This window comes from Pelecanus crispus, chromosome 4, assembly GCF_030463565.1.
Source record: "Pelecanus crispus isolate bPelCri1 chromosome 4, bPelCri1.pri, whole genome shotgun sequence".
In the NCBI taxonomy this organism is placed as follows: domain Eukaryota; kingdom Metazoa; phylum Chordata; class Aves; order Pelecaniformes; family Pelecanidae; genus Pelecanus; species Pelecanus crispus.
The window spans coordinates 44,325,670-44,397,758 of NC_134646.1; the positions used below are offsets into that span (position 1 = coordinate 44,325,670).

The 72,089-nt window shown below is 39.3% G+C and overlaps 1 protein-coding gene across 1 annotated transcript; it reads right to left on the reverse strand.

Moving 5' to 3' along the window:
* Positions 1-6,950: 6,950 nt before the first annotated feature.
* AADAT (aminoadipate aminotransferase) lies at positions 6,951-22,311 on the reverse strand. Its single transcript, XM_009484084.2, has 13 exons — positions 22,243-22,311; positions 20,426-20,594; positions 19,237-19,369; positions 18,580-18,654; positions 17,063-17,272; positions 16,484-16,549; positions 15,198-15,280; positions 13,809-13,905; positions 12,912-12,973; positions 10,513-10,577; positions 8,917-9,023; positions 8,145-8,246; positions 6,951-6,992 (listed from the first exon to the last, which is right to left on the reverse strand). Exons 1-13 carry the CDS (start codon positions 22,307-22,309, stop codon positions 6,951-6,953), a joined length of 1,278 nt encoding a protein of 425 aa, XP_009482359.1. The 5' UTR covers positions 22,310-22,311.
* Positions 22,312-72,089: the final 49,778 nt, after the last annotated feature.

Here is a 72,089-nt window from a genome sequence, read left to right on the forward strand (position 1 = left end):
TTCGGTGCGCTAGCTTTGTGGAATTACCACCTAGCACCCGTCTCTGCGCAGAAATGAAATAAAATCGATCTCTCAACTCAGTGTGTGGATTGGATTGTTGCACACTGGCTAACTAACTCCCTTTGTGAGACAACAGTTGGAGAAAATGCCATGTAATGAAGGGTTCTATAATCTGATAGATTATTCTGGTGGGTTTTCCATCATTTTAAGCCTTAAAACCAAGATAGGATATCTTTCTCAGAGATAATGGAAATGCGTGGCCTTCATTATAAAGCTGATGATGATTTCCTCTGGCTTTGAAACTCATGAGTCACTGGGATTCTTATTCGCAGCGAACACCACTTGCGAACATGACTGATATCCACAGAGTTCAATCCCTAAATCATCTGTGCATGCTGCTTTTTGAAAGTCTCTGTGGACATCTATTATGTGGGAACTAATCTAACATCTAAGGGTTATTGCAGAATTGCTAGGGAGCAAATTAAACATGGCCATAGAAGACTGCCATTGTAGTAGGCTTCATAAAAATACTATTGCTGAGTAACCTAATTCATCCTGAGAGTAAAAATAACGGAGTTCCTAAAGGTATCTGATAGAACAGTTGAAAAAGAGTAACACAAGGTAGTCAGCTTCCTGATAAATATGACTAGTAAGTTCCTAATTTATGTGACTGGTAATAAGTAACAATAAATAAAGAGGAATAAAAAAGATAAAAAATGGGAAACATTTTATTATGCCAATTAGGAAGTAGAAACAAATGACACTTACCCATTTGGCATAACTGCTGTTACTTGAAGATATAGGCACTATTATATTCCTGATAGTCACCCTTCTGAGGTACATCCCCCCAAAGTCAGTGCTGGTCTCCTATAGTGATGCTGGCTGCTTTAAATGAAAAAGTGTTTGGGTCAGACTTGCCACCAGCCAGAGATTAGTTATGGATGGGATTATATATGATGTGACCTACAAAAAATGCAGAGAATAAGGTAATAGCATTCTCGGTCATCAAATTAATAAAAGATAAAATGGTGGCAATTGTAAGAAAATAATTGGCCTTGATTATTGAAAAAAATACGTTACCTGGGGGGCCCGTAGCAAGAATGATTAGAGACATCCATGAAAAGAGCTGAACACAGAATTCCAGATGAAAAAAAATGCACTGAGATGCAAAAGTGTGGGTTAAATACTTGAAGTGGAAAAGGTATGAAAAAATCCGATACTGAATAACCTATCTGTAAGAATCAATGCTGTTCTCTTTTGGGTTAGGTTTGTGATAAAGTAATTCTTTTCTTAGGTATTTCTAAAGGGTTTTCTGCTGTTTCCTTTCATGTTTGTGGGATGCCTAAAGGGTTTGCAGTTTAACTGGCCATGCCCATACTAAGACAGTAACTCTTCCCAGTCTTCCTCAGAGATGCAGGAACTCGCTTATTTGCTTATTAAATAATGTCTTCCGAGTTTTTGGAACTGTGTTGGAAATAGTATTTTACATAGCCCACCAAGAAAACTAAACTGGTGTTTCCATCCCTCCTCTTTAGGGTTTTGGGGGAGAGACAGACAGCGAGAGAATGTATTAAATGATACGTTGTCTAGTTGAAAGAGGATTCCATATAAGGCAATAAAATAATCTGATCTTGTCAGAAAACCTTCTTTATCCCAGAAAAATGGAAACAGAAGTCATCAATACAGATGTAACTCCAAAAACTTCTCATGGAATAACTAGGCTAGCACTAGTGCAACTTCATAAACATAACTAGCAGCGGTACAGGGATTAGTTTGCCCAGGCAAATTTTGTTTAATATTGGCTTTCACTAGATGCAATTTAAATTTTAATTTAGACATTAAAAAAAAAGTAAAGAAATTCAGGGTTCCAAATTGTTCCTGCATTCTGGTGGCTACAAAATGGAGGCAAACAAGCCATGTTCATGATTGCTAAAATCAATCTTTGCTATCAGTTTCATCACAAGAGGTGTTCTACCATCTGCTAAATTTTCATGGCTAAATAACAATAGAAAAGCTAATGTTGTATCAGTTAAAGTGAGTATTCTCTTAGGAGCCAAACTGGATAGGTTTTTCCTGAAGTGTTTTTATATGCAGATAAACTGGTGGTAATTCATGCTGATGACACAGACAAGTGGATTTCTGGATTCAAATGATGTAACAAGCTGAAAGAACAGAAAAGACTTCTCATTTCTGCAGAAAAAATAGTTTGTTTTTATAATCTCGGATTCTGGGTTTACACAGATGGTTATATTCTCCTTCCTGAAAGAGACACTGCAGCGGTTGCTCCTCCAGCATTCTGCTGATCCGGCCTGCATTTACATGCTGAAATGTGCAGCGTACAAAAGCTGCGACCTCGTCCTTTCTTTAGTGCTGTTGCCCACTGCTAATTCAGGATGTGCCCACATAATCTTCTGGTGCACATTCCAGTACTATGGAGCCACACAGATGCTCCGCCACATCCTTAATGGCTACAGGCTGGTGGCGATGTGCACGGAAAAGATTGAGTTTCCTATCTGCTAATGCACCTGCATACCAGGAGGGTTTTAGAGCTGGCGTCTCAAGCTGGATCTGGTTAGAAATTCCAGCATATAATAAGCAGGAATCAAAATCCTAGGCCAGGCCAATGGTATTCTACCTCTGTTAATGCCTGGGTTTTTTTGAGGAAAGTGCAGGAAAATATTTTTAATCTTTTGAACCTTTTAGGTTCAAAGTTCATTATTAGCCAAATGTAGAGAAAGTTCCAAAGTTCTATGTATATCAAGGAACAGAAATACCTTCATGTTAATTTTTTGCAGGTCACATCACAGCATAGTCACTTGCTATGTCAATCCAGATCTGATTTAACCTAAATTGAAAATAAAAGGAAAATATAATCTTGCAGGTATTCTCCAAATTCTGTTGGAGGGAATCTTCTAGCAGCATTCAGATTTGTTAACACATTTCTGGGGTACTCATTCTCAAAAAGAACCAGCAAGACCCTTATCCTTCTCCCATGGTGATAGCTGAGCTTTGCAAGGTTACGCAATAGCTTCCACAGCCATTATGAGAAAAGTGAGGTACTGGTGTTCCTGGTAGCAATGTTAGAAGAATGAAAATGTATGTTTCTTTGTATTCGCAGACTGCTTTTCATTCAGAATGATTACAGTTCAAACACTGCAATCGTTCTGTTCTCATCTAAGACACAGCCTACAGTGGGCTGCTCAAAACCTGTTATTAAATAATAAAGAAAACAAGATAGATTAGGGCATGCACCAGCAGAGCTCAATGGAGTTCTTGTAAATATTTGCCCCAGTGTATCACAATCCAGACTGCAAAGGCAGAACTGAAAGTACTGCCGATCTGTAGGCCACAAGGTTTTGAAATACAACGTTCCACACAGAGCAAACGATTTTTAAAGGATGAAGTTTAAAACGAAACTTGCATTCAGAATTTCAGGGACAATCCCCCGAAACTGAGCCAAGTGTTTTCCACAAAAACTAGAAATTCTTGGACACCGCCACTGATGCTCAGGGACTGACATTCAATTAGATGAAATAATTCGCTAGACGCTCACAGTTTAACATAAGAACCATCATATTGTGTACACACATACATTCTCTCTTCTAATGAATACCCCATAAACATCTTTTTTTCTCAATTATTCATTAATCACAGCTGTGCTGAAGGGCTCTCGCTTGGAAGTAAGGGGGGATATTTTCCTTCAGATCAATGACCTGTGTGAACCTAGAATTTGTAAAGGCATTTTATGCAGAAGTTCAGGAATTATCTTGAAGTTGTTACAGTTAATATTTCCATTCTGCCAGGGAAGAACTGCTCCCCCTTGCTACCTCTGTAAAACTCACAAAGCAGAAGTGGGGTGCGTCGCACAAGTCTGAACGTGTGGAACAACGCGTGCACGCATGATGTGTGTGGGATGGGCTCAGATTTATGTCCCTTGTACGGCAGAACTGTTTGGGTCATGCGCAGTGGCTATTTGTCCAGAATTCCCAGGTGGTTTTCATCTGCCAAAAGCCTGAAAACCCAGTGGAACCAAAGTGTAGGTGCAAGAGAATGGGCAGGTAATTGCCCACTCAGAATTAAGTCTGGAGCCCCAGCCTGCCCGGCGCTGCCCGCACATCAGGCGGCTCAACAGCACTGCTGTCGGCTCTTCCACAGCCGCCCGTGTCGGGGCGGCACCCGAGGATGTGCTTACCCCACCGAGTCCTTGCTGCCTCCGTCTCCGCCCTTCCCCAGCCGTCGCTTGCATCAGATGGCTCAAACCCAGCTATGAATGAGAGAGGTTATTTGCTCTTGGATGGATGAAACAGAAAGGGAAAACCAAAACTCTCATCTGCCACGTCATTTCTTTCATGGTGAACCTGTTGCCCAGCCTTTTGCCTCTACGTGGCTTCCTCCAGGAACATTTAATCACAGCGACTGCTCTCTCCCAGGAGACCAGAAACCGTGCTTTAAGTGGATCAGGGAAACAATATGTGCATATATGATTTCACTGCCATTGTTCAATTTGCGTTGTTCAGGATACTAATTTAATTTTAGATATTTCACCACAGGGAAAAAACCAAAATCTCTCTAAACTAAATTAGCTGATAGCAAAAGCATCTAATGTGCAGCAAATGGAACTGCATTTTGCTTACATTCAACTAAATTAACATTTAGATCTCTGAAAGTTAATAGACGTATTATTCAACACAGCACCAACATAAAGCTTGCCTAATAATGGTATTTTGATTGTGTTTTTCTAATTCAGGTCTGGCTGAATGACAATATGACAATAATATTTGCCTGAGAACTAAAATCAGTCTTAAATGACGTTTACATTTATTCCTCTGTAAAAATGTATTAATTAAACAGACACATCAGTTCATTCTGTTGTATGAAATGATTTTCTAAATTGAACGCAAGATAAAAATTGCCTTACTGATAGCGAAGTCAGAGCTTTCAAAATTTCTGCACGTGGTTAAGAAACCCAGTTGAAACATGAAAGCTTGCTGTTAAGCAGCACCGCAGAGGACACTGCTAGTTTAGACCCGCCGTTAGCACCATCAAACAGCGTAAAAAGGGACAGGTTTGTCTTTGAAGACAACGTTGGTGCCCCGAGAGCAGCTTCGGGGCTGCGGGCCCTCCCTGTACTGTGTCACCCCGTGGGTCCTGGCTGCCCAAGCCTAGCCGCGCTCTGCGGTGGGGCTGACCTCACCCGGTGGATCTGACGTCACCCGCCGCGTCAGCTGGCCCGCCTGCTGCCGACAGCAGAGTGGGAGGGGAGCCAGGAGATGAGATGTCGTGGGGCAGCAGACCCAGCCCCATGTTTGCAGGAGGAGGGTGGGAGTGACAGAGTCTAAGTTGGGACCGTACCAAGTAATTTGAATGGGTCTGCCAAGAAAGGCATCACATGCTGATATCAAACTGGAGAAAATTAGTCTGAAAATCATGTGGACTTGACTAAAAGTCGCAGTAATCTGGGAAAAAGGGGAAGGATTGAGCTTGGATATGCTGCTCAAGAAGATGCAAAGCGCACAGATGGCTTGGATGTGTGACTGAATTAAATGGCTTGAGATAGAGATAAAAGGTGATGCTGGGCTGAAGGCACTGGAATGATCCTGATGATAGCAGAGATGCTGGGAAAGGCACATGTCTGTGCAACTTTGTTGCGACACGTGCTATTTATAGCGAGGGGGAAAAGAGGGAATGAATATTACAGTTATTACTAGAACAATGACTCTTGTGAAACTTCCAATTAAGCAAGGCTGTGCCTGACCCATATTTGTTTGGGCTACCTGAGCTGCTGAAGGATTGGCTGGATCCTTGAACACGTATTTTTACTAATTACAAAGTGAACACTTGCACATAAAGAAACAACCATCTGCTGTTGGTGGAAAACTACAGCGCTTTCACCCAAACAGTAAATAAAACTTAAGTCACTAAGCAAAATGGGACGCCTTGGAGAATCTGTACAGTTAAAATGTTCTGAAAGCTTTGTACATGTTTCCAGGTACCAAATGTTTGGGACGATAATGACCAAGGAATTAGAGATTTCTTTATTTATTAGAGATTTCTTTATTTTTTCATTTTGCTTGCTTTGTACATCTGGCAGTGTCAGGGCATTGTCCATTCCACTACGTCCCCTGTTCAGCTACTTACGCTCTCTGTTCAAAAACACGTCTGTTTAACAAAGAGCAGAGAGCAGTTCTGTCAGCACATCCACATGCCTTTGCATACCAGAGATTTTCTAACACAGGTACAGCGTAATTATTCACAGACTGAACTGGAAGCCAGCAATCAGAAAACCTTTTACAAACTAGAGAATGAGCTGCAAACCCCATGCAAATTGCAAGGGACCTTAGGCCAAATAGTTTTATTTGTAATCATAGCCTAATTTTGCTGGATCAGTTTCAATTTTTTAACATCCTTACATCAGTTTTATCTCACAAAATTTTAGAAAATTAAATACTGACATTCAAATCTTCAAAATCAGATGCCATACAGCGGGACAAGAAGGAAAGTGACACACAAAACCAATTCCAATATAAGGTGTTGGAGGAATGGATCAGTTGGGATTAAGTAATAATGGCTCAGATCACCTCAGCTGCAACTTCCTAAGTAACTGATTTCCCTGTTTCCCAACCCAAGTGGAAAACAAAAGCCAAAACAAAAATCAATTCAAATATAACAAAACCATGGATTTGACAGGAAACAGAACATTTTGGTTTTGAGTATTCTAAATGTTTCTGAATTGGAATAAATGTAGTAATGCAATGTCCTGTCAATTGAAAAAAAAAAAAAAAAAGGCAAATTGTTTTTCAGTCCTTCATTTTTTGCTTTCTTAGCTGAAACAATCTAAGGAAACATCCACTGTATTATGCTTGCTTTTAAAGTGTTCTGATGAAATCCAAATGTTAATAAATATTTTCTGGAGATGATTTTCATTGCCACAAGAGCTGTATTTAGCTTTTTCACAAAGCTTCTCTTATAAGGTCAGCCAGTCTCTTGAAGGCCTGCAATGACACAGATATGGTTCACGTTTATATTCCAGCATTACTTAAACAGACAACATGCCAAAACTGTAAAGGTACCAAAACTACCCTAACCATATACAAACTCAGTATTTTATACTGCAAAATTGTGCTGATATTCTCTGTTTTCCTTTTATTAACAACATGTATGGGTTTTGACTGGACAAAGCTTCCACTTCTCTGATAGTGGCAGAGTTTTCTGAAACAGAAAAATACATATATTGATGTTCAAAGGTTATTTGGAGTTCAGACGCAACTAAACAGTTGTACTTTTAATACAACTAGTGATTCCTGGAAGAGTATCTCTTTTAACTTAATATAAGGGCCTAGAGGCACCAAAGGTGAAAGAAAAGGAAGAACAGTTGAGTGGAGAAGCATATAAAAGATACAATTTGACCATCAATGGTATGGTTAGGAATTACTTTTACAAAGAAGAAGGAAGAAATAGAAGAAATACAGAAGAAGAAATAGGAAGGCAATAGAAGCACTTATTTGTTACAAACCTTCACAACTGAATGAAAGTACAACTACAAGCACTGAACTTTTTCAAGCACTTGAATCAAACAAGTATTAAATCTGCATAAATAAATGTGTCCTATCTTTCTTCCCCCTGATTTTACAGATACAGCCAAATAACATCCATGTTCCTAACATACATAGGAGATGAGTTCCTGAGAAAGGAAACACGACATATATGTCAACGGTGTAAAAGAAAAACAATATTCTTTCTTACAGAGGATTGACAACACACACACACAAAAGCAAGCAGGTAATTCAATGTCAGGAATGGAAAGTCTGGAAAATAAAAGATACGTAATGCCTGCTAATGCTAAAGCAAATAGCAAAACTTACTGTAACTTCAGTAAAGCCTTTATGAATAATGTCTGGGAGGATTAAGTGTGAGACTCTACACAGATGAGATACACAGAAAAAATTTAAGTGGTCCTAAAAATTTGGTACCTTTCAGGTCATTTGGATGTGAGTATCCTTCCTAAGAAACAGCTAATTCAAAAGTACTGCTTCATCACCTAATTCCCAAAAATCTACACTAACATTCAAGAAAACACATAAGGAGAAGTAAGTAAAAATAAGGGAGCATTATTATGTGAGAAACTGTCTTGAAAAAAATCTCACCAGATCCATCTGGGCTGGAGAAGACAGAGAGAAGGAGGCTCTGACGTAAGAACTAGGCTCTGAACTATTGATATTGAATGCTCCTCCAGGAACCAGTAACACCTAAGAAAAATTGATTAGTCACCCAGTTATCACCAATTCTACAGTCTTAAAACACGATGTTAAATTAAATTTGAGAAGGCTCACTGCTGAAACACTGGTACCAGAACATGGCTGAACATATTTCTTCTCTTCAAAATGAGAAGCCAAAAATATGCAACCTGGAATCAGACTTTTCGTAACAAAATCAAAGGGCTCTTAGGTTCTGGTTACCTCCACAGGTGGGTGTACCAGGTCTGACTTATCATCACAATGTTTAGAAGCACCAGTGAGGTGGGATGTAGTTTACTCAGTACACAGTGCTGGCTCTTATAAATTGTAGAAATAAAATCACACTTAATTTCTCTTATTAAAAAGATATAGTGGACAGCTATCATTCATACAGGTACATATATTAATATTATATATGTATGTTGTATACATGACATTGTACTATGTATTATAATTGTTTAAATTTAAGCTGATTAAACATCAACACCTGAATACAGACATGAAAATAGTTTATTAATGACTCACTATGTGACAATGCCTGACTTGCAGATGCAATGATGGTGCACAGCAAGTTCCCCTGCTTTTTTATGTGTGTGCATATGTGTGGATAGATATGGTAAGTTTATTTTATCCTTCCTTCATTTCATTTTAACATGGTAAGCCATTAAACCATAGGTCATACTTCTTTCTGCAAAGCTTTTTCCATGATCAGCTGCTGTGTATCAGGGACACCCTTAATTTTCATCCATAAGAACATGCCAGCAGCAGGAGGATACCATTCTGCCAAGTCTGGAGAGAGAGAGAGAAAGAAAAGAAGGGAATCAAGAAAGAAACTTCTGCCCCACCTTTAACTGATACATCATAGATTCAGTGATATTATAGATTTGTTGCTCCAATAAACTCAAAGGGAATGTGGGCCACAGAGCCAGGATGCACGTGCAAAATTTAAAGTACTCCTAATCAAATCTGCGTGGGCTTATTGCACTTGTGCTGGTATCCTCAATACTTTTTGTGAAAGTGATTGCTCTGAATTACAGAAAACCCAAACATTAACAAATGGTATTTGTTGATTACTTTCAGATCAAGTAAAAAACCTAAAATATTTTTTCTGATGCAGTTTCTCCTAATGTCACATTGACTATCTGTACAATTTAAAGTGTTGCAAAGCTCAAAACTGTTTTCCTTTAAGTTACAATGCTTATAGATTTTTCCCCAAAGAAAAGGAGACCCTAGGAGTTATGAAGAGGATGGGAAGGCTTAGAGAGGATTTATGTCTTAAATTATGTATGCAGACTTACTATATACCTCTTGTTTACCTAGAATTCTTTATCTGGTTTTGGATATATTTTTGAAGAAACTATTTATTTGACTTGACATCTTCTCCAGCTCTTCCTTGATATATTTAACCATTGCATATCTACAAAATAAAGGTCTGTCTTCCATAATATTATGGCTCCTATTACTAGAAAACATGAAGAACCTATAGTCTTACATATGGGTATATTCTCACAGTACACTTCAAGGTAGCCCAGTGCTATTACACTGTTTTGATACTTCAGGAATTGAGACAAAGAGGGCCTACCTAGGTCAACAACCCATGGTTGTTCAGAGCCATGTAGATAAAGAAGAAATACTCCTTATCTAAAAACCTGGAATTAGCAAGAGGAAGTACATTAATGATTGTGTGGTGCCCGAGTACCCATGTCCTGTGGAAGTATCATCTCAGGTAGGTGGGCAGTTCTTAAGCAGCTATTGCTGATTCCACTTAGACTGACTAAAAGGAGTGAATCACTAACTGTAATTGCATTACTGTTGATCAAATTCTTTCTGTGCTCCATGATTAAGCACAAAAGGGGACATCTGAAATTGATTTTTGACAAAAACATTATAATCACTACTGCTATATCGATTGTTTGTATCTTTTTTAAAATTAAGGCCACTAAGTCTGGTTGTTTCAGGCAGAGATTTTAAAGAGAGATTTTAAACATAAAAAGTGTAAGAACATAGTGCAGTGAAATATATGGTCTTTGTAAAACTGCTTTATACAGTAATGTGGTGAGCTTTTTTCTCATCACCATTTCCCTGTTCCACCAGAAAAGCATGAAAACTGCAGCACTAGATAATTTGTCCTAAGCTTACTATTTAATGTCATTGATTTGCTCATAGTGCTTTTCTGTCACTTCAGTCAAGAGATGAATCTCAGTGATTTTTCTTGAACACAAAGATGATAAATAGCTAGAAAAAAATCAAAGTAATGAGCTGTGTTGCACTCACTGACCTTTTAACCACTTGTCAGCAGCAATGAGCATTGCATCCCGCTGAGTCCTGTAGAACTCCACCACTCTGAAAGTAAATTATCAATTCAAAGTCATGATCCCATAGCGCTTCAGAGTCCATTTGTTTTCAAAGGCAGAAACAAAGCTTTTCTACTTGAACAACCTAAGTGCACATTTAATGGAAATATGAGCATATCCTAGATGGGCACAATACAGTATACTGTGTGTATAAAACTTTTTATACGTATCAGAGAAGTCTTGAATGCTTCAGTGTGTCTCCAACAAAGCACTGATCAACCAGCCAGAGGAAGTGCCTGTTTGGCTGCTTCTTTACATATGTCATGGAAACTTTTTTTGTTTGGAAAGAAACATGGAAAATTATATATTATTTATACGTATTATATCCATCTGTCTATTATATCAGTGGATACAAGTCCTGTTAGCAATATTTACCACGCAAAACAGCCATACTGAAGAAAATGAAGGTCTTACACATATGCAAAAGCAGACTTGACATTTGTGCATTTGGGTTGAATTTGTGTAACTGGTACACATGGAAATGGTATTTCACAAGGTAATAAGAAAATCATATGATAAACATGTCATGACTATTTGACAGCTTCCCCTTTTCTAAACTTTTGAGCCTATCTATCTCTTTCACACTTTTAAGTAAAACTTGGAATAATTCAATCTCTTACTGGGGAAAATGACCCTAGCCCAAGTTTCAACATGGACAAGCCTTGTGCACTGGCTTTTGTTGATATGAGACAGCTGTGATTCTGCAACAGGAGACACCAGAAAAATGCCTGATACAGAGTTCATAAATCAGATGCAAATGTGTTCCCTTCTCTGTAGAGAAACCATACTTAATAATTAGCATCATTTTATGTTTAGATTTTTTTTTATACTCTGAACCAATAGCTTTGATTTCTGGATGTATTTTATTACATCTGATACCAAAGGCTTATATAGTTTTGGGACTCAGCCTATACCAATTGCTACATTCTACATGAAATGATAAATATCATTTATGCAGTTTTTACAACATCACAGATTCTGTTGCAAGTTTTTTGCCATTCTGTTATCATTTTACTCTCACGTTGGAATGAAATTGTTAAGTGTTAGTGAGACAAGACTTGCACAAAAATATTGCTACTCCAAACAACAGGCTAACTCCTACTCGGAAGCATGATCTAACAAGTCAACCTTATCCAAATGAAATCACCTGGAAAAGATAGCAGTCAGCTGTTGGGCCTCATCAATAAGTCACCTGACAACAGAGTCTAGAAGGTTATAAAGGGTTGCAGATACCCTACTACAGCACTATTCTTATCAGTCAAGAGGAAGGACAGCCTTCTGGCTTGAGCAAGGATGCTTTTTGGCCTACAAGAAGGAGGTAAGCCAAGAGATGCATTTAGGATATATTTTTCTAACTGCTGAAAGTTGAGCTGAAGCGTGATCCAAATTTCTCTGCAAAACCTATCTATGCTGTGTTTCTTAAAGCAAGGCAAAGCCAGGACTGGTGTGTCTGCTGGGGTTTTTTTGTTTTTTTTTTTTTTTTTTAAATACTGGTGTTTACAGTATGGACAACAGGAAGGTGCTCAGGGGACAGAAGTGGCTCTTACAGTCAGACAGAACTTTTTCCATGCTTTGCTCACATTCCTGTTACAGGTGTCTGCAGAGCATAGCACGCTACCCACTGAAGCACGAAGCTTGGTGTTCTAATGGCATCCAAGTATGGCATCTGAAATGAAGCACGGACACTCAAGAGAAACTATGCTCCTCCAACATAACAAATTAAAAAAAGTGTGTCAGTCAGTATGTAAGAAATGCCTTGTAGAGTTAGGCCTTAGCCCAGTGCCCTGTCTCCAGAAGTAGTGATAGAGGCAATGTTTAGCAAGTGAGGTGAACCTCACTGCTCTCTGTAGTTCTTTCCATCAGCATCCACAATCATTAGATTAAGGATGTTAGAGGGTGAATCCCTGCTGAGTTAGTGAGGCAAGAACTCCCTTTATAGAAGCTATGCTGACTATTTCTCAATAGACAATATGCTCAGTGATCTCAGCCTTTGCCATAGACCCTACCACTTTAGCAGGGATGAAAGCTTTTTTCCACAGGCTTGGAGGTCCCAGGATCCTCCTGAGTTCCCTTCAGATGGGAGCTGCCTAATGACTGTGTCAGTGGACTGGCAGGTTACATGCCCTGACCTGCATGTCTGCAACTTCACACAGTGCTCCTTCAGGACTCATGTGTGAACACTGTCAGTCTTGGTGACCTGGCTTATCCATTTGGCCTAGTACTGACACACCTCCTCTGGCCTGTTTACTGCAAAGAATGTTTTGTGTAGGTAACAAGGAGCAGAATGACACATGATGGGATTCAGCATATGACATGACCCTACCTGTCTATATGCTCCAAGAAACCCTTTTCTCCCCATTGCTGAAGCAGCTGTGATATCATAATCTGAAGAAATAAAACACATCGTCAATACCATATTTTAAATAGGACTGTTCTGCAATCATCAAAAGATATATAGCCTGATGCATTATTCAAAATTCCACACAGGCAAGAAATTGCATGCGGGGTCTCTTGAAGCTCTTTATAAACAGAGGTGGCAACAGCAACAGGCCATTGTAGTCCATGTTACTGCTGTCTCCAAGGATCATGGCAGTGTTTGGAAGTTGGGGTGGTGGGAGGGAAGAATGGAGGGAGAGCTAAATATGGTAATCAGGGAGAAAAAGGAAGGCAATGTTATTTTGCTTTACCCTCCTGCCCATATCAGCCTCTCTGCTTTAATACTGCCTCTATGATGAACTAATGAAGCTGGAAGATGGAAGCCATATTTAGATGTGCTCAATGTCTCCTTTCCTTATTAGTAACTATAAAGGGACTGTAGTTGGCAGCCTGCTTTGTAGTGTCTCTGTGGGCTGCCAGTATCGTTCTAATTACAAAATAGAATGAAAATAGAAAAAAAACCCTAAGTGCGTGCAATGTACGCTTTACATTGAGGTTCAAGTGAACCTACTAGCAAGAGAAACAAAGTATTTTAAATATTGATTCTTGAAATTGGAGGGTTAAGGGCATATTAGCTGTGCTTTCCGTGCACTGAGACTCCCTCTAGCTCTGGTTGTATTTTCTGTGGTGGTCTCTCTTCTTCTGGCAGAATTGACAATGTATGTGCTTATAAACAAAACTGCAGAGCAACTGCACAAATGCAAAGCTGTCTGTTTTTGGTTTCTTATGACTTGGAATAGGTTATCTTCTCTAAATACAATTCAGCTGGCAGTTTGATACTTGCCTGTGTGAAAGTGCTGGTGTGCATTGTTGAAACCTGAATGTGTAGAATAACTCTGTCGATAAGAGGCTTGGGACCTGTCAGAAAACCTATTCTTAACCTAAAGGGAAAAAAAAAAAGAAGTAAGTTACTACAGAAATGCAATGTGCTAATACTTTGTGTGAATTATGGTTTAACTTATAACTGGGAAAACCTGTAACTGTTTCATTGATATTGTAAGGATCTTTTATGCATTTAAGTTTATCTATATCTTAATACTGCCCTAAGCCCCAGGTTTATGCAACTTATGAGCTGAGTATCAAAGTCGTGAAATGAAAACATTTAAGGGTTTTTAATGCTTATAGTTGCTTCTTAGTTCTGAGGCTTCAGGACATATCCCACACTTGTAAGCTTTCCTCTGCAACCATAAAGATTACATAAATCAAAGGGAAGGAAAGATAGGTTTTCACATAATGAAAAATCATGAATGCTCAGGCTTTATGAAAAACAGATGGGAAGTGGCAAATGGCTTTACTCTTTCGCTCCCTCTCAGTACTGCAGAATAAATGGAATTTAGACTGATAAACCAGATTCTTATTCATGCTTCAATGCTGATGACCCATATTTATAGACAGGCTGAAGTTTTTCTTTGAAGAAAAAATAGAACCAGTAAGCTCATATACATCTTTGACAAAGATAAAATTGCGTCATGCGTTTTTGCAGTGTTGCTTCTGAAAGTGCAATCACACTTAGCATCATGTTGTCTCCTCACTTTCTCACGGATGGGGTTATAATCCACTAGCTGTCAGTGCAGAATTCACATTACTTTCTTATGTCTATTAGAATAATAAACAAAAGCAAGGTAAAAATCAAATACGTTGACTTGTGTGAAATGGAAAACAGCCAGCTTAGTTTTTCAGGCAGGTGGAAACAACCTGAAAGAACTGTAAGGCTAGAAGATGGGAGATCAGTATTAACCCTATGAATAGTTTGTGGAAAATGATGGCATCATTTCTCTTCTGTATTAAAAGTTCAGGGAGTCTGCAGGAATGGTAAGAAAGAGATGGAGAAATAGAAAAATAAGAGAGAAAAGCTCCTAGGAATTCCAGGAACAGAGCTGGAATCCAACATCTGTCTTTCTGCCTGTATGGTGTCTGCCAGAATGGGCTGCCTGGGGAGAGTGGCTTAACTACCAGTATCAGAAGAAAAACAGAATCTGGAGTTAAATGACTGCCAAGAGATGACATGAAAAGTGAGAAGACTGAGAAAAGCTGTGGATCCAAAAGTACATTCCAGAAATGGGATAGGTATTAGATGAAAAAACACTATGACATGTCTGATCATTTTGTATGAAGTATTAGTCTTGTGCCTTAACTGAACAGGCAATGCTAAGCAGTCTGAAGCTGGCCTTACCCAGATGAGAGAATTTTAGAGAAAGAGTCAGTCCTGATAACTCGGCCATCCACATCCATTGAGAGGAAAGTTGGAGCCCATGGCTTGGAAGAAAAATAAAAAATAAAATTCAAGGTGCTAGTAAGGATTATGATGGAATTATTTTCTTTACTATGAAGACATAATTAATTTCTTAAAGAAATATTTTGATAGTAAATATTTTACAGATGCACATTCCAAGGAAAAAAATTGCAGTTGCTGACAAGTGATTGTTTAGGCTAGCTGTCTGAGATGTGATTACAATATTCTATGAAAGTCATCAAGAAATCAGCCTTGTTATTTTTTTGATGCTTAGCCCACTGTTCAGCATGCAAGTGTTCAGTTCAAGTTTTGGTACAATGCCATAAGTAGGAGAAGGAAATAATGATTTCTTGGCCAAGATTTTTTTATGGAGTAAACAGAAAGATACTGTCATTTCTAAGATGGGGCGCCGTAGCTTTTAGCTTTATCTTAAACAAGGAAATCAAGATATGACCAAATTTTGATGATCTGAGTTCAGCACACCTTTTCCCTAGCAGGAATTCTACTTTTACACATTTTCCCCTTACACTCTCTAACAAAGCCACACAATGCTATTCAATGAGTAAGCAAAGCAGTTTTATTGCCTCCTCCCACAAAAACTATTTCAAAATAGAAAATACTGAACTTTAGCTTCTACTAATGTTTTACTTCTTTGTAAGACCAGCTTTTATTCCTCAGGTTAGGTACTTTTGCAGACTGTGCAACTGTAGACCCATGTGAATCCAGGTCAACACTCGATTGTTATCCATTAGGGGAAAATTTACATGAAGAAGGGAGGCTGCCTATCCAATACTGGTATCTGGGAGAACTCTCTGGGATTCTCCAAAGGGCAAAGGGGTAAAAATGGGATATAGCAGATTGGGAGTAGGCTGTCTTCCACAGAATGAAAGGAGAGACTGGGCTGAAAGGAACATTAAGAGGCTGCTGTTTTCAAGTGCTGCTTCAGTGGCATACTTGTTTTGCTCTGGAGGCAAAGTATTTGTCATTTTCTGACTAATCAAGGAAATTCTGTCTTGTATAAGGAGGAATTTGAACCACTGATTAACAGCACTAATGTGATAAAATGCCACAAAGGGGACAACAACTGAAAGTAGCACAGACTGTTAGGCCTACAACTAACTTGGCAGGACATGAAGAAGGAGCATGCATGAAGATCCATGGCTCAAACCTTAGTTCTGTCCTGGTACCAGAAAAGGTGTTACTAAGGAGTATGGAAGACAAATTACCTTTTCAAACTGAAGAAAGTAGTAAGGATCATCTTCTATTATAAGGAAATCATATTTTCTTGCAAGCTGAAGAAATGAATAAAAAGTAGAGATTTGTTAAAATGTAAAGACACTGCAAATTCAGTTCTTCCAATACCCTGGGCCTATTACCAGGACCATATTGACCATATTATGATCCTATGGATTGCTCATTCACTATATAGAAGGCCCTATCAAGAGAAGCTTTCAAATGTCCAGTTTAGAGATCAAGCAATTATAAGAGTAAACATGGTACCTGCAGTACAAGGACACATGTATGTAACTGAAAGTCTGTTCCATGTAGTGTTCACACTATGCAGAAAACAATGTCTGGTCTGAAGCCCATGGCAAAGATACCAGCCAGCAATGGGCTACTACGGCAAAAATAACTTGTCTAATGCATAGTCTACCTCTGAAGACTTGCCATGAAAGAGGTTCTGGGAGGAATGTCTACTAGACCAATAATGGGCCCAAACACCACAAGTGGGGTATCCTCAACTGAAATGAGACTCACATTTATCCATTTCCACCTACAAGGTTCACGAGACCCCAGCTACATACCTGGTAAATCTCCTTCTTGCGCTCTGTGGTCAGAGAGTTTCCAGTTGGGTTGCAGCCATTCGGAATAGTGTACAGGAATTTGGGGAGGTGGTGGCTACGATTTTTTACATCTTCTGAGCTCCAAGTAGACAGAATTTCTCTTAGAGCTTTTGGAATAATGCCATGTTGGTCACTAGGAACATTAATTATGTTACAACCCAAAGGTCTCAGCTGTTGATAGGAGGAACAAAACTGTCATAATCCCATAATTCAAAGGTCTTCCTTTTGTCATTGGCATTGTAAAATTTCAGTGATACAAAGTCTTTCTCACTTTATAGCCATCTCAAACTCCATTTGCTCGTGATTCAAAAGAAAGTTTGCCTGAATTTGCTGTGAAGCTTGTCAAACTTACCACATTACTCTTTGCCCTGTTAAGCCAACTGAGAAGAAATGAGTAGCTCCCATGTCCAATTGCTGCTCTTCTCTAGGAAATCACACATAGTTTTACAAGCAGAAAGGGATTTTGTGAATTTGAACTGTGTTCTCTCACGACTCCTCATGGTCTCACCACAGACAGTAAGTTCATAGCACCTTCAGTTCCTACTGGCAATTTACACTCTGCTTCAGTGGAAGTGCCAGAACTATAAGCCACCCTTCACTGACAAAGGGCAAAGAATCTGTTCTCAACAGATATATTCAGCAATACAAGGGAGAATGAAATGATGCTACTGCAATGACATGTTGACAGTAGTATGAAAAAATATAGGTAAAATACCAACAAAGAAGCATGCTGTCTCCCCTCTGTGGAATTTAAATTTTTACCATGTAGTGCTCTGCATTTTTAAGTAAAAATGCAAGTTGCTGTATTGTCAAAATATATTTCTAACAAAGTACATTTGATTAGACAAGATATTCAAAGTTAGCACAGCAAACAATAACAAAATTCCTTTTGATGCAAGGGGAGACTAGAGTAAAATTGTGGTATATTATCTATTCTAACCCTTCTTCAGTTCTTGTGCATTTTGAGCTGACATTTAATTACATGCTGATTAAATTACTTTCTAGAAGTAAACATGCTATTTTTGTATAGTTCTTACTAATTTGTATCTTCATACTCATATATGGATGTTTCAGGTCTATTCCGATTTTATACTATTTATAGCTATGGTATAATCAGACCCTGAAATACTTCAGGTGAATGTGCTGACATGTTAAAATACCCACTTGCTATAAACTTGCTTCAACCTGACCAGGTTGTGATGGCTTTCTTTCCAATCCCAAATGTGACCTTAGCCCTTGAAGGAACTAGGATTTGGAAGAGGAACTTCTGTCCTGGGAATTGCTTTTATAGAACATTTAGTAGAAAAGCTTCTACAAATTAGTATTTATGAACTTAACTGGACTAACACTAAAAACTTGATTCTTAGATATGGGTTTTTTTAATACAGACAATGTGTACAAGTCTGCAGATCAGGTACTAAATTGCTGTTTACTTGAAATGTAACATTCACAAGGTTTTGTAGCTAAAGAATACTTACAGCTGCTAGTGTCCCAGAGTATGTGGGTGCATCCAAAAGGATATTGTCCCCAGGATTAATGAGCATTTCAAACACCTGTGAAAGAAAATAGTCTATTTTAGAAAGATTGTGCCATTCTTGTACACATGCTTCATACTTCTGACTTCTTAGTGGGATTAAAAAATCTTGGTATTAGTAATTCCCTAACCACTTAATTATGCTTTTTGTGAGAAAAGCAAAGAACAGATGGAAAATCTGCTTTAGAGCCAAATGAAGCTAGGTAATCAGCTAGAGAATACCAATTTGAAATGGAAAGACAGTGCTCTATTACACAATAGAAACAGTGCTTTGGTTACAGAAAGGATCAACTAAGCAGCAGTGAGAGTGGACTGGAAAGGGTAATTATTTAAGGAAGTCTAACATAATTAGAATTGAGTTATGCTAAAGCAAATAATGCACCTATGTACTTACTGCACTACTTGAGTAACATGAAGACTGCCACACCAGTTTTATTTCAGTTCTATTATGCTATATTGATAATACCGAGAGACATAATTTAACAAACTACGCTGCATGCAGTTATACAGTGGCACTTAATGCTGCGTATAACTGAACTGATGGAAGAATAAATGTCTCTCTGAAAGAAATGTTTTAAACATATGAAGCTTTTGGTCTTACTTTACACAAGCCTTCCTGGCTGCCAGTTGTAACACACACTTCCATTTGTCCTTGTTCAGGACTGTAGTTGGCTGTGGGGGGATTATGTAGATTCCGCTGGAAATCCTTTAGCCAAGACAACAGCTCTGGAATCCTGAAACATGAATAAAATAAGCTCTACCTAACATTTTATATAGGCTGAAGCTAGGCCATTCCTTTTAAATCACTGCCAAATCTAGCACACAGTCCTGAGTCTCATTTCAGCTGTCACACAGATACATTTAGATGCTGATTTTATGACTGCTTTATCAAATGATGGAAATGATAAATGTTTCTTATGGAAAAGCAGAGGAGACAAGCATCTGTGGTCCATACACCAAATTAGCATACTGAACTCCGGGTGGAAATGATTTGCCAAGGATGGAATAGGGGTGGACGCTGAACAATATACACTCCTAGGAGTGATCTTTCCCTACTCAAATGTGGCAGCATGACAAAGCTCACAATACTGCTAGTAATAGGCTGCAGATAATAAAGATTTCTGAAACAGATTTTTCAAAAAATGTCTTAAGATCTTGTAGGGTGCTCACAAATGGCTGGGTTCATTTAAATATTATGAAAAGTCTTAACTTCACTGATTAATGCACTGTGTGCCTCTGTAGGTACCTAAATATTTTTGCAAACCTGTCACAAGCCTGACTCAGTGCTGTCTGCTAGGGAGTTCATGAGTGCTAAAGTAACCTAACGATATGCAGTTTTTGTAATAAAAATGACAATACTATAAATACTTCCATTCAACTACCACAAGTAGTACATACTGACTTTAATATATGGTAAGAAATGACAGCAAAACAAATACTCCAGAATCTGGAAACTATGTATTGCAATGCAGTATCTTTTAATGAATATCTTATTGCAAAACTCAAAATGATTCCTCCTAGTGATTTGGGAGTCTGGATTCTCAAATACTAACAGCAAGGAAATGCTCTGGCTTGAGAATTACTAGTATTAGGGTTTTTTTTTTTTAAATTACTCATCTGCTCAAAACTTTCCACTTAAACTGAAATGTAAATAGTGAAGCAAACTGAAAGAAGTTAAACCTGTTTCAGTAAAACAGGTTTTAAAAGCACAGGTGATTTAATGCAATAATAAAGGATTTTATGATCCTTTGATTCTGGTGTCTTGAAGTGCAAGCAGCTGTGACAGATACCCTGCTGAAGCTGAGTACTGGAGAGCTCTCTTCATCAGATCTTCCCCAATCTCAACAGCAGTTCCATGTCCAATGGCAACAGTAGCCCTCTTAAATGGAAAAACGTTAGGGTTTGGTGCCCCTCCAGCCAGAGAGATGAGAGATGGAGGAGACTTCTGCATCAATTCAGCTATAGTAAAAGGAAAAGACCTTGGTTACAATTTGATTATTGCAACACTGATCATATCCTTTAGTCAGTATATAATAATGGTCCAGAGAAGTTTGTTCCATTTTTCACTTTATTTTAACTGTCATGAATTCAAAAGGATGACAATTCTTTTTAAACTCACCTTTCTACATGGATTAAATAAGTGTTGAGGGGGTGGGGAGGGAGACATGGGTGGGACAGACCAAAACAACAAATCATCTTTGTTTTTAAAATAAATTATAAATAGCTTTTTTATCTAATCTGGACAGTTCTACTATTATAAAAACTTTTTCTGTGACTGCTGTCTTTTAAGCTTCAAGAATTTAAAATCTTAATCATCTTCTGTTCAGACTGACTTGGAATGATTGGCTTTGTTTTTTTGTTCAGTCTCACTTTAGCTGATGTGGCACTAGTGCAGCTACACTGATAGTTACATCTATGATTATAGCTTTTCAGGGAGTGGGACTGTTTCTGGCAGTCCAGCTGCAGTGGCAGAGGCACTGTGTAAATAATTCAGTACGAAGAAAATGTTAACAACTCTTGCTTTAAAGTCACAGTTTCACAATCATTCAGATCCAATCTATGCAGTAAGGGCACTTGATTGCATTAAATCCAAGAGCTCACAATATGGCATTCATGCTGGCTTGACAGTTTTACATCAGATATGAGAGGACAGATGACACCAGATCTGGCTTAAAGCCTCTTGTTATTGAGTTTATTCTCCACTACTTATTAGCAAACTTGAGCATGGGGAGTTAATTCTTATCAGTTCAGCAATATGGGTCATGTCTGTGACTTTTGGTCTGGTAAAGAGATTTACGTTGTCATCAAAACTGCAGCCTCAATGTGTCTTTCTGAGCAAGCTGTGCGACTTCATATTTGTGTTATGATGCATATCAGTGTATCACTTGAAAAAGTATGGAGAGTGACAAAAGTGAATTAATTGACTTAGCTGTACCTGTTTTAAGCAGAACAGCAAATGCCAACCCCTTACCAAGAGAGGAAATTGACCCCTGAGGGCTTGACTGGTGATGTATGTCTCATGCTCTGATTCTGTCAGGTCCCTGTAGGTTTCAACTGAGTAAACAAGTAGGCGGTTAACCTTTTCTATCTGTGACACAGAAGACTATGTAACATGGTAGCCTAAAGATAGTGTAATATAGAAAAGGAAAGTGTAGTAATACTGAGGGTGTGGGTGTGATGAGGAATTTATGGATGCTAACAGGATACGGGAAAGCTAGGTGGAAAGAAACATTATGCTGGGACTGCATTTCAAGTCATTAGCAGTTGCTTGTTCCTGGACAACCAGTGTAAATTCAGCAGCAAACTGCCAAAAGACCTGCTTCAGAGGTGGTAGCAGAGATTTTTCAGACTCATGTTTAAGTGACAATACCATTTCTTCTGTCTGGATGGGTTTCTGAAATGGTTCAAGGCTATTCACTTTATTCTTCTTTATACCTGCTTGACACCTCAACTTGACAAAAGTCACACGACTTAACTGGCCTTGCTTGTCAGCTTACAGCATGGTTTTCTTCCAAGCCTTTTCAAGTCTTTAGCCATGACACCCCAGCAAGGTCCAGAACGTAGAATATCCTTCCAGAGAACCTGTAAAGAGCAGGTGTATACTCACTCAGAAGTCTTATCGGAGATGCTTTTCTTGCTGCACTCACAGAGGTGATGAATCGAGAGTAATTCATATCTATGGGGAAAGAGCAATCAGTTGGATGTGAAGCTGGAAAAGTGAATAGGAACCCCTGTGCTTTTGGTATGTGCATCTCCCACAAGTAATGCTTCCAATTTGTCATGTCCATAGATATGCTCTATGATAAATTAAATGTCAGTTTATTCATGTTAAAATCAATGCTGGAATTTATTTTCCTTTTTGAATTCAGGGAAAAGGTTTCTACTTCATAGTTGTGGGTTTTGTCACAGCCTCCCAATGACACTGGCACAGTGAGATTAGGCCAGATGCTGCTGTTCTGATAAACACAAATAGCTTTGGTCTGGGGAATTTTTTGGCCTGCAGTGAACAGGAAAAAGCCTTTTTCCCCTCCCTTTACTGCCAGCTGTGGAGTTTCAGAGGCAGATTACAAATTTTAAGATCTGACAGATCTTAAACACCCATCAGCTCTTTTTTAAATGAGAATCCCGCTTTATTTAGCTGTATTAAGTATTGCATTTAAAGTGCTTTAACGATTGCAAGCCATCATTAGGAGTCACAACACTTGTCAAGTTAGAGGTGGGTTTTTTTTTAGGAAGGCTCATTAAGAATGTCTTTTCAAAATGGTTCAGATGAGTGTTTTCCCCCCTTTTCCCTGGTGCCCACAGAGATTCAGGGATGGTGACCTGCAGCCCTGCAGGAAGCCTCCAGGCCTGTTCTCGCAGGAAAGCTCTCTGCTCCTTCATAAGGAAGGAAAAGCACAGGAATGAAAAGACGGGCAAAAAACACTGTCGTTTTGACCACCAAGCGTGCTTCTACTGAAGTCGCAGAAAAGAATCCTTCAGCAACCACAGCAACAACACGTGTGTGCCGGCAGTTATTAAAAACGACCTGTCGAGCAAGACTGCTTTAAAAAGCCCCTCATGTTTCTCAAAATGCCGTTCTTCGCTTTCCTCACCCTCGAGCGCCTTTCCCCCGGCAGAAGCACACCAGGGCGCTGCCGTGGCGGCGCTGGCGATACACAAAAGCTTGCTCCAGCATTTCAGGCATGGCTTCTCCTCTTCCTCCTACCGCCACCTCCAGCCGGGGGCCGCCGGGCTGCCTCCGGCTGTGTTTTAGGGGACACCTGCTGCAGCGCGTCGCCCCCCCCGTTGCCCCAAGCGATTCCCGAGGCGCCTCACCGCCGCCCCCGCCCCTTCCCGGAGGGGACACAGCGAGGGCCGCGACTGCCTTCCTCCCCTCGCTGCGGGTACCGGCCGCGCCGCCCCCTCCCGCGGCCCCTCACGGCGGCGGCCGTTGACGGCCGTTGGCCGGGCCGCGCGCGCACCTACCAGCAGGACGGCGCGGAGCCGGCGGCGGCGGCCGGAGAGGGCAGCGGCGGCTGCTGCCCGCGCTGCTGGGCATGTGCGGGCCCGCCCGCTCCCTGCCCCCCGCAGACGGGCGCTGGGGCGGCCCTTGGGCGCCGGGCGGGGCGGCGAGGGCGCCGCCGGGGCCTTTCGCGGCGCTTGGGGCCCTGGGCCCGCCGCCGGGCCCGGCTGGCGCAGCCGCCTCCGAGCTGCGAGGGGAGCGGGTCCGGTAGCCGCGGGCAGCGCGGCCGTGAGGGCAGCTCGGCTGCGTTGGCGCTGAGCGGGTTTGGACGCCGATCCTGTGTAGATTCGTGCAAAACTCGTAAAACGCACGGCTCCCCTATCGGTTCCTTCTGTGTAATGCCCTACGAACAGGGGCTGGAGCTCGATCGGTGCGGGCTGAGGGGAGGTAGTCGGGCGGAGGGCACCGCGGCGGGCTGGGCAGTGCCGTGCCGGGGTGGGGAAAAGGGAGGAGAACGGGAAACCTCTTGTTTTCCTTTCATCTGCAAGGTTAGGACTAGTGGATCTGGCGTGTTCCGTCAATACGTCAGGTTTTTAATAAAAATATTAGTTTATAAATTGCTAAAAAGAGGCAGCGTTGTGGAGCAGGAGAATTGAGCCCGGTGGTGTCTGGCTGATCTCACCAGGGTGGTGATGATGGAGTAACCGGGGGTATCGTTTTCCTTATGCTCTAAGCTTTATAAAGCAGCAGCGCAGCCTGTGCTCCCACCACTTCTTGGGGCTTGCTCTTTTGGGGCCGCCCGGGATGGCGGAACTGGCTTCAGTTAAAGCACAGCAAAAATGTTCCCATTTTTCAACTTAATTGTGTTCTAATCCACTTTGACATGTTTTCACTAAAGCTTCTGCTGATAAAAGGGAGCAGGATTTAGATTAAAATTTGAAGTGGGACATCTGAAAGTAAATTGTTTTCACAGGTGAACAGGATCAGTGCAAGGAAAAGCAGGACCAATGGTATTGTAATCTGTCCCCTCCTCTCTGGGTGTCATATGCTGTTCTTTGTGCAACAAACTTGACTGTAGCTGCTGCTCCTTAGGTCCAGAGACACAGTGTCATTTTCCAGTCAAGCCTTTGGACTTTAGCACTACAGGGTGGACGTTGTCCTCACTTCTGAGCGCAAAATGGAAGAGACGGGTCTAGGTATAAAGTGGTCTGAAAAACCAGTGCAAGAACATGTGAAATCAAGCATGCTTTGCAACGTGTAGGTCCTCCTAGTTAACTTGGGGGTAGGAGAGTAAAAATGCTGGAAGGGACAAACACTGGAGCATTTCTAGGCTTTAAATCAGTAAATCACCAGGCTTTAAGGTTCCCAGTGCCACTTTTTAACTGGCTGTCGTGGTTTAGCCCCAGCCAGCAACTAAGCAGCATGCAGCCGCTTGCTCACTCCCCCTGCCCCAGTGGGATGGGGGAGAGAATCGGAGGAGTAAGAGTGAGAAACACTCCTGGGTTGAGATAAGAACAGTTTAATAACTGAAATAAAGTAAAATAGTAATGATAATAATAACAATATAATAATGATAATAATACATGGAGTGATGCACAATGCGATTGCTCACCACCTGCCGACCGATACCCAGACAGTTCCTGAGCAGTGATCGCTGCTCCCTGGCCAACACCACCACCCCACCCCCCCCCCCCCCAGTTCATATACTGAGCATGATGTCACATGGTATGGAATAGCCCTTTGGTCAGTTTAGATCAACTATTCTGGCTGTGCCCCCTCCCAGTTTCTTGTGTACCTGGCAGAGCTGAAAAGTCCTTGACTAGCATAAGCAGTACTTAGCAACAACTAAAAACATCAGCGTGTTATCAATGTTCTTCTACTAAATCCAAAACACAGCACTATGCCTGCTACTAGGAAGAAAATTAACTCTATCCCAGCCACAACCAGGACACTGGCACATTCCAAAACGTGCTCAAGGCAAAGCTGAGGTATGAGAGTGAAATGGCTCTAGAAAAAAGAGGAGGTGCCACAGCAAGATGCCTTTTTTCCTCTTTTATTTGGGTGACTTTGTGCAGTGTTGAGATCTGCTGAAAGGCTCCATATTTAGATGGAGTGTACTGAAATAGAAATGGAGTTCCTTCCTAGTTTTTGATGTAGGTGACGAAGGATTGTTTGCTTAGTTGGTGTGTGAATGCTGTTACACTGAGAATAAAATTTTCTTACTAACTTTCATGGCCTGAAGAATTTAAAAATTAGGTAATTACCTTCTAATAATGTGATGTACAGATAAAAATAAAAGGCGGGTATATAAATATGAAATAACCTAGAGAATGACAACCTGTAAGAAAACCACTAAATATGTTGACTATGTCTCCAAGCAGCCACAAATGGGGAGACACCAAGCTTCTGTGGGGAGCTGGCTGTGAAAACAGCAATTGAATCTGAGCTGCTTTTTGTGTAATCCTGGGTTTTTTTGTTTCCAGGCTGTCAGCATTGCAGTTTGTGGCACAGATCAGAGCCTAGAGAAGTCAAAAGGAAGATTTCCATTGACTTCTGTGGGCTTTGTCTGGTCTTTTAGCAAATTACAGTGTCATCCTATTGAAACAAATTAAAAAAAGGAAATTAGAAAGTGTACAAATGTTTGGATGCTTATCCCCGCTGGATTCATATGGCAGATCTCTGCATCGCTGTTTATATTCCTTAGCAACCACAAGTCGAGTGCTCTGTTTTCCTACTGTGTAAGAACAGTTATTTCCTTGCTGTCTTTGTGTATTATGTGCGTGCTTAGAACAATGGCTGTGTGAGTCTTAGAGAATTCATGAAGCATTGGTAAGGCCTGCATATGGTTGTTTCTAATGAGAAATATCTCCTGTGCTCTACCTCTGTCCAAAATCTGTACACGCTGAGGCTAAGCTAGGTCCAGTTATGTGTTAAAAAACCAGCAAGCAAACAGAACAAAAAACCCTAAAGCAATTTGACTTAAGAGAACGAGGAGATTAGGCCAATGATATTCCTGCACTATTTCCTTCTTCCCTAAGGACCTCAGAAATACCAAAACAGTATTCTTTTTAAGAGGACCAAGAGGAGAGCAAAGAATTGAGACAGTAAACACCGAAATTCATCTGAGATGCTGTTTTTGCAACTGTGTCAATTTTAGTGTAAAGTGTAAATAACCTTAAGAAGCTGCAATGTAGGCTGGGGTACTATCATTTGAATTAATAATTTCACATTTATTAAATGCGAGTCTATGAAAAATACGACACTGTCTACAGAGGACCTAGTCTGGAGTAAAACTGTTAGAAGGGTTAAAACCTCAGCGGTGCCTTTGAAAAGCCTGGTTTGTGGGCTCGCACCGGCTCCCGTTGACCATAAGATGGCGCATACGCTCTTCGTTTCCTGGTAGTGAACTCGAACTAAATAAAAATCTCAGATAAAATTATATTGGCATATTTTATTTGACTGTAATTGCTTCACTGCAGGCAGTTTCTGAAACTCGAAATTAAGAGTCCCACCTGAACAGCTTGGTTGGCTATCTGCATTTCAATCAATGGGTTAAATTTCGGCCAATAATGCTTATTACTAGTTGGAGACAACAGAATTAAAAAGTGGCACTGTCAAGATAGTGTTACGATGTGAAAGGCAGAAATTTTAACGTGATGAATTGGAATGGCTGCCCATGAGAAAATCGCCTAAGACCAGAAAATGGATAAGTGTGAGATCAGCCATTTTAAACCTCAGAAGCAAATTGTTACTGCCAAGGGCTGCCTTTCCCAGGAAAAATGCTGACTTTGGCAGTACCTTTGTGTTTGCAGAAAACCATCACAGGTGTATAGCAGCCACAAAGATCAGGAAGGTCTCGGCAGCGCAGAACAGTTTGAATCTGGGATGTGAACATCCACCAACACAGTTACTGTAAAGGTCAGAGGTACCTCTTTTTCCTGTGGGAAGCCAAAACTGCTAGGAGAGTGCTGGCTCTATGTATAGAGAGAATTAGTGGAGGAGATGTGATGTTCGTTGTCCTTTGGCTTGCAGATTACTTGAGTAATTTCCTGACTCTTTGTCTGTCTTCACTGTAAACTCTTGGGAAAGTAACTCTCTTATTCTTCCTTTATGTAGTGCCTTTTTCAGTGGGACCTGATCTTGCTGGCCCCTAATCAGAGCTACTGCAAAACAAGTAGAATGCTGTCACTTGCTCTTCTCCCTCTCTGAGGCAACTGCATAGTAAAATCTGTTTATAGTGTCTCTATCCAGGGTTTTAGGACTTGATGCATCCCAAAAGTGGGAGAGGGCTTAAGGAACAGTGAAAAAAAGATTCTCAAACAGTTACAAACCCTGCTACCTATCCAAATAAAATTAAACAGCACCCTAGGCTCACCTATACGCTGTTCATGCTTGTTGACCACCTCAGAGTTGGGAGGACATTGTTATTATGTCAATGTGCTTTCTGCTGGTGCTCCTTTTGTTATATTTTTTCCTTTTTTTTTTTTTTTTAAACAGCTGGCTCCTTATTATGCTTCAGAGATGGTCAGATGAAAGTAACAGGACATCCATGGTATTCATAATATTCATAGCATCTGTCAAATGATACTGTCTTAGAGTGAAATACTTAGGGTTCTGCAGTGACAGCTGTGGCTTGTATATGTTTGAAGCAGCCCTCTGTGCTTAAAAGGTGGTTTCACCCAGATATGTAGCATTCTTATTCTCTGATTGACAATCTCTTTTTTTTTCTTTAGTGTACCAAGGCTGTCATCATTACTTACATCTTTGCCTTTTTCCAATCAAGCAGAGAGGAAAGCACAGATATCTAGAAACAGTTTTCTAGATATCCTAGTACGAACTCTAGAAAAGCTGGCTTTCACAGTAGTGTATTCCTCAAAAGCAGTTGCTTGTTCCAGAATGTGTTCCTCTGATAGGATGTCTAATACAATGAAATGTTTTCCTGAGACATGCGTCAGACTCTCTGGTGCTTTAAAAAAAAAGCAAAGCTCAGAGTGATATTTTTCAGATCACTTTTTCCATGCTATAGAAGCTGAAATTGGATGGAGCAAAGATCAATAATGTATCCAGTTAATACACTAACATATAAATGAAATGAATCATAAGAAATGAAATGACTTCTCCTGACAATCTTGTCATAAATGCTGTTCCATAATACCTCAGTCTTGTCAATTTGAATTTGTTATAGGCAAACAGTTGCTGACATGTGAGCTCTGTTGTGTAAATCTCTCAGGAAGTGGGTACTCACTATTATTTGCAACATATGTTATTCCCTGGGCTCAGCCTTTATTACCGGTTTTCATTTAGTGCAGGCAAAAGTGTTTTTCTCCCCTGGCCTTGTATGTTCTTCTGTTCCTTGCAAGGTCACGGTTTAGTCTGATATAAGAGTGGCATGGAAAAAGGAGTGATCCTAAAGGCAGAATGAGATCATGGAAAAGTTAAATTTTTGCTCCATTCTTGTCATTACCTGGAGAAAAGATGTTTCTCAGGTGTGGTGACAACTGGTACTAGAGATGCATTGTGTTTCTTTGTGTATTTTGAAGTTTGTCTATTCAACATGGAATAATTTGCTAGTTTTGCAGCTAGTCTTCAAGCTGCTGAAGATACCTTTTTGTTATTTAGAATTTGGCCTTTTGTCATGAGAATAAGTTTATCTTGACTTGGGCATTTATCTTAAATTTTAATTTCTGGTCCTTGCTTCTATAAACATAAAAATTCACACTATTCCTCTGTATCCTACTGCAAGCCAGATTTTACATTCAGCAGTTCAGATAGAATTATGCTTCTGTTTCATTAGGTTTTGCTCTTAAGAGCTAAGTTTCTTCAGTTTATGTTAAAATTACATCTGTAGTAAAAAGAAAATTGTCACTTCTGAGAACGGACGCCTGTGTGCATTATCAGAGTGGGGTGTCGGTAAGCAAGATCCTCGTATCAATCAGTCTTACAGTGGTTATCTGCCTGCAGTCATTACATGGCTCCAGAGATGATACAGAATTCCTAAAGCAGCCTGAAGGTGCTTCTGTCACTCTGAATATACAGGGAATCTGTGCAGATTGCCTGACGTAGCTATTACCTTTGAAGCGTGCAAATTCTCTTCTGTGTTATGTACCCCATAATATCCAGTCTTAGCTTGTTATATGTCACAGTTATTGCATGTAACAAGGACTCTTTAAAAATCTTGGAAAACTTTTGGAAAAGCATGTTTTATATTTGTAGAGATTTATTAAATGGACCAACTCATCTCCTGCTTAACTTCACTAGTGGCTATTCTAGTATGTTTGTTTTGACATACTGTATTACTGTGTGTGCCTTGCTGTTGGCCGATGCCTTTGAGATTCAAACCTAAAATAGATGAGAAGCTTCAGAAGCTGCGGAGTCTGTCCTTTGTAAAAAGTTTCTGTAATGCTGACAACAAGTTAATATCTAATGAAGGCTAAATGTTCTTCAACATACTTGAAGAAAGAAAAAAAAAAAGACTAGGCAGGAATGGGGAGAGCTGAGGTGGTGAGTGCCATCCATTTTATATGTGTGCTTCAGGGATACTCTGCATAACCTAACCTTATTTTTTTTTTTTTCCTTAGACCACCTCTCCTTTTGTCCTCCTTTTCTCTCTCATATTTGAGAACATTGCCTCTGTCAGAACATGCTCAAAGCATTTGGTTTCTCTTCTGTGGACAATTGCTACCTATGGCTGCTCCTTTCCTAATGAAATTTCTAAATGCACTGTTGTTCTGATAATGCTAATCTGATAATTCAGGTTTTAATTATGGCATTTTTTCTACTCTGTAATCCTTATTCAAACAAATGCTGAGCCCTGCAATTCCAAGTGTGAAAAAATGCACTGTTGCTCAGATTCTTGGGCTTCTATCCTTGCAGGTGGTCAAGGTGATCCTTTTTCATGAAGTACGTTCATGTCTGCCTGAATTCTGCAGTGCTGCAGGATCTTTGGGCATAATCTCAATTTTTTTCTTCCTTTCCCTTTCAGACTCCTCATTCCTCAGTCCCTTGTTTCTCTGTCCTACTTTTCCCCTTGTACCTATAGCTCTGTTGCTGGTTCCTTGAACTTCCTTCATTTAGCTTTCTTTTGTATCATGTTCTTTCATATTACATGGAACAGCTCCCTAGTTAACGCAAATCCAATTTCTTCTCTCATTTCAGAGGAGATCCTTAACCAACCTGTTCGGGTTATAACCAGGGTACATTTTGTTGTCTGCGTGCTACTCGGTACTAAATGTGGTGTGTGGAGGTTTTTTTGGTTTTGGTTTGTTTGGTTTTTTTAAATGGAACTTTTCCTTTGGCAGTGACAAAGTGTTTTGCTGCTGCTATGTCTAGTGCTGTAATGCACAATGTAACTTTCGTTATACATCAGAATGATGTATTGTCTGTTCCAATAACAGGACGGATGGAAGCAAAATCATGAGTTCTACATGTTTGGTAGATCATGGAAATGTTCCTTTAGTGGCGATGGATATAGATTGAATAAGGTTATATTAATTCAGCATCAAATAATAAAAGAAACTTCTAGGAGGGGTAGTTTTATCTTGTTTTTAAACAGTAAAGTTAGTTTCTTCTGATGTTGAACCCCTCAGTCTCACTTTGTAAAACAGCTTTATTCCTATGTCAAGTGAGTCTTGATTGTGCTATCATTGTTTAATGTATTTTGTACTTCAGTATTTGTGTCCCAGACAAGCTCCTCATCTTTTTTCCTTCTGGCTTATCTGTGGCATGATTCAAAAGTCTCAGAGAGACAGCCTCAGCCAAGTTCATTTTTATGATCTCGATTTGTAAAGCATGCTAGCTTTCTGTGTTTTTTTTCATACACCGCTAAATTTAAAAAATGATAAACAGTTCTGCAAGCACCAACAATCCGTGGACTTTTGCCTCTCCGTCAGCATATTCAGAGGAAGCAATTGCATTCACAGAAAGAATGACAAAATTGACTGTATCATATAGAATATGAACAGCATTTTAATGGCATTTTAACATTCATCAAAAGCTCTTAGCTCTGCAGTTGCTTTTGTTTTGCTCCCTGTTTGCATTCATGCTATAAATCACTGCTTTTAAAATGGATTTAGAAAGTGCTTTTCTAACACTGTCAGCCATTAAACTGCAAAAGTTAATTCCTTAGGAATTATTATGTTATATAAATTAGTCCAATAAATTAGTAAAACTAAGGCAGAGATTGGTACAAATAATATGAACTGTAGAATGATGGAAGTAAACATAGAAAACAAGAATATTCACAAGGCAAATTCAATAGATGGCATAATAAAACAGTTTATCTTCATGTATAGAATATGTCTGAATTTTCTTCATTTCTCGGAAGCACTGAGTACCAGTAACTGTTTATACAACCAGGCCATGTTTTTAGGATAGTTCTGGCTAATGCCATGTCTGTTGTGTCATGGAGCTGGGGGAGAGGGGGAGGCAGAGGGAATAGTGTTGCAGATGCTTATAGGTAGATGATCTTGTGCTGTGATATTGCCTATAAATGATTAGCTATGTGTGTCCTTGGGATCCCAGGAATTATGAATCAAAATTCTAAGCCACGTATGAGTTTAGAGAAGTTCCTTGTTTTCTGTGGTGTGCAGGAATTCTTAGGAGGGATTATTAACATGGATGTGAGCCTGGTAGTTAGTTGAAAAGATTGGTGCGTGTTCTGGGATTCCCTGAAGTAGCTGGGGTCAGGATCTGAATGAATAAGCTTTTGTTTTTAGGATGGCTGCCTGTTGCCCATGCAGGTACTTCAGGCTGAAACTTGCAGTAATCTTTTAGAAAACTGTACTTGTTTTAGCACGCTTACCTTGTGCCTAACTTAATCAGATGCCAGCTTTGCTCTGACTACACCTACTATAGACAAATGTAGGGCTGATACAAATATTTTAAAATATTATTTAGAAAACTAATCATTTGCCTTACTGAGCATTCTTGGAATTTGCCTGTGTGTTCTTGACACCTATCACATTCTGCAGTATAGTATATTACCCATGAGTCTTAGGTATTTATGATTTTTTTAAAGTCAGTAGAAAACTAAACTGTCAGACTGAAGGAGTCTTGATGTTTTCTCCACTTTATGCTGCAAGAAAACCATGATTCCAAAAGGGAAGCATGTGTTCCATTCCTGGCTACCTGTTTATGAAAGATTGTTGAGATCCTGTGCTGGATATTTTCTGTTGGACCTTAGACTTGTCAAGCTTGATAAAATATCAGGATTTTTATTCTTTTTTTCTATCTTGACAGACACTGTTGCAGCTTCTGAGGCTACCAGGGTTGAGGTGTGTTAGACACGTTTTGAGGATTTCCTGTCAGATGGCACGCTCAAGCCTTCTCCAGCTGTCAGTCACCTTGATGGTTCTGACTTCTATGACATGAGTCTCTTGATGCTAAAGTATCTAGAAGTGGTAAAATACTCTAGAGAAGACTTTGTAGCTGAGCTTCACTTTGGGGAGGAAGAAGAATACTGTATATACAAGGCTGTGAGCCGGTAAGAATGGAAGGAGTGAGATTCAGATGGCAGAGAGTATCATGGATGATAAGCTGTAAACATCTCCTTTTAGATGCCTGGGTTGTGGCCAACAGTGAGTGGAAATAAATGTGAGTGCTGGAGGTGAGAGGAATGTAATGTATGAGATCTTTTTATATTTGTTTCTTAAATGAGTTCCACTGTCAAATGCTTTCAAATATTTTTCTCTCAAAATGAAAATTAACATCAGCTTCAAAATAGAAATATTACCATATATCGATCTCTTCATGAGAAGACATCATATACCCTGTCTTCAAACGTACCTATTTAGATGTTGCTGGCATTTTCTAAAGGTTTTTTTGAATTACCTACTTGAAACATTGTTTATATTAAACTTTCTCTGTAATCTAGAAGTGTCATGTCAAATGAAGTCTTCAATTTGGGTAAAGCTGCATCAAAATTTTGGACTTAGTTTCATACCATATGAATCTGAAAATTTTAACACTACCCACCCCCCAAATCCCACTTCTTGGTTTGATAGCTCTCTATTCTTTATTTAGTTTAATATTAAATGACTACAGATTTTGATATATTTTGGGTTTGCTTGCTCTTAGTAGATAAATTAAAGGGAAAGATTGTCACATAATACTTCAGCATGATTCTAGACATTCAGATATGCTTGGATGTCACTGAGACAACCTGAAAGCCTCACCAGTTCTCCTAATTATTCTTTGTCTCTTGCAGGAGTGATGAGCGTAGTCTGTAATTCTGGGACCGCATATAAAGTAAATCTTGCAGAAAATAGCAGAAAGGCCTTGAAATCCATGGGGTATTAGAGTCTGTATGGGCTTAATGAGAGAGTTTAAAGCCTGAAACTGTGCTGCGGAGTGCTGGACAGTTCAGAGGGAAGCTGTCCAGCTGAGCGTGCCTGCTTACTTAGCAGAAGCTATTGTATTGAAGCAGAAGTGGGAAAAGTCTCTAGTGGCATATTCCTCAGATCCCCATACATCTTCAGTTATTTCCCAATTTACAGAATACCTGGAAGAATGCAGTATTCTATAATAACCTGTTCTTTTTGCATAACTGGTCACTTAAGAAGTTTTTCTTCAGCTTGAAAGGATACCTTTTGAAGCTGTGGAAGGCATAAGCTGCTCTGAGAAACTGATATGACTAGCCTTGGTGGAAGCAGTGTTCCAATCGCCCTTCCTTAAGGGATTCTTCCCATAGTTTAAGGCAGAAGCTTCTTTCCTCAACCTGCAAGTAACAGTTTCAAGGCACAGAACATTATGGTGCTAAATATTCAGAGAGCTGAGGTCTAATCTACCCATTTTCTCCCTGTAATGTGTATCTGCAGCATTTCATCCCACCAGAAGAAATTGCAGAAAATGCAAATTCAAGCCTCTCGACTATCTGTATTTCCCATATGAGTGCATAGATGGAAAAGGGTGCTGAGATTTGCATTGGAAACTAAATTTTGAGTTAAAAATCATTTGTCATTGGAAGAAGCTGCTTTGAAAATCTGATCTGATAACTCAGGAAGATTTTTGGTTGCTAAATAGTGTGCGTACAGACTGTGGGAATAATACATTTTTCTAGGTTTGAGAATCATTTGTAAACTGATTACAGATCTATGAAGGTGCTTATGTCAGGGTGAATGAATATAGAAACTGTGACTGTATTTTGAGCATTTTAGACAGGACTTGCACAACAGTACAGAAGGTGATTTTCCACTATTGCCCTGTCAGTTGTTTATTTTTAATTTTGCAAACTCTTCCCCATCCGCTCTGGAGATATTTCGGACTTAAAATACACCATTTACAAAACTGATGTTTGTTTTGTGAAACTTTAACTTTGATATAACTGTGTCTCCTGACAAAGACCCTCTCAAAGTTTTGCCATTTATCTCTATTGTGTTTGTCTGCCTTATGGGCTGACTTTCCTAACAGTGTCTTGGTTTAGGAAAAGTCACCTATAAAGCTGCTGTTCTGATGAGGTTTTGGAATTGTCTGAACAGTTTTCCCTCCTCCTTTTATGCTGATGCTACTGTATCTGGTAGTTTAAATTTAACACAGCTTAAGTAACATTTCTTTTCATCCGTCTGGACTGGTTTATGTTGCTTTCATTCACCAGATAACTGTTGGCTGTACTGGGGTCATAGACATGATATTTGTCAACTCCCAGACTAGACTGAACTGGAAGTGCTGAGTTTTCAGGTTTGAAGCTCTCTTGCTATTTCATAAATTGTACTGTAGTCCATGCAAGAATAAATTTAAAAGATCCTGTAAGCTTCTTCATCTTCAGAACTCGTCAAAGATCTGAAGTGATGGCCTTATGTCACTTCTCTGCTTAGAAGAGAATGGTATCTGCAGTAGCTAGAAAAATAGAGAGTACACAGACTATAAAATATTAGTTGGAATGCATATGCTAACTTCTTGTGTTGCATTTGTTGTGGTATCTGAAGTCCCAAACACTGATGACTATTGATGACAGCATGCCAGAGGCTGGATGTCAGTTCTTGTGTTCAAGGCATGCTTTGTAATTAATTTTCTGTTTAAATTCTTGAGGCCTCCTCCTGTATTTGAGCTCTTTCATAGAAGACATCAGTAATAATCCTACAAGAATAATTAAAATATGCCTGAGCTGCAAAGGCTGAATTTCATAGCTGTTTGGACGCCAGTGTTTGCTTACAATTACAAAGCATAAAATGAGACGTCTCAGTTTTTAGACTCATGAAATCGGAGTTATTTAACATTGAGTTTGCTCATCCCTGACTTCAGTGAAGCAGTATGGTTTAGTGAACAGAAAATAAACCTTCTTTTTTAAGGTAGTCTTTGAAACAGATTAACATAGGCTTTAGATGCATGTAAAAACTTCCTCCCTACCACCTTATTTTCTTTTCTAGCTTTTTTTGTGAACAGTTAAAATTAAATTTCTGAGGTAGAACTTGCACAAAAATAGTAAATGGAGGAGAAAACATTCTTTTATTATACTTTACATCCAGATCACACTTCTCTTCATGTCATCTGAAGATGCAGCTGTTCTTTCAGATAGTTGATTCATGTCACCCACAATTAAAATGTCCTTGCTATTTAAAAAATGCTTCTCAGCATGTCTAAAAAGGTTGTTGAAACAATGGCTCGTTCACAGTGGGAGAAAGGCTTTTGATGCTTGATAGAAGACTGATGCAATGACTTGATTAGAAAAATCTGTTTTTATCTGATTTCAGATGAAGTCATATATTTTTCTTGTATCTTGACAGTTAGTTTAAAACCAGATCTTCCTGATTTGGAGCCAGAGATGGTAAGCTGCACTGTATTTGTGATTTCTGGGTTATGCAACGTATTTACAAGTACATTCATATTGATCTCATTCAATATTGCCATTTATATCAAACACTGCATTTCTTGCACCAAATGCATTACTTCACTTGTTATAGGTACTCAGGGATATGCAGTCTAAACTTTCTAAACTCCAGACCTTTGATTATTGATAAAGAAAGTTGCATTCTTTCTGATATTACTGAGTCCTTTGAGGAAAGCAACATCATGAGGCTTGTTCTTTCTTACTTAGTAATGGTTGGGCATTTCTAAAATACTGAAAAAAGTAATACTTCTGTTCATTCAAGTTGATGAAAAGATTGAGTTGTCACAACTCTTAACATCAAAATAACATATTAACAATGTAATTTTGAACTTCTTGCTGCCTTCTGGAATTCACTATTCCAAGTTGGACACGTAGGCATCTTGTACAATATGTGGAGAGGGTTCCCATCTTTTGTGAGTATGGGATCCTGGTGTACAAACTTCTGACTGAATGACTAATGGCTGTATTTCTGCCCTTGGTACTTGTTAGGATCCTTATATTGTAGGCCTGCCTAGCTCCAGATTGTGGCAGCATTTTTTGGCTGCAGTTCAAAACCCACACTTCTTTCCGGGATGCTGCCTGGCAAGCAGTGGTTAGACCACTTGCTGGAATACTGGAGAACAGAATCCCATTCCCTTTCTCAATGAAAGTTGCTGACTGCAAAGTTACGGATGTTTTGTGATGTGAGGTTTTTTCAGTTTGAAGCTGTTCCTCTCTCGATAGTATAGTTTGGTGGTCATAGACTGGATGTCTGTTATTGTTTGTGGATGGAGATACTTTTCAGTGAAACAAAGCATGCACTGAAGCAGGAACTGGAACCCCTCTTGCTGCCCTAACCGGTAGGACTGTGATGGGTACTTCCAGGTTTTGGCTCGCAGCAGCTGTTACTCCCTTCTGAACTGCAATAGCTTCAGCTGAAGAGTTTTACATTTTGTAGCAATTGGTAGGTAAGAAAGATCCCTGCAAGCTGGACGGTTGCAGCAGTTGAGTAGCTAGAGCACCTGCCAGCCATACCTCAAATGAAGAGACTTGCATGGGTTTTTGGTTTTGAACTGTTTCAAAGAGTAATTCACAATCAAGGCCTGTGAATTTGATGTGGGGGAGGCCACTTTTTTTGTAATGCAAAAGCAAGACATCTGAATTGCACTGCTAGGTGGGTTTAGGGTAAAGGTATCTATTTTGCTTTTTCTGTGGTCTGGTCAGTGTGAGGAGATTTGTTAATTCTTCCTATATATTTGTAGTCACCACCTGTGTGTTATTAAGGGAGAAACAGAGAAAGCCCTAAGGGCTTGTGTGATTTGTTGCAGTTTCAAGATGCTTAAAAATTGAGTACCATAGTTCTAAGCATTGCTATGTCTAGGTCCTTTGAAAGACCAATGTACCTAAATTCAATTAACATTTGACCTGGTACACCTGTGCCACTTAAGCCTGAAGATTTTTTCTACTTTGAAAGGGCTAAGCCATTCATCCCTTTCCCATTATCTGTTCTGTGCACAGCTGTGCTCAGTGTGATTGTCATCGTATTCCTTGGAGATGGCTGCAAGTCAGTGTGGCAAAGGGTTTATGACATTGATGCGAGTTTTACATGAGGACTTCTAACAGTCGAGTGCTCTTGCTACTCTTTGAATCCCAGTGACTCTACCATTTTCATGTTGCACATGGAAGGAAGTTTATTCCTACAAACACTACTAAATGGTCATTATTTATCTTTTCCCTTTCTTTCTCCATCTTCTGCTTGTTGATAAATAGATGATATGCATGTAGCTTGACCATTTTTTGAGGCAGGCATCATAGTGGTAAAATCCTACCCCAATGAAACTGATAGGAATTGGCTTAGGATTTCACATTTAATCCAGTGTATGTTTTTAATAATATCTGTTACCTCTGGAAGAATATGCATCTTGTCTAGGAAGACATGTTTACATGCCAATCTTTATGTGCATTTCCCACAGCTATTTTTTCACCTCATTCAAAACCAAGATACTCATAGTCTCATTGTATTAAACGTCTAAATCGATCACTTACCTGTCTAACTTGTAATGTGCAATAGCAACAAAAAATATCCCCATTCATGTGAGCAGTACTTTGAGGCATAATGCAGGTTGCTGCAGGCAAAAGGAATTTGCACTGTGGAGGAGTAAATGCGGTCATGAAAACAATGGAGATGTTTCTCCTCCAGAGAGTGATTTCTATAAAACATAAAATAAACTAGCCTGAATTTAGTCAGTCTTGTCTTACTGTATCCTGGGGTGGCAGTTTCCTGGTCTCCTGTGCTTCGTGTCTGTCACAAGATTAAGGTAGGAATGAAGAATCACAAGAGAAGTATAAGATCAACATCTAGCAGGACAATTAGCAATCTATTCAAAGCTCATCACTGTACAAATTAAGATCCATTACATTTTGCTACTATCTTTAATTTAATGAGGGTAGCAGCTGCTGTGCTACTTCTTATAGGAGTTGCAATATTACAACACTACGCAGAGGGGCTTTGTTTATTTTTATCAGCACAGAAGAAGGCAGTATATTCAGCAAGTAGTATTTCAGGGGGAAAAACTGCCTGTATGAAGAGACTCTTCAATTATTCCCCCAGCTCCGTATGATTTCCTCCCTTATGTCTCCACTAGTTTTTATTATTCAAAAACTCATTTTACCATTAAATTATAAGAAAATGTTTTCCTCAGATAATGGAATTAAAGAGGAGTCAGGGACAAGTCAGTAAACATAATAATGCCACAAAAACGACACACGGCCTGCTTAGAGCTATAGTTCTGTTGCTGTGGTTTACAAGGAGACTAATGATTTAGCAGTTATCTTATTTTTGGTTTTAGAGAACAGTAACTTAACATATCCAGTTGAATACTTCTTTTTTTTAATCTTCCAAAAGAGGTGTTCAGGCTGGTCAGATTAAGTCTAATGTGACTAGTCTTCATTAATTCTCAGTTGCTAACAAAAAGACAGGTTCCTTCTGGTAATGATTTAAATCAGTTAAAGAGAAGTTTTGTTCTGAATTGACTCCTAGGGAAGGACACCATCTTTCTATAAACACAGCTATGTGAGCTCCACAGGTGAAGAGTTTTGAAACCTTATGTTTCAGGGGTTCATGAAGCTTAGTGCTGAGAGTCCTAACTTGGACATCAAGAGTATCAGGGGAATAACACTCATAAGTGTGACTAGGGGAATAATTGGGGTTTAGGGTTCTGATAATGTTGGCGGTTGACTGGGGGTATTTGGATCAAATGGAAACTTTCCTCCAAAGTTTGGGCAAGTCAGAATGAAAAACAAATTATTGTGTGAGATTGACTTCAGTGTTTAATTAACATGAAATTTAAGGATTTTGTTTTGATGCCAGATGTTTCTCAATATGTATTTTATAAAAAGTATATATTCAAGTATTATATGTATAGATGTATACTTGGAAAACAAAATTTTAAGGAAATCGGCACTTTCAAAATGCTGCAATGCTCTTATAATGGTTTTCATAGCATGAAAAAGTCAATGTAACTGACAAATTTGCAAAGCATTTTATATTCTGGCGAAGATGCATGCTTTGCTAAAAGCTTGGATATTTTTTTTTACGTTGTCTAACATTTTATTAGGTCTGTGTGTCTCAATCTCATAGTCTTTAGTGTATATATAGTGCCAAGATAGCGTAGGTATATTTCTATACTGTGAAAGAAAGGCATATTCATCTCATACCAGCTTGTGTCATTTGTATACATGATTGGTTTTAAAATGTGTCAAGTGAGCCATTCCTATCTAACATGAAGGTTGTGTAGGATGTGGCTGAGGAGTGACTACTTCAAGAAGAGCTGGATCCACAAGCTTAGAATAATAAAAAGAGAAAGTCCATTTGACTGGCTGCCGTCTCAGAAAGATGTGCTCTGAAATGTGCAGAAATTGCAAAGGTAGAAGTTACAATATTGCATTTGTGTACCTTAAGACTTTCAGCCTGACCCACCCCCTGCCCTGTTGCAGGTATAGTTTCTGTTTGGAAAGGTTAAAATGAGTTATTTGAATTCACTCACGAATAGTTTCTTATCTTAAAAGAAGCCAGCTGTGGGGACTGGCTGAAGCAGAAAGGCTGGGGTCTAGGCTAGGGTTTACATGGTCCAAAGAGAAGCCCAGATGCAGGCTGTCTTGGGCAGGTGGTTTGAGGCTGAGAGTTTTGTTGCTTTCCCCTGTTTTGTGTACTTCTGTTGCAATAAAAAACCACAAAAGGAAGTGAATTATCAATTCAGCACGGGGTTGTTAAAGATGCAGCTTCCGATGAGACTTAAAAATCTATTTACTTTACAGACCAGAGGTGAAATCCAACCTGGAGGGGTGGGTTTGTTTGCTAACATGCTTTTCAATCTTGATTCCCAAGTCTCTTACTTCGGGGCTATGGCTGGTTAATACTGTTTCTTCTCATCTGCATGCTTGCATTTCTTTCCCATGAAAGGGTGAGGGCAGGAGCAGTGTGTGAGTTGGGGTCTGAGTGCTGAGAAACACTCCAAGGTCCTACCCCAGGATTGTAGTCAAAAGGATATGAATGGTGGGCCTGAAGATTCCAGTATGTGTGCAAATTTGTTATTCAATATGTAGGAATTCTATCGTCCAAAACATAGTCCCATCCACAATGAAGTTAAGATAGCTAATTTAACATAGACAAAGGTAAAATACTCTGGTGTCTGTCACTGAGGAAAGAAATTGCTTCAATATTAAATGACAAAATGCATACCTAACTAGAACATAATAGGAATTAAATGTTTTTAACCTGATCAAAACTCAAGTGTTGGATACATTTCTACTTCCTTCTGTTCTGTTAAGCAAGTGGCTGTTTTGATAATTTATTTAACTAGCTTTTTAAGTCTAAGATGGACTATAACACAGACTGTCTGACCCCTGGAGTAGCTTCAATCTGCTCTTGAAAATAAGTCTCTTCTGTTCTAACCTGTTGTCTTGGCCATAATAGCACTTGTATTCAGATCATAGTCCTTGTAGCTAATCATACTATCAAATGAGTCTCTTTGGTCCCTGAAATTAAAGTGTCAGCGTACTCCAAGCCCTCTTCCCCGACCTGAATTACAAATGGTAGTTTGTTTCTCAAATCTGTTCTTTTTCTTTGGAAATCTTTGGGTTTTTAAATGTAGCTTTATGTTGTAGGATTGCACCCCCTGAAAATTGTCATCAGACTTGAGGCATATCCTGAAATTTCTCCAGGCGATTAGTTTACAAAATAATATGTGACTAGGACAGAGCAACCTTGCCTTTGTAATTGGGGAAAAAAAAAAGCATGTAGTAAGTTTTGAATTAATATAATTCTATTTGCATGTAAAATACATACAGTTCTATTCATGTACTTTGTATTATGATCATATTTACTTGCTTGACCAGCAAAGGACTTCATGCATGAATTTTGCAAGTCTTATGGGTTCCTTCTGAATTTTTTGAACTCTCCAAAAATAAGAATGTCATGTATAAAATTTATTTGGTGTGACTTAAATATTAACTTAAACATGTTTTTTCCCTTAAATATTTTTGAAATCATGCAGGCATCTGCATGTTATCCCTTGTTAATTTTGGTTGTAAGCGAAATCATTAAAAACAGTGAGCTTTGCACTGCACTGTTAAAGTTAATGGGAGGTTTGTAGTTTATAGCAATGGGCTTGCAGGATCAGTAGTCAGCCAAGTACTTTTAAATAAGGTCCTAATTACAAATAGAAACATATTGACCGTGTGTAGAAACCTTCATCTCTGCTGGAGTAGAACATTGGTGCCTACTCGTTTTGCTAGATGACCATCCTCCCATCCTGTTGTCTTATGTCAGTGTAATAATAGCATTGCAGAGAAGGCCAGTGAAATTAGTCAGGGAGTTCCTATCTTATTAAAACAATGAAATTGGGGACAAATTTTACTAAAGAAGCAGCTGTTAAAGCACTTTTTCTTGAGTAGTAGGAGGGCAAAGACTAGCTTCAGGCATTCTTTGTGCCATTCTCTGGAGGCTGCTTATCTGTACAATGCTGTGTCTGCTTTCCAGGAGCTGTGAAGAAAATCTCTTTCAAAGAGTTTGCAATCTGATGCCCTAAACCTGCATTGGAATTCAAGAAGCAGAAGAGTACGGACTTGTTTCTTATTACTTTGGTACGTGTCTGCGTAGCTGTCTGTATAGGTCAGGCTTTCTACACTGATCACAGTATATGACAGGGAGGTGGGAGAGAGAAGAAATATTAGTGCTTTTAAATGTGATGCTTTTTTTTTTTTAACACCACAAGTGGCATTGTGACTTTGTCACAGTTCCTTCCAGTAGACGCAGGGTTGATGGTTTGGCTTTGCAGTTCCCCCTGAAGGTAGGATGGTTCAAAATTAGGTAAATGGATACAAAAGTTGTGACAAATTTCACATCATTGTGTGAAGACATGGGACCTGAGCCTATATTTAATGGTATGTAGTTACACAGTGACAGTCCTTGAAATACTGATGCAGCAAGAAGGACTTAGCTGTTTGAGGTGACCATGTGGAGGTTCCATGGTTTTGGTCAGCTTTACCAAGCAGCTGACTTGTGTTAGTCCTCTGAGTGTTACTTAGGAAAGGTTGCATTGCGTGCTTTAAATCAGAAATCCATTATGTGACTTCTTGTCAAGGACTTGTAGCAAAAATGGCTGCTCATTTAATTTTATTTCTTGGCATTAAGTAGTTCCAGAAGCTAACAGTTAGTCAAATCTGCAGTTTATTTTCAATTACAAAAATAAGAGCTGTCGTCACAGTGGAAAGAAATAGTTAAACAGGTTAAGCAAAGTTTTTAAAACAAGAATTGAAATTGGCTGACATACCAGTGGGAGATGTATTTCGTTCATCACCTTGGACTTGTTAGTATTTTCCCAACTTGTAAGTGAATGAGAATAACAGATATGAAAAAAAAAGAAAAAGGTTTACATTATATGCCATTGTCCTGGTTTTGGCTGGGATAGAGTTAATTTTCTTCCTAGTAGCAGGCATAGTGATGTGTTTTGGATTTAGCAGAAGAATGTTGATAACATGCTGATGTTTTTAGTTGTTGCTAAGTACTGCTTATGCTAGTCAAGGACTTTTCAGCTTCCCAGGCTCTGCCAGGTGCACGAGAAACTGGGAGGGGGCACAGCCAGAATAGTTGATCCAAACTGCCCAAAGGGCTATTCCATACCATATGACATCATGCTCAGTATAGAAACTGGGGGGGGTTGGCTAGGGAGCAGCGATCGCTGCTCGGGAACTGTCTGGGTATCGGTCGGCGGGTGGTGAGCAATTGCACTGTGCACCACTTGCTTTGTGTATTATTGTTATTATCATTATTATACTGTTATTATTATCATTACCATTTTACTTTATTTCAATTATTAAACTGTTCTTATCTCAACCCAGCAGTTTTTCTCACTCTTACTCCTCCGATTCTCTCCCCCATCCCATTGGGGTTGGGGGAGTGAGCGAGCGGCTGCGTAGTGCTTAGTTGCTGGCTGGGGCTAAACCACGACAGCCATGGATATATTTGACTCAACTGGTGGGGAAGAAGTTTTAACCAAAAAACCAGAAGTCAGTGAAAGATCTTTCTGATGTAATGTAATTCTGTTACTGTTCAATAACATTACTTATTCATGCAAGTAAATCCCACTCAACTGAAGCATCTTACTTGCAGCGAATTTGGGTGAGAGCACTGTGTTTTTTAAAAAAAAATGAGTTAATTTAGTGACATTTAAAATGCTATTCCTGTTACGGCTAAGGATTTCAGTGATGACACTGTGACACTAGTGACTCCCTGGGCATTTTTGAGCGATGCTGTTAATACAAATGTTGACTGAATCTTTGAATACGATGTGAAAGATAGTGTAATGTACATGGTGAGACCGCGTATACCCATGGTTTGATTTATAGCTTGTATCCCACCTGTTGGTATCTTTGGCCTTGGAAGGAAAAGTTTGTTTGGTAAGAAGTGGGAAAGATGCTCAGTTTTCCCATATAACCTTGGAAAACTGCATTCAGGCTGCTGTGACACAGCGTAACCATTTATGTTTAATGTAAAATTAATGTGAATGTTACTTAGTTTTCAGATACCTGACATTCAAGGTAGATTTTTAAAGCTTGTCTGTTATGTTTCAGTAATCCTTCTGACCTGCTGCTCTCTAACCATTAGATTTACCCAAGGGCATACTTGATACTGCTTTTCTTCTGTTTTTCCTATGTGAACAAATTGGCAAAATGTATGAATAACCCGAGCCATGCAGAAAGAGACCTGCTTTGCTCTTCACTCTCTCTCCCCCTAGGCAAATCAGATACTGAGATGCTCACCATAATTTTTATATACCTGTAGGGAAAATGCATGAAGAAATCCTGCTAGAAGGGTAACAATTCAAGCATGATAAACCACTGAAAAATCAAACAATTCTCTTCCAGTGACATCTGCTTTCCCCTCCCCATTTTAATTTCTGAAGAAGTTAAATGATGAAAGGACTATGTTCTCCCCCTTCCCGTATCCCATTAACATTGGGGAAGATTGTGTCTGTGTTGTTTTGCCTTTCAATGTTCTTTGTAAAACAACTATAAAGAGTAAGCCCATCAGAAAAGAAAATAATGCACCTTCTCTGATGGACCTTGTTTAACAGTTGCTTATTATAGGAGCTTTTGAGGCAAGTCTCTTTACCTGTAATAACTACTTTAGTTGTGTGGTACTTACAACACAGCTCATAAGGAAAAAGGCATGGATTTCATAAGAAGTTTTTGATCTGAGACTTAAAGTATCTGACTTAATAGTTCTTGTAACTTTATTCTAACAATTATGAGTAGAAACAGTGTTATTCTTGGGCCAAATATGTTATCCTTGCACAAGTTTTATAGAGGGTCTCTGTAGACATGTAATCATATTCATATCCATTTTTCTTGAATTTTACTAAATTATTTACTTCACTGAACTGTTGTGGCAATAAGTTTCATGAATTTATTTTACAGGACATAAAAATACAGCCCTTCTCAGAACAACTTTTTTTTCTTTTGGTAAGCCAAAATTTTACATTGTTACACTCTAGGTTTTTTTTTTTTGTTACAGTTGGTTTCTGAAATACCTGTATTCCATAAGTCTTCATAGGTAATTGTGCATGTTACTGAAATATATTAATCATACAGTAAAAATTCTGTCCTAACACAATTTTGGTGTCTATTTTGCAAGCTTACAGAGCTGGAAGCACCATGATATCTATTTGATATGTGCATGAGGAGTGGTAAGATTAAACTAGAAAACCCTGTAACATAGTTAGGGAACTGTCGTGGTTTCAGAGGCTAAAATCTCAGCACCTGAAGTGTGAGTGAATTCCAGTATTTCTGTAGATTTATCAAGGTCTATGTATCTGTGTGCGTGAAGATAGATACATGCCAAAACATACATTTGCTTTAAGATATTGTTTCTGAGGAAGTTGTTGTCAGCCAGAGTTGAGTTGAAAGCAGTGTCACATCTCTAATTGTTTTGCCTTTTAAATTGCTCAGTTTTTACATATCTGACCACTTATTTAGGACAACATTTGTTGCAAGTGAAGAAAAACCCAAAACACTTTCTATGTAGATTAGGGAAGATAGGGGCCCAACTGATTAAATTACATTCCAGTAAAGTGAACTTAGACATCTAAGGGAGCCACTTTGGATAAGTCATTTTAGAAGCTTTAACTCTTGAATAAGGTGGTTATTTTGGGGAAAAAAACCCCAGGCATGCTTCAGTATTGATCACATGTTATCCCTTATTTATCTGTCCATTAATAGCAGTCACTTTGAGTGATACAGGACACAAACTGAAAGACAGTTCTCCTAAAAGCCTGTATGAAGTGAGGCTGGTTTTGGAAGCTTCACTATATGTCATCACCCTGACATTGTACATATTGGGAGTCACAAGTCCAGCAATATTGTTTGGACAAATAATGTTATTTGACAGTAAACTTCTATCTTTCTCAAGAACCCCCCTTTCCCAACAAAGCTTTCAGTATTCACCTGCCTAAGAATTATGAGGATTCCTATGGTCACAATTGGTGTAAAAACCCTATGATGTTAGAAGCATGTATCTACGAATGCCGAGTGTAGTATCTGCTACTTACCTATATTTGGCTTGTTACATACCCAGTACTACCAATGATGTCCATCATTAGTGATACAAATATCAAGAGTGATGCATGTTCTGCTCTACATTTGGAGTCCAGCTCAGGTGGAAATGCACATGGAAGCATCAAAAGTGTGGCAGAGATGCATTAATTTGGCACCACTTGTCAGTCAGTTCTGTTGATGGGCCCCTTGTAGTTGGCACTTATGGCTTGTGGTCAGTGTGTACAGATTTTTTTTTTCACCTGCTCATTCCCCATTTACAAACTTCTGTCACTGCTACGAAGTGATTCTACACATATGGATCAATTTGTTCTGCAGATGGACACATACATGTGCTGTTGTTATACATATCTGTACCAATTCACATCTGTGTCCATTGTTTATAGGTCTATGTGTAGGGGTAGAAGCAGCAGCTGTGTATGTGCTTGTAAAGGGAGTGGGCAAGAAAAGCAACTGAGGTAGTTGGATACATATGTAGGGAGTGCGTGGTTAGGAAAGGTAAGATGACAACAGAATAGGTCATGGCACACTTGCCCTTGACCCATCAGCTTGTGCCTTCAAACTTAAGCAGAGGTATCCAGGGGCCTAAGAGAAGTGGCTAGATTAGCCAGTCTGTATCCCCGCCAAAGTGAAAATGCTTGCTGCAGCACACTTTTAAAACTTTTTATCTGTGATAGCCTGAATCACAGAATCATTTAGGTTGGAAAAGACCTTTAAGACCATCAAGTCCAATCATTAACCTAACATTACCAAGTCCACCACTAAACCAGTTAAGGGTAGAGTAGCAACCCCATGCCTCCTGGCTTGGTGGCTGGATCATTTATAATGAAAGTGAAAACTAGGAATCATTAAGATTGGAAAGGACCTCTAAGATCATAATTCGAATCATCAACCCACCACCATGCCCAATAAACCATGTCCTAAGTGCCACGTCTACCTGTTTTTTTAACTCTTCCAGGGATGGTGACTCCACCACCACTCTGGGCAGCCTGTTCCAATGCTTGACTACTCTTTCTGTAAAGAAATTTTTCCTAATGTCCAATCTAAACCTCCCCTGGCACATGAAGTGGTTTCAACAGTGTAATTATTTCACTGATGGAACATCTCAATAAGGAAGTTCTTATCAAAGTTTCTGTTTTCTGGTCTTCATAATTTTATTTCTAATCCTCATGTATCACACTAGATAGGTCTCCTCCTCCTTAGAAGTTACATCTATCAAATATTCATGGATATTCATGCTCACTCTTCACTGTTAGTTAGCAAAGATTCATGTGTTTAACTCTTAATCTTTCCCTGTAAATAGGTTTCTCAGTCTTATTTGTGTTACTCTTCACAGCCTGGTGGTGAATATTACCAGAGCTGCACACAGCGTTTCAAGTGGGATCACATCTAATAGAAGTAATAATTGTTGCTGTTCTGCAGTAGGGTTTCATCTCCTCTGATCACCAGGAAGGCTTTATAAACCACCAGTAGCATCCCTTATCTCAGGTGTTTCTTCCTTCTTTGTCTAGTTGGATTCTTTGGTTTTGTTTCTATTTAGCTTAAGTTTAATCACTTACATCTTAGCAGGAAACAAAATTTTTGTCTTTGAGCTGCATCTGTGCATAAGTGATTTTACTAATACTGATCCCTGGCCTACAGCTTTGAGGTGACACATCGACTGCAAGATCCTAAGGTGTTCTTCATAGCAACAAACTACTAGCACTTAGTTGTTGTTGTTCAAAATGGCATTAAATACCCCTGAATCAAAGTATTCCATATCTAGTTTCAAAAGAGAATGCTGCTGTTATCAGCTGGGAAAGTTTTCCTGTAGATTTTGGAGTTTATGAATGAAAAATACTATATTGTTGTTTGTTATTATAGTAGTGAATTGGTAAGATTTATAGTTGGAAGAAACTCACTTAAGCTTTCAGTGTACTACCTTTAACTCTGTGTTTCTTGTCTGTTTTAAACGGGTCATTTTCCTCCTTAAAAGCTTACTATTAAAATGTTTATAAACTTGGATTTCATAATGGCCCTATTTTTATCAACACCTATCTGAAAATGTGAAGAAATAAGCAGTCTGGTTTTTTTTGCTATTTCTCAGTTAGTTGTATGCCAAAGATGACAGCCACTTCACTAGTAATTTCAATGTGCTCCAGGTGTTCAGAACTGTTGTGGCTGTGATAATTTTACATGGCACTATGCTGATACAACTGTCCTTGTACCATTCCCACTGTTGGATTGGTACAAATACTGGTATTTGCAAATACAAATCTTAGAAGCAGTCATTCCTGCTTGAGTAACATTGCAGGGCAAGTAAAGAATGACTCCATTTGCAATGCATTGTCAATTTGCTTAGTACATATTTTGCAGCTGACCATTTGTGCTTTTAACCTTGACATTGCAATGGGTAGAAGAACTCCAGGCCATATTCACAGCAGCTCTATCAGTCATGAAATAAGTCAGTTAAGATGCATCCACTTTGCACACTGGTTTTCACTTCTAATGCTCAACAAATACCCTATAACTAAATATTTAACAATTTTCTTTGAGAACACTTTGCAGTGCACCAAAACTTTTGTTGGTAGTAATTTTTATCTTTCTGTAGGTGTTTTGGTATGTTTGTCGTTAATCCCCAGTTTAACAAGGGCAAGAAGTAAAATTGTAAAACATTAGGGACAAAGAGTTGATTTGTGAGAACTTGTTTCTGGCGTGACCAGATCAAAATCTCTACTGAAAAGTAGAGAGCAGAGAATGCTTATTTTGTCAAGGAAGAGGTGCATAATCTGAACTACTGTTGAAATAAAATGCATGTCTTTCTGCAGACCTTGCTTTTGGGAAGGAGAGCTATTCCTTTTCAGAAATGTCATAAATCGTGTGTATTAGCAAAACTAGCATACCACTAAGAAAAGATAAAATACTCAAAGAAAAGCAACAGTGCTGTAGAATGCAGAGTGCTGCTACATTATTAATAGTGCTCTAGAAATTGGTGAAGTATCACAGTACGATTGTTTAGTGTTGGGAAGAACTCTTTGTAGCATGTATTGAGAGAATTATTTAATGGAACAAGCAGGCCATATTTTTTGCTTGCTACTTAAGCCTTATGTGTACCACGTAGTGAGAAATTTAATGAGAAAGTACTTTCTAGAGTAAACTGCTTCATAACTACAAGAATCGTGTATAGAAATATGCCAGTTTTGGTATCTAGGCCATATCAAATAGATACGGTGCCTTTGGGAACGTTTTTTCTCATAAAGTATGCAGTCTTTTTCCGAGCTCCACACTGCTGACTCTGAAAGGTGCAGTTTGCTGCTCTGTCTTCAGTAGTTTAAACAGAAGGGCTTGGGACTGACCTTTGAGAGTGATTGCCTTTCTCTTGACATCTTATGAGTGGGATTGCTGAAGATAGATTTCTTTCAACAAAAAAAGCGAAGAGATGACAGGCAGGGGATTCTGTGCCTGCCTCCCTTGGTGTAAAACTTTGACCTTTCAGACGTGCTGCTAAAACATGGGGGGTGATTTGTTACTGTTTTTCAGATAGCCAACGCTCAGCTCACACATTTATTCCACAGCAGGAGTATGCATGAAGGTGTTTCTGTAAGTGCTGTTTCAGTCAGTTCCTTGGAATGCGATGTTAAAGTTCCCAGTTCTGGTTCTTGGCTTCACTGCAGTTCACAGCTACAATTGTAAAGAAATTCCTGATCAGCTGTATGCTGAACTAGATTGGTGCAAGTGGCATCCGTCAAAGTTTTGGCACTGAATCTCTGGCAAATCTTTATCTTCAAAGTGCACAAACGATGGAGACAAAAGCTGTATATTTGTCTTAGTGGCCTGTTGCTGTGTTTATAGCAAGTCTTGGCTGCAGATAACGTGTGTGCTTGAGATTTTGAGTATTGACGCGTCAATTTTTTGATATGCAGAAGGCATCTTCAGAATGGGATTGCATTGTTTCGGTTGAAATAAAAAAAAAAAAAACCTTTTACCTGTTCAGACAAGACTGCAGACTTCAACCTGAGCAGTTAAAGTATGTGCAAAGTTATAAGCAACTGAAAAAACATCTTATGATGAAGAGAAAGGAAGATCTTAAATACTGTCTTTGTGAGTCTGTTCTGTATGTGGAAAAAAAACTTTAAGCAATAATCAAGGACACTATTAACTTGGAAGCTGGCAGAGCTTTACCAGAAGCTCATGGCTTGGCAACATGAATGTGTATTGCTGGCACCTTTCTCTCATGAGATGCTCACACTAATGCTGATAAGCAGTGCTGGTTAGGAGACAGAATGGAAGAAGTCTTGTGTAGTGGTGTATAGGAATGGCTGGGATCTAAAGTTTGTCTCTGTTTACTTATTTAAAAAAAAAAAAAAATCTCTGAAGGGAATAGGTTACTATCTGTAAATATCCAAGGAGCTGGGACAATCCACTTGCTGACAGTTGCTGAATTTGAAAGTTACCACCTGTTAACAGTACAACAATACCTAAATATTGCACCTGTTTTTTGTAAGACATTGAGCCTCTGTAAGAAAATCTTGACTCTTCAATAGCATGCGGTGAAGATGAGTAGGAGTTCATCTGGCTGTCTAAATGTGCAAAAACATGCTGGCCTCCTCATTCTTCTTGATCTAGCCTTAGCATTAAAAGAAATTTGCTTTGCATTATGAAGCTTGCTGATGTCAGAAGGAAAAAAAAATTAGGCCCAGATGGCATGATGCTAAATAGAGCTGAGTATGAAGTGTGCATGTAAAAAGAGGCCAATCAGTTTTTGCTGATCCTTTATAAGTGTGAGGAGGAAGAAAAATATTTGCTTTTCAATTCATCTTCCTTAAAGAGACCCAAACTATGTATATGTTACAGCTGAGCAGAAACCTGCATGACAAAAGCCTCTCACTGCTTTTAGCAGGACAGTTCTGTTGTTAGTTCTCAGATTTCTCATCTCCATGTTTTAAAACTGGCTGTTATCTGGAAAGTTAATTTCATAGGTAAACAAAGATCAATACTCTAAAAATGGGGAAAAAAAGTTGATCACAGGTACAGTAATTGCTCTTCATTTGTTAAAATCTGCAAGGGAGCAAAAATTTTTTTATGTATATTTGAGTAGGTTGGCTACTAATTCAGCTAGAAAGGGACAAATACATCCAGATTTATAGTCACACGTTTCTAGTCAGGTTACTACTAAAGACTTGTTTTTGAATAAGGACTGTTGATGCCCATAAAATGAAACTTGTAAAAGATTCAAGGAAGAAAAGCTGTAATGTTATTTATTTCTCACCTTTAAAGTGGGAATACCAGGTGCTGCTTTTGTTTTCATCAATAATGGTTTCCTTCAAGCAAATTGGAAAAAAACCCCAGGCAAGCTAAAATGTCTTATATGGAAGAAGCTTGATTTCTTTTATACCATTTACACTTATTCCAAGATAACTCTACATTAGATTCTGGCTTCTATACATATTAAGGATACAAAATAAAAATCAAGCCTACATTCTTGTTCAGTTACAGGCTGGTCATGTAGCTCTTATTTTGCAGGCTTCTACATGCAGTAGTGCTATGCACCAGTGCTCTCACTCTTTAGCATGAGTTTATAATGTTACAGGTCCATAGCAAGAGCTACAGTTGGTGTTTTGTTGTTTTTTTTTTTTAATTTGGATAAGAAAGGTGACAATTCAGACGTACGCTTTCTTCTGCAGTAAAATTACATCCTTGGCTAGCAGGCTTTTTGCTGCATAAACTTTCAGTTATCCTGCTGATTAAAATTGCGCTGAAATATTTTGTATGTAAGGTCGCTGCTTGTAAAGGTCATTGCTTCTTAATAAGAGGTGTTCTATCTTTACCAGACATGAAACAAACCTAGTTTTGCACTGCTTTATCAGAATCTTCTTAGTGTGCCTCTTTTTTGCTTCTTTTTATCACTCTGGTGTGATATGGATATTTCTGGTGATACGTATGTGCATGTACTTGTGTTAGATATGTGCTCTTTTTTCATAGAGTACCTGGTATCAAGGTGGTTGTAGTCTAGGACTTCCCCTGCCCGCACCCCAAAGAAGATACTGAATCACAGTCCATGTCAAACAGATTTATTTTAACGGATGAGAGGAATCATAGAATCATCTACGTTGGAAAAGACCTTTAAGATCATCCAGTCCAACCATTAACCTACACTACCAAGCCCACCTAAACCAATCAAGGGTAGACTAGACTAAAGTCTAGTCTAGGAGGAAGAAGCCTCTACACAAATGGACAATGACAAAAGATCTTTCATACATCCTATATATCAGCTTTTTGGTTTTATTTAGTGTTTTGTAATGTATCTGAAACTTGAGGAAGTAAACAGAAGCAAAAAGATGAACTTCACAGGATGTCTGTAAACTGGAAGGATTCAAAGAGCTTTTCCATCCGTTTCCTTGTCTGAAATCTAGCTGCACCCTTATATTCCCAAAGTTGCATTGTTACAGCATTCTGTGGGTGGCAACCTTTTCAAAAGCACTAGGTAAAATGTGTGGGAAAAGGATTTATCCCATGACTCCCTCTTCAGTAGCCACAGATAGTATCAGTGCTCTCTAAGATTTCTCCAGGCAATAAAGGTCTATTGTAATTCGCACTCAGTAGAAAACCTTTAAAATACCACTGTTCTAGTAATTCTCCTCTTGACTTTGTTACTCAGAATTGATCCCAAAGAAACAAAAACAGAACAAAAGGAATGGGCTGAACCTCACACTCCAATGCTCTTTTAAATGAAAAGGTAAGCAAAAAGCCCCAGAAGTCTGGTTTTGTCTGGTATGGCCTTTGCATTTGCTTCTGGAAAATTCGTGTAGGCCTGGAAACAGATGATGCAATAATTCCTTTTATTACCATTGGTTGTTTTTTATTAAGAATAGTCCAAGCAGGGTGTGACAGGTATACACTGTGGCCACCCCCCGCCAAGATCGAGGCTTTTAACATGGCGACCACGGGCTTTTTATGCCTCATTTTTGCACGTTTTGTGCTCTACTGTGCCCACCTGCACCTACACCCCTGGGTCAGAGCCGACCACCCTGCACACAGCGGGGTCCTTAAACACTTTATTGATGGTAAAAAACCAACCTGAACTAGGAAAGCGTAGTGGTAGGCAGTGTGGGTTCTAATTGGAATACTTGCAAGAAGAAAGGTAAAAAAGAGGAAAAGGAGAGGGAGAGATCAACACCCTTGGATCCCGTGATGTTGATGGTAAACATGGCAATGGTGGTGGGTGTGCACGTGGCTCCTTGGAGTTGTTTTTTTTATAGGCTAGTCCCTGCCTCTGGTCTTGCCCCCTTGAGGACTTACATGGTTCTTGTTCCAGAATGTCCTTCATCTTCTGCACAGGTGCCATTGTGGGGGGGTGGTCGCAAGGGGTCTTTTGGGTGGTTGTGAGCCCCTTCCTCAGATGAACTCTGGATGACCTCTGGCCATGTATGGTGAGTTGTGAGGCACATCAGTAGGTGGAACTGCTCATCCTCCCACACGCCTCCCAGCTCTGTGCCTACCGGCTTCTCACCTGTGGTTTGGTGCTATGCAGACCCTAATTTGTTGCTGTGGAGACCTTAACTTGTTGCTATGCAGACCTTAACTTGTCTCACCACAATGTCTGGGACATCAACATACATTAACTCTTTCAGTCTCTCACAGAATACATGTAGGCCAGCCCGCCATGGTGAAACTACCTTCCATTGGCATCATGCCCATGATCCTAGCAAAACCTGGAGGCATGTACGCTTGGGAGGCCCTAGACGAAAACGGGAAAACCCACTGTATCAGTGCCCACTGGATAGTCCAGGACTTCTAACCTGAAAGCCCAGTCCAAAGGGACAGAGGCCCATTTCCTTTGTACTCTCTTACAGGACAATGGAGAGATGGACCATTCTGCTGCTCCTATTGATGGCAACAGCAATTAATGTGGATGACTTGGACCTGGATGATAATATAGTGGCAAAAATGATAGTAGGATTTGCCTTAATAATGAACTTAACTTTGGTAATTGGTTTGCCTACCCACCCCTAAGTCTGCTGAAGATCCTTTGCCAGTCTTTGTGCAAGACCTTAACACTTTATTAGCTTTAGAGCTGCCTTGGAAAAATAATACCAATTACACATGGGACTGGGGAGGCCACTATACCTCGTGCTCATTTATAAATAACAGTACATATAGCCACTCTCAGGCTACTGTACCTTGGGATTTAGGCACACTTAATGTCACATCAATCTGGAGTACAAAGTGTGCTTACATTAATGGGGGTAAAAGACAGACAGCACTTTGTTCTAGCATTCCATGGGGGCTACCGTAGGTGAAGCCCAGTACACTGATGACCACTCTCTGTGATACATGAAACCATTAAGTGTTTCATGGTGTATCAAACACCCTGAGCAGGATAGTAATGATTGTCCCAAAGTGTGTAACCAACAGACCAACACTGGTTGTCCATATAATTGTTTGTGGAATGCTTATGGTCCTGGCTGGGACAGAAGCAAAACAAAAGCACCGCCACCAGGGAGACCCCCATGCTGGGATTGTCAAGGAGAAATTGGGTGTAAAGATATACATAAAATGTCCTTGTTATAGTTACAACCTCCTACTCGAGAAGCTTTAATCCAAGATTGCCCATGTAGTAATACTAGTTACTTGAGACCTGCTGTACTAGAGTCTGGGAGATGACATGGAGGGGCTCGACTTTAAAGGAGCTAGCAAAGGATGCACCCCAGTAAGTTGTAAAAAGGGATCTTGTAAAACTTCTGCTCTTGCTGCACTGCCTAACTTCGTGTGGGCATGTTCTGAAAGCCACCTATATTCCTGACTACATCCTACGGTTCCTGGATTAACTTGTACTCTTGCTGTGCTTTCTCTTTGCCCTATCTATCAAGAAGGACCCATGCCACATAAATGGTGGATTCGTTCTCTGAGAAGTGTGCAAGGTGGATGGGAAGATGGAATAAAACAGCTTGGATGGTGGACAGAATTACTGTTTGGGCTAGGAATTGCTCCAGTGTGAAACTAGCAGGCCATTCTAGAACTGGGCCTACAAATATTAGCCTTAGCCAATGCTATGTCTGATAGTGTAGGGCTCTTGAACCAATAATTGCAACATGCCAGTTAAAATGACCATCCAAAACCGAGTTGTACTGGACTTAATGGTACTAAAAGAGAAGGGTGTATGTGGCATTCTGAACTTGACAATGGATGAGTGCTGTGTCCGCACCCCAAATGTGTCAATGCTGCTTCAGGACCAGATAACAAAATGAAGAAAGTAGTAAGAGACTTGGAGATGGTCATTGTTGCACTAGGGACTAATTGGCTGGGGAAAGTTTTTAATGTGTTTGGGTTTTCCTTGTGTCCTGGTTTCAGCTGGAATAGAGTTAATTTTCTTCCTAGTAGCAGGCAGAGTGCTGGATTTAGAATGAGAAGAATGTTGATAACACACTGATGTTTTTAGTTGTTGCTAAGTACTGCTTATGCTAGTCAAGGACTTCTCAGCTTCCCAGGCTCTGCCAGGTGCACAAGAAACTGGGAGGGGGCACAGCCAGAAGAGTTGATCCAAACTGGCCAAAGGGCTATTCCATACCATGAATAGTTGATCCAAACTGCCCAAAGGGCTATTCCATACCATATGATGTCATGCTCAGTATAGAAACTGGGGGGGGTTGGCTAGGGAGCAGCGATCGCTGCTCGGGAACTGTCTGGGTATTGGTCGGCAGGTGGTGAGCAATTGCATTGTGCATCACTTGCTTTGTATATTATTATTATTATTATATTGTTATTATGATGATCATTACCATTTTACTTTATTTCAATTATTAAACTGTTCTTATCTCAACCCAGGAGGTTTTTCTCACTCTTACTCCTCCAATTCTCTCCCCCATCCCATTGGGGTAAGGGGAGTGAGCGAGTGGCTGTGTGGTGCTTAGTTGCTGGCTGGGGCTAAACCATGACACCTTGTCAGGGTGGCTAACCGGTGTCCTGCTATCTTTGATAATGATCATAATTTAATTGTTGTAATTTGTATTATTATAAGCTGCATTAAGAGCACCATAAGAGATCCGTGTCCGTGGTAAGTTACTCCCTTAAAACCTGCCCCTGAAATTAACGCTCCCCTAAATCCCACTTGTGACACTGACATGTCCCTAAAACTGACCCATGTAACTGACATTTTCCCCAAAATTCTACCCGTATGTTAGATGTCCCAATACAACCCCAGGATGGTGCTCATATGTTTACCTGTTGCTACTGTTAATTACTGCTATAATGTTGGATATTGTTACATGGTTGATAGCCTATTGTGGGTTGACTGGTTGATTGCCAATGGTACCTTGTAACAGCTGGAACACACTTGAAGAATGATGATCCACAGTGGGTGTTAAACTTGCCAACAGTGTGCCCCCTTTTAACTTTGGAGGCAAGAGGTGACTGTGCTACTGTTCCAAAGGAGCATGAGAGAGAGAGTTTCCCCTTGTGAGTGAGTGTGAGCGTGCACTTTGGATCATCATTCGTGGGTGTGTTGACATGTACGAACAATATCCTGACTGGCATCTTGAATCTGTTATGTGTTAAGTGTTGATTTTTGGTTTAGCCCTGTTTCTTTTTGGTTTCTGTTGTGTGGTTTGGCTGTTTTGTGGAATAAAGTTGTTTGAATTTGTCCTTGATTTGGGTTAGTCTTAGTGTACCTCCATGACACAGGGATATAATAATGGCTTCCTAAAGCTTTTAAAATCATGAAAGCTGACTTTCACAGGTGTTAATTCAGTTTGCTGTAGCATTTAGCTTCTTAAAGTCATAGTGTTTAGAAAATGACATTGTTCAATGTGTTACCTAGGTTAATTTCGAAACCCACTCAGTCTGCTGTAGGATGGAATATGTCTCTAAAGAAATATTCTGTATAATACAGTGGAGAAAAATAGATTTTGTTGTGACCTTTAAGTTGAGCCTTTCTGCTCTGAACCACATTATTTTGCTAAATACAAGGGAACTGGAGCCAGCCTGTGACCTTTTGTTATCGTGCAGCTTTGAGAAATGGCAAAAGCCATTCTGATGCTCGGAAGTTCCATTACACAGATACTGTTCGTATCAAACCAACCTTGAAAAGATTCAGAATTGTAGTCCTATACCAGAACAATGTAACCATTTTCAATATTGGCATAAATTCAAGTTTCTTTTACAGAGACAGTAATGTCTGAAGTTAATTCCAATCCATATTGTCCTCGTCCCTTTTTGATCCCAGAGGTGCTCAATACCTCTGAGGAATGGATTTTTACTTCATCAGTCCCTTCAAGTAAGAAAGCTGTAGCAGAGAACTGATTAAATGACTTATCCCTAATTTTCTATGACTTCTGTGAATTTGCATTTCTGGCTCGGTATCTTTGCTGTCATAGGATAGTTCACTTTCAACTATTGTCTCATTCATAGCTTGCTAATTGAGAGATACAATGTCCAGAGGAAGCAGAGGTGTGCTTTATTTTAAATATTGATGTTGCAATTTAATCTTCTTCCTTAATCCCTTTTCCCCACTGTGCTGCTCAGTGCTAAAGGAGGCTGATTTGTTCCTGTCACTGAAAGATGTCTTTCTCTGATCTTTACAGTGCAGGGTTACCACTGAATGGTGATAACCTTCCCTGGGGTGTCAGATCCTGGAAATGTGGCACCTGTTCTAGATCTCCCCTTCCTCAGGGCTGGAGTGCCTGGGGGATTGCATGCTACTCTGTAGTGCTTTGTAAAGCTCTTCTCAGTCACTATGTGTTGGGATAGATTCAGAACACTAAAAAAATATTTTGTCTAGAAGCTACCTGTGACTCAGGATTAACTCTGAAGTGTTCCTTGTATTTGTTTCAGCTAGCAGGCTGCCAAATCAAGCGGCTCCCAGGCTGTCTCCCATGGTTCTCCAGAGCTGAGATACCATCTCCTGGACAATCTTGGTCCTTAGGTGTGTCTTTCTAAAATTTATACTGAAGATTCTTCATGCACATATTCCCCTTATCTCCTTCACTGGAGAGGATTTCGCCTTTTGTGCTTCTGACACTTTTCGGTTCTGATCATTGACCTGGTTATGAGCACCTCTCTTCTGGCCTGTTTCTTTGGCAGGTGAAGTTGGATTGGAATAAATAGATAAAAGTGACACTTTGGGAATGTGCTTTCCAAGGAGATGGACCTCAGCTAGCCCTGTATCTCACTGGTGTAAAACCACAATGTATTTACCCTGTGCCAGAGCTTCCTTTCCTGGCAAGAAAGGCTTTCTGAATATCCTTGAGTTTAAATATACTGTTCCAGGTCATGTACAGATTTAGAATTAGTTGTACAAACCTGTTAATGAGAACAGGGAATCCAGTCATTACTAGCTCTTTAAAACTGCACCCAATGAAAACCAAATTATTTTTGATGATAGTGTTAGAAGTGGAGCTGTATTAGTGATTGATGTTCTGAGTGATATGTTTCAAGTTGCATTCAGACCATGAGAGATGGATTGCTTTGTTTTGATCGATGTGGGTGTGCTTTGTAGAAGGAAAGGACTTCAGAAACACTTCTTATCTTTTTAAAGTACAGTCTAAAGACTGAAATCTTCTGGATAGACAAATGGTACTGGGAAGTTTGGATCTGGATCCAGTTTGCTACTTGGGCCCACTGCAATGTTTCTAGCAGATGGGCTCTGAGAGTTTGTAGATGATGAAGATAAATAATGTGTATCCACTGTGTCGCTGACAACTGATGCTGTTTTGTTTTTAAGCCTTATTTCCCTCTATTTACCACTGCAGATCTCTCATTTCTCTATGCCTTCCTCTTCTGCCCTGGACTCCTGGGAAGAGTGAAGCACTGCAAATCATGAGCCAGATACCAGAGGCCCAGCTGAGTTGCTAACCTAGGATCAGGTAGATTGAGGGGTTGGAAAAAAAAAAAAGTCATAGACTATTGAATCTCCTGATACAGTACTGACTGGGCAAAATCTGAAACAGCTTGACCAGCCAGCCAGTTCTCCCAACTAGGGTACACACAGCACTCAAGTAATGCTTCCTTTATAAAGCTGGGTCCTGAAAATGCCTTGAGAGATGATTGGGCAAGGCAGCCTCCTAGCAATTATAAATGTTGTGTTTTTATTAACAAAGTGGCTGTACAGTGCTTTTGTTCACTTTTAGGGAAATGAAGTGGACAGGAAAGGAACAGCACTATGGAAGTTGGGACACCCTTTACTGTATGGGACTGTACTATTAAGGAGGGGGGAAGTGATCTCTAATGATTAACACTGCATCTGTGTTAAGGCAATGGAAATAGGGATAATGTAAGGGAGAGTAGTAGTGAAGTGGCAATGGTGCATGGTCGCTAGGCAATACAGTAACATATAAGGGCAGGGCTGCAAATTTTTTGTGCATTAGTTGGAGCTTTCTGGTTTGCTGGATCAAGGGAGCAATACCTTATTAGAGAATGTGTCTGGAACTTGTGGATGTGGGAATGCTTTCCGAGCAAGGAAACTGAGAAGCCTTTCTGGCAAGATTCACCATCTGTATGACAAAGGCAGTAGGATATTTGGTGTGCCATGGAGGCCAGCTCTATTCGTGTTGATTTAGACAGAGTTGGCTGGTAGCAATAGTGATGTGTTGCACTTACACAAATACTACCAGGCCTTAAACTGGCTGAGCTTTTAGTTCATCAGTTATTGGAGCTGCTTCAGTCTGTACTCATTTACCAGTTCATTCAATTGAAATGTTTTATGAGGACATGAGGTACCTGTCTACTGATCTGCTTGAATCCATCTGATGCGGAGAAGAGACCTAATTTCTAGTAGTTGCCACTGTCAACTCTAAATGTGTCATTAAGAAGTTACATGAAATGTCTGTAGTCCTTGAACACATGTGAAAGGCCAGAAAGCTATTTTCCACTCATTCCTTCTTGTCTTCTTTGATTGTTTTCTTGATTACCTTCTTTCCTGTACTGACAGGAAAAAAACCCAATGGTTATGTCACAATGTTTTGCTTTGGGATTGTGTAAGACCTATTGCAGGAAGGGGGTTAAATGAGACGCTGAATAGACACCCTGAATAATGAAGGCCTCTTGCCTAACTGGATTTCTTGTCCCTAATTTGGAATTTTTGTGCTTTTTTGCGACACCACTGGAGGTACAATGCGGCCCTATTTCAACACATGAGGAGATACATAAATTCCTATCTAGTGGCAGAAGAATACTTACTATAATACTACTACAGCAATTTGTTTTTATAGCTGAAGTAAATTCCAAGAGCTGCAGTTCATATTTCACATAATTAATAATGCCTCATTCTGTTTTCCTTTTGTTTGTTTTAATTTCGTTTAACACCCAACAGCAAATTGAACTCTGAATTGTTTGTCTAATTTGTGTGAAATGAGTGAGGCAAAGATAAGCCCTGCATTCACTGAAGGTTAGTTAAAGTGCGGGGAAAACACAGACAATACAGGTTCCATTGCACATAACAACAAAACTTACTTTTGGAACATTTTTAGGAAGGATGTATTATGGCGTTGTTCTGAGATTTCCAGTCCTGTTTGAAAAACTTGGAGAAACTTTTTTCACTTACCGTGATTAGGTGAAAGCATGCCTAATCTGACCACTAAATGTGGATATTGGATAAACAATGGCGTTGCTTTTTAGCTTCCTGCCAAAGTTCTCTGTAAATCTAAAGTGTTGTCTGCCTTCTGTATATACAGACTTGTTCTGTGCCAGAGCTTCTGTTTTTCTTTCAACCCTAAATATCAACTCATGTTCGTTGGTATTTTTGCCTTTATTCATTGCTTCATCCCCTGTTGACACTCTTTGGTTCAAGACCATTCTCCTTGTTTGTGATCTGGCAGGAGGGTCGTTAGGTTTGTCCCAGTGTCTACTGATGATAGTTAAATCTACATCATGAAAAGATAAAGGGAAACAAATTTGTTTTCCAGCTTATTTCCCTAAACTTGGATCTTCTAAGGAGAAATCTACCTATGTGCTGCTGTTTGCTTGATCCAGCTGGCAGCATTGGAAATCATGTTGAAATCTTTTGCGTACTTTTTTCCTTGAATGATCATGCTGCAGCTTCCCCATTTATCTAGCATTGTGCTTTCCAGGCATACCTATACTCATAGACTGCAGTAATGAAGAGAAGGCAGACTCTGTTCAAGACTATTAAGTTTTGGATTTTGTTTCTAAAGTAAATAACCACCTGGCACTGAAAGGGTTTGCCTGTTTTATCAGAGCAGGCAGTTAATCACTCATGGACTACAGGGGCTGCTTTTGCTGTTTGTTTGCTCCTGTGCCACTTCCTGTTGTTTGGGTTGTTTCAGTATATCGCATCATCCTGTCCAGAGCTCATGCAGAAGTGTTAGCAATTCATCTTAGTATTTTCCCTGTGTCAGCTGAGGTTGCAAACCAAACTAACATCATTTTTCAAAATGCCACTTTAGGTGGCAAAGAACTGAATCCTGTAGTCCTTACTCAGCCAGAAGAAAAAAAAAAAAAAAAAAAAGAGAAATCTCATGTTGGCTGATTTAACAGTACAGAATCACTCAACTGTCTATACCATATTCCAAAGTTTACCACTGATTTTAGTTTCTATTTTCTGCCGATATTAAGAACAAACTGCATTACACTGTAGATTGGGGTTTTTTTTTTTACATGCTTGTAATATCTGAATGGCAATCTGAGATGTGAAATTTTCTATGCTTAGGTACAGATTCTACTTCCACAATTGACTTGGAAATGTTACAAGCAGTAACACTTTTGGCTTATATTAGCAGTAATAAATCCAGTCTTGAGTACTTTTTCCTGTCTGTCTGGAGATTGTATGGGATTTGCTTTGACCTGCAGTCCTAAGGTAACCAGAATTTTGACTGAATTGTTTGACAGGGTGAGAAGCTAGCAGATAATGATTGCTTTCAAATGTCATGAAAGGAGCTAAGCAGAGAAAACATCCTTTTGTGTTCCAGGGAGCTGAAGGTTTGCAGTGTCAGTTTAGCCATATTAGTTACCACAGAAGTCTGAAAAAGAAATTATTAATAATGACCTAAAATCTTTAGATAATGTGCTATATTAAAAGTCAGAGGATGTAATCCCCAGTAAAGCATGCTTTTCTCATTGGATTCTCTACTGTCTAATAAGGGGTGAATTACACTTTTTATAATTGTAGAGATCTGAAAAAGGCTTGAGTGCTCAAATCTCTGCTGCTCTTTCAGTGGTGTCAGTTGATCTAATAAGGTGTTACCGCTCTGTTTAAACCTTGCCTTGCTTCATTATAATGCAGTTAAAAATATCAATCAGGCATGAGACACAAATCTATACAAGAAAGAGGCGTCATTAGTTTCTGCTCAGACTTGTTTGTTTTATGGTCAAGATGGGCTTTAGGGAGAAAAATAACTTTTTTTTTTTTTAAAAAAAAAAGGCAAGTCATATTTTTAGAAGAGCTATAACTGTTAGCATTGCTATTAAAATTGTAACTGACATGACTGAAACAGTCATACTTACTGAAAAGTATTGCAGCTTTATACGTAATGAAAAAGCTATGAGAGCGCAGTAAATGCCCCATATGTATGGGTAAAAGAAATGTCTTTTTAGAGTTGTTTTTCTCCTGCTTCCATAGTGTCACAAGCATTAATTAATCTTTCCTCACAGATTGGCAGAATGACTACCCCCATTTTATAGATTGGTAAAAATGGAAAGGTCAGAAAATTTAGGAGCTAATTCTGGCAGGATGTACTGCAATATAATTTTTGTTTGGAGAGAGAGCGGTTTTGAGTGAATCCCCTGACTGTTTCCCCACTTACTGTTGTGGGTTTAGCTTGAAGGGCAGTTTTGGGGTGTACAACTAGATACCTTCGAGTATAGCCCCTTCTGAAAGGAATCATTTCAGTGAAATCATAGATTACTAGATGATTGAATATCATTGAAATGGGTTGAAACAGCCAAATCCCTAGATGTGTTTGGCCAGAGTCCATCAGTTAGGTGCTATTGCTCAGCTGCCATCTTACCCTCTAGGTTCTTGTGTTTCTGCTGTCAGTCATGTCTAGAGGGCTGATTCAGCTCCTCAGGCCTTGCGCTGCTATAGCTCAGATGGAAGCCTGAGGTTTCCTGAAGTAGGATTCTTGAACTCTGAATGTATTTTGGGCAAATCCCCTACCATAGGGTAGTTTAAAGATTGTAGCATTCACATTTGATATGTGACCCTGTGATTGATGGAGGGTCAAAACCGGCTGTGTAAGATGTGAAGCAGAAACTTGCACTGGATTTGCTGCATTCCAGATAAGTGCATTAAACACCAATGCAAGACATGTTATGGGACATACTTTGTCATTATCTGCTATTAGCTTTCCTTTGTTTTAAAAAATATTTAGGGCAGGGTCTTGAGCCTGTTTTTATGCCTTAGGAAGTTGCTGGCTATGAAACTAGTGTGACAAAGTCCTCCTGGCCACTGTATATAGATCAGAGGCCATACTTTTTTGCGCCCAGTTTTGTAACATACATTTCTTTTGGTCTCTGTTTAGTTGTGGGGCAAGTTAATTACTTACAATATTCACAAGGTGGTATAATTGTTCCCCTTAACTCATCAGTTGCAACAGATGAAAAGCCTTTCCTGATTTTGATTGTTTTCCAGGCAAAGATGAATAGGCTAACCGGTTTAAAAAAAAAAAAGTGCAAAATAAAAGGGAAGATCTGCATTTGCACTGAAAGCAGAATGTTAGATGAAAAGAGGCCTTTTTGTTAGGAAAGTAGTTCAGAGGTTGTAAATCTTTACTTAGAAGGGTTTGCTATTTTAAGAGAGTCAAATAAAGCAACATTGCTTTTCCACAGACACCAAATGAGTATGCAGTATTCTGAAGGTGTATAAAACACTTAAAAGCCTGGGTTTCATTTACTGTATACTTTAGCCAAGGTATATTAATGTCTCATTAATGAAATTAACAGAAAGGAAGAGAAGACAGGAAACTGAAAATGTTATCTACTGAGTCTGCAGAGTAGAATCTCTTAGTAGATGGTCCCAATCAGTTGCAAGTAGTTAGCAATGGGAAAACACCTTATGACTGAAATTATCCACATATATTAAATACAACAGACTAGGTATCATATAATTTTAAGGACAAAATTGCTGGGCTCAGTAACACTGAACTTAAGAAATCTATACCTAAGGTGGGGAAAAAAAAGGAGTATGTTTTCTACAAAACCTTCATGATGCACTTCTAAGTGAAGTGCTGTATCTAGGGGAAGTTTGACAGTACACCATTTCTCTTTTCTACTGCTGCCTGTACAGAAACTGAAGCAGAGTGATTTTTTCCCATTTGGTAAGGAGAGCCAAAACTCCTAATGCTTAAGGGTAGTCTAATCACTTTATAAATTAGCATGAAGCAGTGTCTGTCTCCTTTTGCCCAAGACTGCAGGTCTGATCACAGTATAATTGCTTGGACTATAAGAACATGTGACATCAGGATATATTTAGGGAAGTGTATTTGGTCCAACAGGTGTCTTACTGAAGAACTCAAGAGCAGGACTGATTCAAAATTTCTGAAGTTACGTTCCTCATAGTGAGTGTGTGTTCTCAAAGTTTACAATAGTAACTTAGTAAATTAGTTACATTATGGAAATAGTTTAAGTAGTATCTAAGTATGTGAAGGTTAGTGTGGGTAACTGTAGATTCTGAGGTTTTCTGAAGTGTGGAGTAGGTAGAGCTTTTCCACTGCACTAAAACAAACATCCAAAGGGCTCAGTGGCCCGAAAGTCCCTGTACTCAATAGATGTTCCCTTCCATTTTGGGGACAGGAGGTGGTTAGCCATCCTTTCTTAAGTTTTACTGTCATGTATACTGTAATTCTTTCTATAGTACATCTTGGGGAAAGCACTCATTTGAGGATTGTAAGTGATTGACTCCAGGTTTTGTATTGGTGGCATTATGAAATTGTGACAGCTAGAATAATTTGATACCTGTCACTGACCTTTTCCAAAGATATTTAATGTGTATGACTTCAGCTATTGGAATAATTCCTTGATTAATAACATGCAGATATTGAAATTATTTGGTCAATCAGGGCCTAAGGGAGATGTTTAAAAACTAATCAGCAGGTGTGCATCAGCCTCAAGTAGTTCAGTTTGGAAGTTCAGTTTAAATCATTATTTGTTGTCAGAAAAATGGAGGGTTAGCTAGAAGCAAGACATGTCTCCACATGTGGAACGCTGTTCTGGTTGCCTTGTGTTTTGCTTCCCTCTGTTATTGCCATTCTTGCTCTTCAGTGCTTCTGTCTCAGATCCTGCCACTTCTCCAAAGCAGAGACTTTGCTCCAGTAGCCTGAACAGTATTTAATAAAACTTGATGTTCTATGACAAGTAAATAGTAAAAACTTACAAAAATGACCTAGAGTGGTTCATTTATGTTGTTAGGCACAGGAGTGCCTTACTGTTGTTCACCTGTATTTTGTTCTTTCCTTAGCCTAGGGTTACATGTATGAGGTAAATTAAAGGATAAGGATTATTTAGATCTGGTGTTGCTAATTAAAGTTACAGACAAAGCTATTACTTTCTGTGTTTCCCTTCTGCCTTCAGAATAGAAGAACTTTCTGACTTCCTGCTCACCCCCTCCACAGGATGGACAGATTATCTGTGCTGGCCTTATGAAGCCAAGCGATGTGGCTCCCAGCTACTACAGTTGAAGTTGGTCTTGGCTTTCTGCCAGTTCCAGGTCTCTTGGGATTTAATTTCAAAGTGAAGAGAAGAATAGAAGAAAGGGTGATGCTAATCTGTCACGCTTTAGGATTGCTGCTGCTTCCACGTATGCTCAGAAAAGTTTCAGCTGTCTGAATTGCGGTAGCTGTTTCATTTGGTGCCATATAATGATGTGAGCTCTTTGCCTGAAGATACTGTCCTAGGTACCCCTCTGACATGAGGTCATATTCAAGGTTCTGATTCTTCTCTTCAAAGCACCTAGCAGCAATGTGTCCAAGGAGGCACTCCTTTGCTGTGGTATCCAACTGACATAAAATTCTGCAATAGATCATGACAAAAACATCAAATCTTTTAAGAGGACAGTTGATATGTTGTAGTGCTGACATGGTTTTGGACAGCTGCAGATTCACTACCTTCAGGATCCTAGTATAAAACTCACTTCTTTTTAAAATTATTTTTCCACTGTCACTGTATAATAAAAATAAATTCTAAATGTGTGCTCCTGTCTTACCTCTAGGAAAAAAGGAATAGCAACATGTCAACAGTACTACTAATGTGTGGAGGTGCCCTAATGATGAACCTGGCGTCATACCTGAGTAGACAAACTAAAATGCACAGAAATCATCTAGGATATAAAGCAAGCCAAGACCTATTTCACATCTTCAAAAGAAGGTGCAGAAAAATAATTCTGTATCTTCTGTAAATGTTGCAAGACTGAGTGCTCCAGGAGTTTGTTATAAAAAATGTAAACTCGAGAATTTGCTAAACTTTGAGACTAAACCCATAATCTTTCACCAGATGATTTACTGCAGTTTGCTGATTCCATGCTCTGTACAGCCAAAGTGCTGTGTGTTGCAGCTTGTGGTTCTGTTCTTCCAGTCCTTTTTTGGTGGCTTTCGGGCACACATCTTGGCACTCTCTCTGAGTGCAAACTGAGATATGCTGAGAAATACTGTGCAGCTTTGTACTCCTTTTGCATAGCATTGGGACTGGGAGACCACTCATGGAGATCAAGTGCTGATGTTCACATGTAAGCTCAAAGTGGAACTGTTAAATATTCTCACAGTGCAAGAAATGCTAAATAGAACTTTCTCTGAAAATTAGAACTATCCTTCCCACATACAGGTCAGTGATGAAGTCAAATTGACAAGCAAGTGGTTCTGTAAAAATTATTATTTTTTTTTTAGGTATCTTGTGGTCTTTACAGAAGAGTTAAAATGTGTAATGTAGGGTCATATAATGTTAAAAGTAGCTATGGAACAGATTCTGCCTCAGAGCACGTGAGGGTGAGGTAGGCATTTGAAAAGGTTGAGGTCATTCTGTGGTGAATATGTGACTTTCCTCTGCCCGAACATAGTCTCTGAAACCTTAGAAATCCTTGGTCCTTGACTTTTTTTTTTCTTTGTGGGCTTTTTCTGGTACCTTATGGATAGTTTTTCCTAGGTATCATCTGCATTATTTTCTCTTTAATTACTAGCTTTTTCTTTCTGCATATCTGACACCAAATGGTTATAGCACCTTTTATGTTCCACAGCCTCCTTTAATTTTAATTTAATTGTAAAGGATGCAAAGTGCTACAAAAGGACAAATATGTGAAATATAGGTGGGCAACAAAAAAGCACAGTCAGCTTAACATTTCTTCATTTTTATTTTCTTTATCAGCAAACAAATAACAAGCCCCAACACACATCTGCTGACTTTTATAAAACTTCTCCATTTTTTACACTTTGCTCAATATTTATCAGTTTCATCAGCCTTGAAATGGGAACTACAATTGCTTTGAAAAATGGATTCAGGTTATTTAGTTTCACTCTACTGTCTATAAGCAGCAATGTGTCTTCTGCCGAAATGCTGTTTTGTAACTTCAAGGAGGATTCTTCGTAAATAATGACCTATACCCTCTCCCTCCCATGAAAAAAGTGGGAAGGGGGTGGTTTTCTGGCAGACCAATACTTTGCAAAATGTAATAGTGTCAAGCTGTCCTTTCATTGGAGGAACATGGAATCAAAGTTGTAACTGCTTTGGTCTTGCAGCACTAGGGTTAGTATAGTCTAGACCTCCTTTGGTAGAAATTAAAATTTGGATTAAAACTATCAGCTCAGGTGTAAATAATCTATTTTCCCTCACTCTTAGTGAGCCACTTACCTTACATTCTTCCTGTGTGTGGGAAAGGATTTGTTGAGGGGCTTGTGGCATGGATATGGCATATGAATGGCACATGTTCCGAGCAGTATGGATGAGCACTAAAAAAAAGCAAGCTGGTATGAGAACTGATACAGGCTATGACATAGCTAGCGAAATACTCATCGGGAATGTTCTACAACAGCCATTTAGGCATACCCACTAATAATTTGTCAGTTATTCAGCTTACTCTGAGCTGTCTCATCTATCAGTTCAGGACCTGTAATGTTAAGACTGAATGAGCTTGCATTGAATATGTGTTGTTTAAGGAATACTGGACAGCCCAATGCTTTGGTCTCTTAAAGTTACTAGTTTTCAGTTAAACATAACTAACAAACTTGACTAGGCTTGATGGACAGGCTTTGTGCAAGAAACTTCATCATGTTCGGGAGATAACTTGGAGCCGTGCCACAAATACAGTTTCCAAGCCCACCCAGACATCCTCCTGTGCTCACGCTGCATTGGGAAATCTCAACCTTTTCCCCTACCTGCTTTGCATATTCTGCTCCATGCTGGTTTCTCTAGAGCTAATGCAGACCCTATCCATGTTTTATATGAAGTACTCTCTGTATAGTGATTTTTTTTTCCTTCATTTGCCCTCTTGCTGTTTGTTTGTAGGTCTTCCATTGCTGTGAGTTTCACACTTGTCATAGTTGTGTGACTGTGGTGTAATTATGCACACGTGCATGATTACACTGACCTTAGTGCAGCCCTGCATTTGCAATTAAGTGCATTAAGATTAGGACTTGACTGTTTAATTTTTCAGTTCTTCTAGGAAACAAGATTTTGCATTATACAGAGACACACCATCATATGAACAACACTGTAATAAAATACTTACTGCTAATAAAAAGAAAACTATTCTTAAGTAGGAACTTGGGCCTTGGTCCAGTTTTTGGCAGCTATCAGCAACACACTTGCAAACTTGCAATGTGCAGGATTGTGTCTGAATTTAGCTGACACTGAGGTAAATTTTTAAGTCTGTATTCTTGTTTGGATCCCAACTTTAGAAAAATAAATGCTCTGGAAAGTTAAAAAATAAAAAAAGGGTAACTGCAATGGAGTTAAAGAATATGACATTGAATATGTTCTGTATGTATGTGATATTGTCTGTAAATATGGCTAATCTCATTAATTATGCAAATTAAACATGTCTAATTCTGCAGGTTTTGCTTATTTTGCAGCAAACTGCACAGATTTGTTTTAATTCATTCCATCTTACTATTCTTTTCTTTCTCAAAGTAGTTCTGTACTGACAACATAAAACCTACTGATAAAGCACCTGTAGCCTAAATATTTAGAGTTGTTTGTCTTTGGTCTGGGAGTCTACCTACCCTTTCAATCCATTTTTATATTACAAAATATTGAATTTTTGCATGACATTTATCATCCTACAGCTGAAAGAAGACAATTCATTACTGGCAATAAATGGATACAGCCATACCTGAAATAACATCTGCTTATGTCGGGGGAACTTTGGTCCAGTATTTTTTTTTTTCCTACATCAGTAGGATTAAATTGGGAACTGTTTGGTTCCCCTCCTCCCCCGCTACATAATAATGCTAAATATTTTCAGCAATTGAAGATCAGTAACATTTTATAAATGAGCGTATCGTATAAACTCAAATATGTATTCCTTCGGACCTTTAAATCCTGCTTTCAGTATAAAGACAGATTGTTGGTGTAGTAAATTAAAGCTGCCTTACTGCAGCTATTTTGTCCGATGTTCTATCACAGACCCATATTAATATTTTATCCCCTTTAATATTATTACATGATGCAGGCTTTATTTAAATGGATTTGACGGGCCTCTTGGTTGGCTTGACAACCAGAGGGAAAAATTAATGTTCTGCATTTAATCTCAGCTCAAGGCGCTAAATTATTTTGGAGGTCGAAGCTGTCATGCATATCATGCTAAATTATTGAATGTAATAACTATTAGCCTGATGTCTATTTATAGATTTTTTTTTTTTTAAAATTGTTGTTTACTTCATGCATCTTCAGCTAATTTTGAAGGGAACATCTCTTAAGTGTTCCTCATCCAGTACAGGACTGCTGTATCTTTTACAGATACAGCACTGGAGGTTATTTAACCAGCAACAGAAAAGTAGATGATGGAGTCAGCAATCTTTAAAGCTGTGAAAATAAAATAGCTTTCATGCTGATGAATTGCATGGTGTACACAGCCTGTGTAACATATGCAGTCTTAACTACTTCAGTTCAAATATATTTAACTTTAAAAGTTCATAAAAGAAAGAATGATTTCCTTGTTTTTACTATTATTGAAGAGACGTAGATCCCAAGGAGAAACTGAACTGCTAAGAATGTTAACTTAGAAACCCAGATTTAAAGCTTAAGGACAGTGAGTTGTTACTTGAAGAGTACCATATGCTTTAGGAAAAATGTAATGCAGGATAGACTGAACTGTGAGATGTTATTAGCAGTTGTTTAAAAAATGCTACAATAAGAATTGTCACGTTAAAGCTTGAGATAATATAATTATTCTCGCTGATGTTGGTACACATTTTCATAGCTTTGCATCTCCCCTGCTGTCTTAATCTGCCATGCCAAATAATGTCAAGAAGTGTGGTAATGTATACACTCTAGAACACTGTTAGGCTTATAGGCCTGTTTGTATAGCGAGGGCTCTGAGGAAAACCAATCTCTAGAAGTGGGCGTGTATGACATATCACTGTCTTCTGAATTGCCTCTTCTCTCTCCTGGCACAAGAATCAGTTTCTCGCCTCTGTTTTATTCCCATCTTTTGAGTATGAAAATAAGAGGTACTTTATCTGTATCATTTAAGAGCAATTCCTGTATGATGCTCTGTGATGTCAAGCTTCTGTAACTGTTTCCCTTGAAGCAGCACAAATTGTGACTAATGGATTATGAAGCAGTGCTGACATCTGGAAGACTATTTGTCTTCCTTGCAGTGCGTAGTGATGGACCAAAAATACTTCTGTGCTATCAAAGAGTGCATGCTTATCACACATAAAGGTGGAGACCATTGTACTGGTTGTATATGAGCTGATACATTTTTTGTTTAGATGTATAACAGCAGAGAGAAAGTCATCCTATGGTATGTCTTGTAGGATCCATTGATGCTATATTAGAACAGTTAATCTAATAAACTGACTCCTTTTAGGCAGTGGCATAACCAGAGTAACTGCCTTGTCATTCTGATAAAATTAAATGCATCCTTCTACAAAAGCCCACATAAAAATGTTTTTTATAGACTTGTGTTACTTTGAACCAAGGCAGAATGAACAACTACCTTTTTTTGCATAACTAATTTAAATAGTTCTGCTGTTCACTGTTTTGACTGCAGTAGAATGATACAAGCTTTCTTAGTGAGAGTTAAATTTTCCTTTGGGTTTTTTTATGTACCCTCTACACCCCAGCCCTCATCCATCTCACACTAACTCTTTAACTGCTGCAAGTTCATTGTTGTAACACAGGACTTGAAACTTCCCTGTAGCAGACTGTATTGAATAGCTTGAATTATAAAAAGAAATGGATAGATGAAATAATTACATGGGCATCGGTACACAAATGTCTATGGGAAAGCTGGGGATAAAGCCTTAGGCAGCTCAACTCCTTGTGTCTTGACCATGGTCCTTGACTCTGGGGAAAGTTGTGTCCCTTCTCTTCAAGAGCCAGACTGTCTTTTCTAAAAGATTTTCAGTTACTTGATACAATTTCTCTTCTTTGCAATTGGAAGGGGGGATGGGAAGAAGCCAGTTCGTTCTTTTCTCTTGACCTAATACAGGATTAAATCCGTAGTCCATTTAGTGTC

Coding starts and splice junctions, on each gene's coding strand:
- AADAT (XM_009484084.2), bottom strand. CDS start 22,309: ATGAATTACTCTCGATTCATCACCTCTGTGAGTGCAGCAAGAAAAGCA. Junction 12,974..13,808: donor ACACCAGCACTTTCACACAG/GCAAGTATCAAA, acceptor TTATTTCTTCAG/ATTATGATATCACAGCTGCT. Junction 6,993..8,144: donor CTCCAGCCCAGATGGATCTG/GTGAGATTTTTT, acceptor GTGTCATTGCAG/GCCTTCAAGAGACTGGCTGA.